The 71,816-nt window shown below is 47.9% G+C and overlaps 1 protein-coding gene across 1 annotated transcript; it reads left to right on the forward strand.

Annotated features, from left to right (window-relative positions):
* Positions 1-5,160: 5,160 nt before the first annotated feature.
* On the forward strand, positions 5,161-51,625 carry BLK (BLK proto-oncogene, Src family tyrosine kinase). Its single transcript, XM_068142933.1, is given in 12 exon segments — positions 5,161-5,306; positions 6,332-6,430; positions 7,326-7,337; positions 7,339-7,363; positions 7,365-7,428; positions 8,570-8,719; positions 11,694-11,846; positions 13,549-13,728; positions 32,456-32,532; positions 47,753-47,903; positions 49,463-49,594; positions 51,417-51,625. Coding segments are annotated over 12 exon segments (1,398 nt in total).
* Positions 51,626-71,816: the final 20,191 nt, after the last annotated feature.

Here is a 71,816-nt window from a genome sequence, read left to right on the forward strand (position 1 = left end):
AATTTTCTCTTCCTCCTCAGCAGACGTATCTTGCTTTCCTCCCCCACCAGCTCCTGGATCAGCTTTGGCCTTTCCACTCCTTGTTGTTAAAACTGCTACTTGCTTAATTGGAGCTGTGTTTGAATTTACAGACACCTTAACAGAAGATGACAGATTTTGAGATGGACCATCCAGAGGCTATCCAGAGGGACCTTGACAGGCTGGAGAGGTGGGCACAAACCAACCTCATGAAGTTCAATAAGAGCAAGTGCAGGGTCCTGCATCTGGGTCGAGGCAATCCCAGGCACAAATATAGGCTGGGCAGTAACTGGCTGGAAAACAGCCCTGAGGAGAGAGACTTGGGGGTGCTGGTGGACAAAAAGCTCAACATGAGCTCTCAGTGTGCACTTGCAGCCCGCAAAGCCAATCAGATCCTGGGCTGCATCAGGAGAAGTGTGGCCAGCAGGTCGAGGGAGGTGATCCTCCCCCTCTACTCAGCTCTGGTGAGACCCCACCTGGAGTACTGTGTCCAGTTCTGGAGCCCCTATTATAAGAGGGATGTGGAGGTGCTGGAACGTGTCCAGAGAAGGGCCACAAGGATGATCAGAGGGCTGGAGCACCTCTCCTATGAGGACAGACTGAAGGAGTTGGGGCTGTTCAGTCTGCAGAAGAGAAGGCTCCGAGGTGACCTAATTGTGGCTTTCCAGTATCTGAAGGGGGCCTACAGGAAGGCTGGGGAGGGACTTCCCAGGATCTCAGGTAGTGATAGGACTAGGGGGAATGGAATGAAGCTGGAGGTGGGGAGATTCAGGCTAGATGTGAGGAGGAGGTTCTTCACCATGAGAGTGGTGAAGCCCTGGAATGGGTTGTCCAGGGAGGTGGCTGGGGCGCTGTCTCTGGAGGTGTTTAAGCCCAGGCTGGACGAGGCTCTGGCCAGCCTGATCTAGTGTGGGGTGTCCCTGCCCATGGCAAGGGGGTTGGAACTAGATGATCCTTGTGGTCCCTTCCAACCCTGAATGATACTATGATACTATGATACTATGATACTATGATACCAGCTACTGTGGAGGATGATTCCGGTCCTGCCGTAGGAGAAGGAAATTACTTTGCTTCGTTAATGGCAGCTGCTGAAGACGGGGGAGCCGCCATGTTGGGAGCTGCCGCAGCCCCTGGCTGCTTGCCAGAATCAGCAACAGCACTGTTCAAAGAAGCCTTTCCGATAGACTTTTTAGCTTTATTTTTAACTGATACAGATTCTCCACTCTCCTCACCACAAGAAGTCTCTGGAGCAGAGCCAGAGCTATGCTTCTTTCTTTTTGATCTACGCTTAATAATGAAGCAGGCCTTAGATACTTTTCTCTCCTGGTACAGTGCTACTAACAATCACAAATTAATTATCACTGATAGCAGGATTGCACACATTGAAAAAATCAGCTTTGGATCCCAGCCATCACTTAAAATTACTCTTTCACATACTGGAATCTTAAACTCCCTTATCTCAATTGGGAGAGTGCTAGATGTCACATTTCTGTATCTTGTAAGCCAAAAGAACCCCAGACAGAGGTCATACAGAAGCTGAATCTTATACTTAAACCATAAATAAAATTTATGCATTAGATATTTCCCCATTTGATCAAGAAGTAAACGTAAACAATATTTGTAGATCAGAACATAACATATTGAAAAGAGCAATTGCTTAAAAATCCAAAACACCGTCATGTTTGCTAGTCCGACTTGAGCAAGCAATAAATCAAGCTAATTATCCCCAAGCCCCGAGTTGGGTGGCCAATTAAATGTGGTGGGTTGAGAGAAGGCCTAGCTCTCCCTCCCCCACAAAGAAGAAAAAGAAAACACAGCTAACGCAGTCGGAAAAGCAAAAGGGATGCTATATTTACAAGCAATGTGAGAATGCAGGTTATTTATACACAATATATATACAGTATTTACAATATATATACAGAAATATACAGCAAAGAAAAATACAGGAACAAAATTCCCTCCTCCGGACAGAGGAGGGTTCTACCTCTGTACCCCCCTCTCTCCCCCTACCTCCCTTTTTTCCCAAAAAGGGCTAGAGAAAGAGAAAAGGTAATTAATAAGGATGAAACTTTGTTAGGCCTCAAAAGCACATGCAGGATTAGTGCTTATCTGGTATCCAAGGTCAAACTCCAGCTGCTCAGAATCAGACAGGCTGGAAAAGCAGGAGAGAAACTGAGAAAAATTCCAACTGCACTAAAACTTAAAGTTGCATTCTACCAATCTACCAATGAAATTCATTTAGAATATCTGATTGTTTTCGTTATTATTCCAAAACATTCAGCCAGAGTGTTCCAGCACTGTCCCTTTCTTAAAGGCACAGCCTAAAACTGTCACAGTCTCCTCCTCTCCAGACTAAAGAGCCTCAGCTCCCTCAGTCTCCCCTCGCAAGGAAGATGTTCCACTCCCTTATGCCCACAGCCAGGAGAGAGTGAGGCTCTGCTGAGGCCTCTCATGGATCTCCAAGTCCCTTCCCACAAGCCTGAAGGGGAATTCAGGGCTTCAGTTTACAATGCTACATTTCCTCCCACGCTGACCTGGCAAAGCCCAGGCTGCCCTAGAGACACCTTCTCTGGGATGACAAAGGGCCAGTCTGTCTCTCTTGCTGGTGGCATTGTTTGAAAAGGTCACAGGGAGACTGTGGCTTGACGGCCTGTTTTCAAACATGCTAATAATAGACTGTCCAGCCTCTCAGGGTGTTAATTCAGCTATGCACAAAATAAAGCAAGAGGTAGTTCAAGGAATGGGTCTGGGACCTGTCCGAGATGGTCCAGACATTACGGCTGCAAGTGACAATGGTCCAACCTGGTGCTTGTGGCAAAAAGCTCCAGGTGAGACACGTGGACGACCTCTTGGTTTCTGGAGTCGAGGTTACAGAGGTTCAGAGGCTAATTATACTCCAACAGAGAAAGAAATTTTAGCTGCCTATGAAGGAGTGAAAGCATCTTCTGAAGTAATTGGAACTGAATCACAACTTCTCTTAGCTCCCAGATTACCAGTTTTGAATTGGATGTTCAAAGGCAAAGGTTCCACACCACATCATGCTTTTTTATTTTTATTTTTATTTTTATTTTTTTAATTTTTTTTCTTTTTCTTTTTCTTTTTCTTTTTCTTTTTCTTTTTCTTTTTCTTTTTCTTTTTCTTTTTCTTTTTCTTTTTCTTTTTCTTTTTCTTTTTCTTTTCCTTTTTCTTTTTCTTTTCCTTTTTCTTTTTCTTTTCCCATCTTTTTCTTTTTCTTTTCCTTTTCCTTTTCCTTTTCCTTTTCCTTTTCCTTTTTTCTTTTTCTTTTTCTTTTTCTTTTTTCTTCTTCCATTTTTTCCTCTTTTTTATTTTCTATTTATTTCTCTTTTCTTTTTCTTTTTTGTTTCTTTTTGTTTTTCTTTCCCCTCCCCTTTCCTCTTTCTTTTCTTTCTGCTTTTCTTTTCCTTTCTTTCCTTTTTTCTTTCCTTTTTCCTTTCCTTATTTTTTTTTCCTACCCCTTTGTTTTGGTTTGATTTTTCTGTTTCTGTGTGCATGCTGATCCTCTTTATGAAGTCTGGGCTGCCCCTAAATAGCTGTTCATTTCTGCTTCAGTAGCTGCACAGAGCACATGTGAGTGGTTGTGCAGCCTCTCAGAGAGCAGCACCAATACAGCCTCAGCAGGCAAAGACAGCAGTTCATAGAATCATCAGATCATGTAGGTTGGAAAAGACCTTTAAGATCATCAAACCCTGTATGAACATCAAACCCTTTAGGAACATCAAACCCACCTGTTAAACCAGCTCAAACAGACATCAAACCCATCTGTCAAACCAGCTCAAACACTAAACCACGTCCCTCAGCACCACATCTACACAGCTTTTAAATCCCTCCAGGGACAGTGTCTCCACCACTTCCCTGGGCAGCCTGTTCCAGGGCTTGACAAGCCTTCTGGGGAAGAAATTCAGCTCTAGCCCACAGAGAGCTGCCCTGAAATGGATTAGCAGCCTGGTAACACGTGTACCAAGTGGTGGATGTGTGATACACAGCACAGCTAGCATGCAGCAGAGAGTTTAAGTTCATTTTGCCATGCCAACATTTGGGCTTGATCAACACACCTGGAGTAAAAGTAACACAGTAAAGTAGGGGATGAAGACACAGACTGGCTCACAACCTCAGTCCAGGTGGGTTGCAAGAGAAACAGGACACCCAGAACACTGGCTTTATGGTCTGAAGCATGTAAAATGCATGGGGCCAGGAAAAGGGATCCCTGGGAACGATTCTGTTCTCCTCTTTCTGGAGAAAAGAAAGCTCAGAGGAGACCTTCTCACTCTCTACAACTACCTGAAAGGAGGTTGCAGTGAGGTGGGGAGATGGGTCTCTTCTCCAAAGTAACAAGAGATGGGACAAGAGGAAACAGCCTCTGCACCAGGAGAGGTTTAGGTTGGACATTAGGAAAAATTTCTTCATGGAAAGGGTTGTCAAACCCTGGAACAGGCTGCCCAGGGAAGTGGTGGAACCACCAGCTCTTGAGGTATTTAAGAGATGTCTAAATATGGTGCTTAGGGACATGGTTTAGTGGTGACCCAGTAGCTCTGGGTTAATAGTTGATCTCAATCATCATGATGGTCTCTTCCAGACTAAACAATTCTGATTTGAATGATTTCAGCCAAATGGAGCAGTCAGGCCCTATAGAAGTGATGAGCTGGAGGTGACAACAAAGCTTAAACAGGGTGGCACATCTGCAAGTGTGTAAAAGGGATGGCAAGATACAGACTGGATCTGGAGAGTTAAATCCTAGACAATGGACTCAAATAACTGAAACTGAGACAACTTTGTACCTTTTTCAGTCAAGAAAGCCTCATCTTTTTGACTCAAATCCCAGAGCCACTGTGGGAAACTGCCACAGCAGTTTTAATTTAGCACCATGCAGAACTCAAACAAAGCACTGACAGGTTATTTAGGCCCCTTCTTATTCCACATGAGCCTAGGGGGGTTTGTGTGAGGGGGTCTGGAGTGCTTGAAAGACACAGGAAGCACTTTGGTGGATCAGCTTAGTCCCTGAGCAGAGGCTGGGGTTGACAGGAAAGCTGGGGGATGGGGGAAAGCTTGGCCTTTGGGGGGACAGAGAAGGTGACAGCCCCTGTTTATGGGGCGTGAAATGTTCTGAACATCACAGTCTGAATCATGTCCCCACCAGGGAACCCACTGGATTCAGTGGTGCTACTTCTTCTTTCAGATAACTTGATTGTGGTTGCACTGTATGATTTCCCTGCCTCAAGCGACCGGGACCTGCAGCTGGTCAAGGGGGAGAAGCTCCAAGTCCACTCCAAGTAAGTGACCTGCTGCCAAAGAGGAGTTCAAAGATGAGCATGGTGAAGCTTGGAAAGGGTAGACCTTGGGAGGAAACACCAATTTTCAGCTCATCAGAGCTGTGCCTGTGCCTTAGCTTTGTCCAGACCATGGCTTTAGGAACTTTCTTTTCTCTGTGAGGTGGAGAAGGTGACAGCTACATGCTTTCTTTGGGTTATAAATACTTTTAGGTCAGGTAGTGTCTCTGCCTGGATACTGCTGGGACCTTTTTCACTGCTGGTGTGTGTGGTTGCAGAAGTAGCATAAATAACAACAACAAAACCCAGCTCAAATGTCATATTTGGTGCTAATTGTGCTCTTTAAAAGGATGTGGGTTGGGTGTAGTCAGAGGACAGGACAGAATCTGGTGGTTTCATTTCACTTTCTTCTCAAGCTTATGAGTGAAGAGGTTGATAATTCACCTGTCCACCCCCCAACAGAGCAGAGGTGGTCTTAAGGGGGTTATCTGGCCTCCTAGGGCTGCTCCATACCTGATACCTCTGTGAGGCGGTGTTCAGAAGTGGTATTTCTCACCCAGATGCTGTTGCTTGGGACCCATGGGGCAGGGGAGACTGATGGGTGGGGTTGGCTTTTGGACATGGCTGATAGAAGAGACAGTGTTGAGGGGGTGGGGGTGAAGCAGTGAGGTGTTTTGCAGAGGAGGGAGCAGAAAGGAGGAGCTCTGATATCCCTATGTGAGACAGGCAAAATAAATTCCACGGGGACCCAAATTTCTCTCCTCTCACCTGGGGCAAGCAGCAGAGGCTTTGAGTCTGTGACCACTTTGCACTTCCTCTGTGTTTGTGGTAAGACACTGCCCACTCCAGAAGTCCCTGAGAGACCAGCAGTGGTGGGAAAGTAAAGAGTGACCTGTAGCATGGATTAAGGAGTGTTGGCCTATTTGCAGTGAAAAAAAAAACACCCCAAACCAATCCATAACCCATGGCTTAGCTGGTCAGGAATCCTCCTCCAGGCACTCACACTCTGTCTTCTGCTTGCTTTGCAGCGAGGGGGACTGGTGGTTGGCCAAGTCCCTCAGCAGTGGGAGGAAAGGCTACATCCCCATCAACTTTGTCGCCCAAGTAGACACTCTGGAAGAGGAAAAGTAAGTGTGTGAGCTGATGGATGCCAAACACTGATGCACTGCTCTCTCAGCAAGCTATGGGAACAGCTCTATTTGCCACTACAAAGATGTCACTGCTGGGCCAGATAGCCAAAGGACTTTCATCAGCCCCAGCAAATGCTGCCCAAAAGTTCAGGAGAAGTTTGAAGCACCACGTGGGTATGGAACAGGGAAGATGAGATGGCTCCAGGGAAAGGCAGACAATACTTTGGTCCCATTGGTTGCATCCACTGTGGAAAAAGAAGTGTTTTGGGGAGAGAACATGAACGGTAAATTTGCAGTGCCAGGTACCATCCCAGGATCACACAGGCTCACAGGATGTTAGGGGTTGCAAGGGACCTCCAGAGATCATCGAGTCCAACACCCCTGCCATGGCATGACCATAGAATCCAGCACAGGTCACACAGGAATGCATCCAAATGGGGCTTGAAAGTCTCCAGAGAAGGAGACTCCCCAACCTCCCTGGGCAGCCTGTTCCAGGGCTCTGACACCCTCACAGTGAAGAAGTTCCTCCTCAGGTTCAGGTGGAACCTCCTGTGCTGGAGTTCATATCCATTGTCCCTTGTCCTATCACAGGGTGCAACTGAGCAAAACCTGTCCCCTGCCTCTTGACCCCCAGCCCTCAGATATTTATAGACATGTATTAAATCCCCTCTCAGTCTTCTCTTCTCCAGACTAATCAGTCCCAGGTCTCTCAGCCTCTCCTCATAGGGCAGTGCTTTAGTGTCTTCAGCATCCTGGTGGCTTTCCCTTGGACTCTCTCCAGCAGATCCCTGTCCCTCTTGAACTGGGGAGCCCAGAACTGGATGCAATAGGTTGGACTTGAGGATCTCAAAGGTCTTTTCCAACCTGGCTAATTCTGTATTCTGTCTCCCAGGTGGTATTTTAAAACTGAGCAGAAAAGATGCTGAGCTGGTTGCTGATGTCTCCTGGTAATAAAGTTGGCTTTTTCCTGGTCTGAGAGAGTGAAACCAGCAAAGGTGAGACCCACAGAGCTAAGGGAAACTCCTTGTGACTGCCACAGCTTGCAGAACCTCCCAGACCTGAGCTGCAAAAGTTCAGCTGTGTTTGTGTTACCTGGCTGAGCAAAACCAGCACTTGCTGGGCTCAGCAGGGCCGTAGAAGTGAGCTGGAGATTTGGAGGGGAAAGCTTTTAGAATGGAATGGGATAGGATAGGATAGGATAGAACAGGATAGGATAGGATAGGATAGGATAGGATAGGATAGGATAGGATAGGATAGGATAGGATAGGATAGGATAGGATAGGATAGGATAGGATAGGATAGGATAGGATAGGATAAACCAGGTTGGAAGAGACCTTCAAGATCATCGAGTCCAACCTATCATCCAACACCACCTAATCAACTAAACCATGCAACCAAGCACCCCATCCAGTCTCTTCCTAAACACCTCCAGGGATGGGGACTCCACCACCTCCCTGGGCAGCACATTCCAATAGCCAATCACTCTCTATGAAGAACTTCTTCCTAACATCCAGTCTAAACCTCCCCTGGCACAGCTTGAGACTGTATCCTCTTATTCTGGTGCTGGTTGCCTGGAAGAAGACACCAACCCCCACCTGGCTACAACCTCCCTTCAGGGAGTTGTAGACAGCAAGAAGGTCTCCCCTGAAGCTCCTCTTCTCCAGGCTAAACAACCCCAGCTCCCTCAGCCTCTCCTCACAGGGCTGTGCTCCAGACCTCTCACCAGCCTTGTTGCCCTTCTCTGGACACCTTCAGCAACTCAACATCCTTCCTAAACTGAGGGGCTCAGAAATGGACACAGGACTCAAGGTGTGGCCTAACCAGTGCAGCAGAAACTTGCAGAATTTTGGAAACAAAACTTTTTGGTGTCTTCTGAATAGAATAGAATAGAATAGAATAGAATAGAATAGAATAGACCAAGTTGGAAAAGACCTTTGAGATTATCAAGTCCAAGCTATCATCCAACACTATTTCATCAACTAAACCATGGCACCAAGTGCCTCATCCAGTCATCCATCATGAACATCTAATTGCTGTGGTGTCTGCAGCTGTAGGTGGACAAAGGAAGAGGAGGTAGCTGGTCCCTGAGTAGGTTGTAATCTCTCCTCATGCTTCCTTCTTGTGTTTCTTCCCCAGATTCCTACTCCCTGTCGGTGGGAGATGGTGATTCTGCTCATGGGGACATCACCAAACACTACAGGATCTGCTCCTTAGACAGTGGGGGGTATTACATCTCCCCCAGGATGACTTTCCCCAGCCTGCCAGAGCTCATACATCATTACAGCCGTACGTGGTTCGCCTGGCTTTGTCTCCTAGGAGAAGTTGGGCACGGGCACAGGAAGAGGACTTACTAGCTGCCAACACCACTCCATGTGATCCCATGGGCCAGCTGTGCTCCTGCAAGCAGAGCTTGGGCATCCACATCCTGGTTTTCATCCTAGGGCACTGAGAGGGTAAGCTCTGCCCACAGCCCCCCAGAGAAGGGCCACGAGGATGAGCAGAGGGCTGGAGCTCCTCTCCTATGAGGACAGACTGAAAGAGTTGGGGCTGTTCAGTCTGGAGAGGAGAAGGCTCCCAGCAGACCTTATTGTGGCCTTCCAGTATCTGAAGGGGGCTACAAGAAAGCTGGGGAGGGACTTTTCAGGGTGTCAGGGAGTGATAGGTCTAGGGGGAATAGAACAAAACTAGAAATGGGTAGATTCAGCCTGGATGTTAGGAAGAAGTTGTTCCCCATGAGGGTGGTGAGAGACTGGCACAGGTTGCCCAGGGAGGTGGTGGAAGCCTCATCCCTGGAGGTTTTTCAGGCCAGGCTGGATATGGCTCTGGACAACCTTATGTAGTGTGAGGTGTCCCTGTCCATGGCAGGGGGGGTGGAACTGGATGATCCCTGAGGTCCCTTCCAACCCTAACAATTCTATGATTCTATAATCAGAGAGTGTGCCCTGTTAGGAAAGGGACACAGAGGAGGGATGTTTGGATGAGCTGGGCAGGAGAATTTGCTCCTCTATGTCTTTCATTAAGCTTTTTTGCTTCCATTCACTCAAGTTCCTGCTCAGTGCCTGAATCCAAGTGTCCAAATCATTTGTGCAGTTGTGGAGGTTTAATAGATTCTCAGAATGGTTTGGGTTAGAAGGGACCTGAAAAACCACCAAGTTCCAATCCCCTTCCATGGATTTCCCACAGATTGACTTTTTCTGGCATGTGTAGATGGAGAAGGAGGTTAGGTCTAGCTCTTCACAGAAAGAGAGATTGGCCATTGGAGTGGGCTGCCCAGGGAGGTTGTAGAGTCACCATCACTGGAGGTGTTTACGAAGAGACTGGATGAGGCGGTTGGTGCCACTCCTTGATTGACATGGGGGGAAATGTTGTAATAAGGGATGAGGAAAAGGCAGAGATACTTAACACCTGCTTTGCCTCAATTTTTACTAGAAGGACAGAACGTCTTCCTGACAGCTGGCCTGCAGAGCTGGAAGAAGGAGCCAGGGAGCATCACAGTTTCCCTATGTTCCATGAGGAGGTGGTTGGAACTCTCCTTAGCAGCTTGGATCCCCACAAGTCCATGGGACCAGAAGGGATCCATCCTAGGGTGCTGAGGGAGCTGGCAGATGAGCTGGCCAAGCCACTATCCATCATTTTCCAGCAGTCCTGGCTCACTGGAGAGGTCCCAGAGGACTGGAAGCTGGCCAACGTGGTGCCCATCCATAAGAAGGGTCGGTTGGATGAGCCAGGGAATTATAGGCCTGTCAGCCTGACCTCAGGGCCAGGCAAGATCATGGAACAGGTCATCCTGAGTGCAATCACACAGCACTTAGAGGATAGCCAAGGGATCAGGCCTAGCCAGCATGGATTTAGGAAGGGCAGGTCCTGCCTGACCAACCTGATCTCCTTCTATGATCGGGTGACCCGCCTGGTGGATGTGGGGAGGCCTGTTGATGTAGTCTACCTGGACCTCAGCAAGGCCTTTGACACCGTCCCCCATAGCAAACTCCTGGCCAACCTATCAGCCCATGGCTTGGATGGGAGCACACTGCAATGGGTTAGGAACTGGCTGGAGGGCCGAGCCCAGAGAGTGGTGGTGAATGGTGCCACATCCAGCTGGCGGCCAGTCACTAGTGGTGTGCTCCAGGGATCAGTGCTGGGCCCCATCCTCTTTAACATCTTTATTGATGATCTGGATGAGGGCATTGAGTCTATCATCAGTAAATTTGCTGACGACACCAAGCTGGGGGCAGGAGTTGATGTGCTGGAGGGTAGAGAGGCTCTGCAGAGGGACCTCGACAGTCTGGACAGATGGACAGAGTCCAACGGCATGAGATTTAACACATCCAAGTGCCAGGTACTGCACATTGGCCACAACAACCCCATTCAGTGCTACAGGCTGGGGTCAGAGTGGCTGGAGAGCAGCCAGGCAGAGAGGGACCTGGGGGTACTGGTCGATGGTAGGATGAACATGAGCCTGCAGTGTGCCCAGGCAGCCAAGAGGGCCAATGGCATCCTGGCCTGCATCAGGAACAGTGTGGCCAGCAGGAGCAGGGAGGTCATTCTGCCCCTGTATACTGCACTGGTTAGGCCACACCTCGCGTCCTGTGTCCAGTTCTGGGCCCCTCAGTTTAGGAAGGATGTTGACTTGCTGGAACGAGTCCAGAGAAGAGCAACAAAGTTGGTGAGGGGTTTGGAACACAAGCCCTATGAGGAGAGGCTGAGGGAGCTGGGGTTGCTCAGCCTGGAGGAGACTCAGGGGTGACCTTATCACTCTCTACAACTACCTGAAGGGAGGTTGTAGACAGGCGGATGATGGTCTCTTCTCCCAGGCACCCAGTACCAGAACAAGAGGACACAGTCTCAGGCTGCACCAGGGGAGGTTCAGGTTGGATATTAGGAAGAAGTTCTACACAGAGAGAGTGATTGCCCATTGGAATGGGCTGCCCAGGGAGGTGGTGGAGTCACCGTCATTGGAGGTGTTCAGGAGGAGACTTGATGGGGTACTTGGTGCCATGGGTTAGCTGTTTGGGTGGGTTGAATTGGTTGATGGGTTGGACACGATGATCTTGAAGGTCTCTTCCAACCTGGTTTGGTTTATTTTAAATAAAGGTTTATTCTAAATAAAGTTGCTTAGATGGTATTGGGTGATAGGTTGGACTTGATGATTTTGAAGGTCTTTTCCAACCTGGTTAATTGTATTTATTCTATTCTGTTCTGTTCCATTCCGTTCCGTTCCATTCCATCTCACTGAACTGTCTGCTGCTTTGTCTTCATACAGAGAAAGGGGATGGCCTGTGCCAGAGGCTCACAGCTCCCTGCCAATCCCTGGTGCCCCAGAGACCCTGGGCATAGGATGAGTGGGAGATCCCCCGGGAGTCCCTGAAGCTTGTGAAGAAACTTGGCAGTGGGCAGTTTGGGGAAGTGTGGATGGGTAAGTACAATTCTCCCCATTCCAGGAAAAAAAGACAAAACCAAACCAGGAACATAGCTGCTGTTTCCCTGAGACAGGGCTAGGCTGGATGGGGGGATTCTGAAGTATTAACAGACTTCTAGGTACTCACACAGCAGCACATGCCATCCTCCAGGCTATGTGGGCACAGGGCATGAGTTTCATAAGCTAAATGCATGTGAGAGGTGTAGAATTAACTACAGAATCATAGAATGGCCTAGCTTGGAAAGAACCTCAGAGATCATCTCCTCCAACCTCTCTGCCCTGGGCACAGATGTCTCTCAACCAGACTTGGCTGCTCAAGGCTTCATCCAGCCTGGCCTTGAATACCCCCAGGGAGGAGGCAGCCACAACATCCCTGGGCAACATATTCCAGAGTCTCAGCACCCCCATACTGAGGAATTTCTTCCTAAGATCCAGACTGAACCTACTTTCCCTTGTCTTAAAACCATTCCCCCTTGTCCTGTTGCTAGACGTCCTTATGAAGAGTCCCCCTCCAGCCTTCCTGTAGGATCCCTTCAGGTATTGGAATATATCATCTCCTGAGACAGGCTCTCATTCTTCCTGGGAATCCTTGGCATGGTTAGAATAGAATAGAATAGACCAGACCAGGTTGGAAGAGACCTTCAAGATCATCGAGTCCAACCCATCATCCAACACCATCTCATCAACTAAACCATGGCACCAAGCACCCCATCCAGTCTCTTCCTAAACACCTCCAGGGATGGGGACTCCACCACCTCCCTGGGCAGCACATTCCAATGGCCAATCTCTCTTTCTGGGAAGAACTTCTTCCTAACTTCCAGCCTAAACTTCCCCCGCACAGCTTGAGACTGTGTCCTCTTGTTCTGGTGCTGGTTGCTTGGGAGTAGAGACCAACCCCCACCTGACTACAACCTCCCTCCAGGTAGTTGTAGAGGGCAATAATGTCTCCCTACTCTGAGCTTCCTCTTCTCCAGGCTAAGCAACCCCAGCTCCCTCAGCCTCTTCTCACAGTGCTGTGCTCCAAAGCCCTCCCCAGCTTTGTTGCCCTTCTCTGGACACCTTCCAGCAACTCAACATCTTTCCTAAATCCTAAGATACACACAGTACCTGGATGACACTACCCCACTTTTTCTGCTTCCCTGCTCCACTTTATAACCCAGATCTCAATCCTTTGCACCTCCCTGCCCACTGCTGTTCAGAGGGAGAGGATGTGGGGTGAGCTCAGCTTTCTTTGCTGTCCTCTTTGTGGTTGCCTGTTGCCTTCGCAATTGAGTTTGTGGACAGGACCAGACTGTGTCAGCATCCTGACTGCAGAGTCCTGGATTTTTCAATTGCATCTGGATTATTGGAGAACTCAACTGGTGGGAGACTCCAGAGCTTTCACCCAGAAAGAGCCTTGCAAGGCTGGGATGACCATGTGAGGATGTGCTCACTGCATGAGTGTCCATCTCCCAGGCCAAGGATGATCCCTAATGAAGCCAAATGGAGTCACAGTTATGCCATGCCTCTCCCTTCTCTCACACCTACTGGCTGCTCAGTGCCCACAGGCATTTAGATAGACCATGCATTTCTTTCTAAGAGATTGAAAGCTGTGGCTGGGGTTTTGTCTTCCTTGACACAAAAGCTCTTCTATTCCTAATAGATAGAGCCCCTAGAGAGGTCAAAATTCCTCATTTCATCATTATCCATCTCTCTGCAGGTTATTACAAGAACAACATCAAGGTGGCTGTGAAGACCATGAAGGAGGGCAGTATGGATCCTGAGGCTTTCTTGGCAGAAGCCAACTTGATGAAGAGGCTCCAGCATAACAAGCTGGCCCAGCTCTATGCAATGGTCACCAAGCAGCCAATCTACATTGTGACAGAGTACATGGCCAATGGTAAAGAGCCTCACTGAGATTTTTGTTGGGTCCTGTGGCAATGCCAGCGACAGGCAGTGTGAGCAATCTGGCAGTGCAGGCCTAGAGCCTGACATGGTGGTAGGCCATAAATGCAGAATCAGCTAGCAGTGTAGCAAAACAGTGCTGTGCCTGCAGCATGTAACTAAAACAAGACACTGGTATCTATAAACATGGACAGTTATCTTGGGACAACAGGACATGCACCTGCATCAACAACCTCGTTGTGTCATTAGTAGTTGGACCAATAGTCTGTAATAGTGCAATGTGTGGTCACTCATAAGGAACCAATGGAGCTATGCCAACGAGGCTCTCCGAGTTTATATAAGTTGTAGCAGTTGCCTTGCTACGCACTACTTCTGCCTTTCCTGTCTCCTGTTTCTTCTACACTTTACAGTGCTATACTTGCACTACAGGCCTGCTCCATAGGCCTGCACCTCAGGCCTGCACCATAGGCCTGCAACACTGGAACAATAAAGGAACAATACCCGATCACATTGGTCAGCCGTATTGATTCCCAATCTCCATCGTCCTACATCGGGCGCCCAAATAAACCTGAACTCATGGACAAGGGATCCTCGGAGTACCATACCGATCGACTCAGCACACAGAGGTACGTCCGAGCGATACGGAAAGCCGGTCGGACAGCACTGCCCCGGTGCTGGAAAATTAGCAGCGCACGCTCACGAAGGAAGTGAATCTCACCCTGGCCCGGTGAGCGACCAGAGGAGGGGCAAGGGGAAGCACGCCACCACAGAAGAGGCTGTGCTAAACGCCTTCCACCTATCCTCTCCGTGAGAGGTATTATTGGCAACTCTGTGGTGGGTGGAAGGTAAGGCCAAGAAGCCTCCTCCCTTCCCCCTTGTAAGGTAAAGGGAAAGAAAAATTGAAGGGAAAGGAAAAAAAAAACTCGCAAGCTGAATTAGCAAAGCAGTGGAGCTATATTTACAAAGGTTTGTAGGGTTTGCAGGGGAATATTTACAAATTTACAATATCTACAATATATACAAAGATATACAACAGAGTAACACAGAAATGAGAGTGACCCCCTCGGCAGAGAGGGGTTCCCCACCTCCGCTCTCCCCTCTCTCCCCCCTTTCTCCAGAATGGGATAGAAAGAGAAAGAAAAGAGAGGAAAAAACAGGTTAGAAGCAGTTCGTGTTAATTGGAAGGGAGTTAATATACCGGCCTTTATCTATCTTCAAGGCCGAGGCCTTGGCAGAAAGCCCAGCACAGAGACAGAGAGCGGCCGCACCGTGGAAAGGCGAAAGCAAGACTGAAGATAAGGTGCTGGAAAAACCCAGTATAGTCCCAGCTCAGAAGGTGCTTCCTCCCACTTGTCCAATGAAATTAGTTTAGACTATTCCTTCTGTTTACCAACTTCCGTCCACCATATTCCCTTTCTTAAGGGGGCAACGTCAACCGGCCACAGTCCACCCCTTCTAAACAATTTCATTGGCTGTTCATACTGTCCATCCAATCCAAAACGATATTTACAGTTCGTGAGCAAATTTCATAGTCCATTCCGGCTATACTCAGAAGTAGATGATTCAAAAGTCCAAAAAAATCAGAAAATGAGAAAAAATGGAAAACAGTTCATTTCTTCACCGACGAAGCGAAGAAAAGGGAAACAGGGAATCTCAGGGTCTCTTAGTTGACTCAGGGCTCTCAGGGGTCTCAGGGTTCGTGCACCGTAGATTCCTCGTTGATTCTTCCTTTGGACGCGATGTAGCTGTACAGCAGTTCGAAATTAACCTCTTTCAGCTAAAGTTAAATTTCTTTGCGGAATACACTGAATTTCACCATTCTCTTGTATTACCCAATAAGTGTGACCCGGACCTTCAGCTGAAACCACCCCTCGGACAGGTTTAGCCTCTCCTGAGGGTGAAAATACCCAAACAGTATTACCCAAACAGATTCTTTTCTCTAACAACAGGAACTCTATCACCTTCTACTTTCCGTAGCAAATCTGAATGTGCAGGTCCAGCTCGGTTCACTGAACCTCTACTATTTACCAGCCAGGTTGCTTGTGCTAAATGCTTTTCCCAGTTTTTCAAAGATCCACCCCCCATGGCTTTGAGAGTGGTCTTCAACAAACCGTTGTAGCGTTCAATCTTCCCTGAAGCTGGTGCATAGTAGGGAATGTGGAATATCCACTCAATACCGTGCTCTTTTGCCCAGTTCTTTACAAGGTTGTTTTTGAAATGAGTTCCATTGTCTGACTCAATCCTCTCTGGAGTTCCGTGTCTCCACAGGATTTGTCTCTCCAGACCGAGAATGGTGTTGCGTGCAGTTGCATGTGGAACTGGATAAGTTTCCAACCATCCAGTGTTTGCCTCTACCATAGTAAGCACGTATTGCTTACCAGAACGAGAACGTGGTAGAGTGATGTAGTCAATCTGCCAAGCTTCACCATACTTGTACTTGGACCATCTGTCACCATACCACAAGGGCTTAAGTCGTTTTGCCTGCTTAATAGCAGCACAAATGTCACAGTCATGGATAACTTGTGTGATAGCATCCATGGAGATGTCTATGGATCTGTCACGAGCCCATTGGTATGTTGCATCTCTGCCTTGATGTCCTGACGAATCGTGAGCCCACCGAGCTAAGAACATCTCACCTCGGTGTTTCCAGTCGAGATCAAGATTAGAGTCCATGTCTACTTGAGAAACTCTTGCAGCTAGATCTGCCTGATGGTTGTGTTGCTGTTCCTCAGTAGCTTTGCTCTTAGGAATGTGAGCATCGATGTGTCTCACTTTCACTGGAATTCTCTCGATTCGATCAGCAATGTCCTGCCATAGGTTGGCTGCCCAAATGGGTTTTCCTTTTCTCTGCCAACCACTCTTCTTCCAGTTCTTTAGCCAACCCCATAGAGCATTGGCTACCATCCATGAGTCGGTGTAGAGATAAAGCTTTGGCCATCTCTCACGTTCAGCTACGTCGAGAGCTAGCTGGACAGCTTTTACCTCTGCGAACTGACTGGATTCTCCTTCTCCATCTTTCGCTTCTGCAACTCGGCGTGTTGGACTCCACACTGCAGACTTCCACCTTCGCTTGTTTCCAACAAGACGACAGGAACCGTCTGTGAACAAAGCATATTTCTTTTCATCATCAGAAAGGTCATTGTAAGGAGGAGCTTCCTCAGCACGAGTCACTTTCTCCTCTGGAGGTTTGGCACAGTTGATACCTTCAGGCCAACTTGAGATCACCTCCACTAGACCAGGTCTTTCAAGATTTCCCATTCGAGCTCTCTGTGTTATCAGAGCCATCCACTTGGACCAGGTTGAGTCTGTGGCATGATGTGGTGTGGAACCTTTGCCTTTGAACATCCAATTCAAAACTGGTAATCTGGGAGCTAAGAGAAGTTGTGATTCAGTTCCAATCACTTCAGAAGATGCTTTCACTCCTTCATAGGCAGCTAAAATTTCTTTCTCTGTTGGAGTGTAATTAGCCTCTGAAGCTCTGTAACCTCGACTCCAGAAACCAAGAGGTCGTCCACGTGTCTCACCTGGAGCTTTTTGCCACAAGCACCAGGTTGGACCATTGTCACTTGCAGCCGTGTACAAAATGTTCTTAATGTCTGGACCATCTCGGACTGGTCCCAGACCCATTGCTTGAATTACCTCTTGCTTTATCAGGTCAAAGGCTGCTTGTTGTTCAGGTCCCCAGTGGAAATGGTTTCTCTTTCGAGTCACATCATACAGAGGTTTCACAATCTGACTGTATCCAGGAATGTGCAGTCTCCAAAATCCCACTATCCCCAAGAAACGTAGGGTCTCTTGCTTGTTTGTGGGACTTGCCATGGTAGAGACTCTATTTAGCACATCCACTGGAATGTGTCGGCGTCCATCTTGCCATCGCACTCCCAGAAACTGAATCTCTGTGGTAGGTCCTTTCACCTTGTCTCGTTTGATGGCAAAACCTGCATTCAGAAGAATGTCAATGATTTTGTTACCTTCTTGAAGACTTCCTCAGCAGTTTTACCCCAGACGATGATATCATCGATGAACTGGATGTGTTCTGGAGCACCGCCTTTCTCCAGAGCATCGTGGATCACTGCATGACAGATGCTTGAGCTGTGGATCCAGCCCATTGGCAGCCTGTTGAAAGTGTACTGGATTCCTCTCCAGGTGAAAGCAAACTGAGGCCTGCATTCCTCTGCTATGGGAATAGAGAAAAATGCATTAGCAATGTCTATGGTAGCATACCATTTGGCCTCTTTGGATTCCAGCTCATACTGTAGTTCCATCATGTCTGGTACTGCTGCACTCATAGGTGGTGTCACTTCATTTAGGGCTCGGTAGTCTACCGTCAGACGCCAGTCTCCATTCTGCTTCCGCACAGGCCACACTGGACTGTGGAAAGGTGAATCAGTTTTGCTGACGACTTTCTGACTCTCCAACTGACGAATCAGATTCTGAATGGGCAACAAAGAGTCACAGTTGGTTCTGTATTGTCTGTGATGCACAGTCTGAGAAGCAACCGGCAATTTAATGTCCTGTATCTTATGTTGTCCCACAACTGCAGATTCATCAGAAAGTTCAGGTCTGGCAGACAGCTTCAATTTTTGTCCATCAATTTCTATAGAAGCTACTCCAAAAGCCCATTTGTAACCTCTAGGGTCTTTGAAACGCCCTTCTCTCAGAAAATCAATTCCCAAAATACAAGGTGCATCAGGTCCGGTCACAACTGTATGCTTCCTCCATTGTTTACCAGTTAGACTTATATTAACCTCTACCTTACTTAACTCTTGAGATCCACCAGTGACTCCCAGAATAGTTATAGACTCTGATCCCTGATAATTTGATGGTATTATGGTGCACTGAGCTCCTGTATCAACCAAGGCCCTGTACTTCCGAAATTGTGAAGTGCCAGGCCACTGGATGTACACATCCCAATAGATTCTATTATCTCTGTTATCCCTCTCCTCCCCCTGGCGGGAGGCAGGGCACCCCTAGTTATGGGGAACATGCCCACATGTGCATTGCACATAGTTTGCAGGGTTATAACTTTGCATGTTATAACTGGAGCCACTGTTGGAGCCATAAGAGTCGTTCTGGGGAACTGTGGAAGTAACAGCTACCCTTCTGGTATTGCTACCTCGGGTTCTGCCACTTTGCAATTCCCTCAGTCTCCTGAAAAGATTAGCAGTTGGTTGGCCATCCCAGCGGTTCATGTTCTCACCAAACTGATCACGCAGAGTTATCCAAATAGTTCTACGTGATTGCCTTGGTGGTCTGTTTTGGAATGACCTGTTTTGGAATAACCTGTTTTGGAATGTCCTCCTTGGAGGACGTGTATTCCTCACAGATGAAACTTGTATCCACCTGGAGGAAGAATTGAAATTATCCCTTTGTGCCAATTGGGATATGGAATCTTTTAACTCTCTTATGCAATTCTGAATATCACCAGACATAGTTTTAATGGCTGAAACCAAAGAACCACGTGTCATGCTATCCTCCAATTGTCTCATTTGATCACTGAATTGGCCAACCGTGGGAGAAGCTCCACCATAACTTCTTGACACAATTCTGCTTGCCAGAATGTTTGCATAATTAGAAGGAGCAAGTTTGATGATCTTTTTAGCAAGACCAATACCCACAGGAACGTCATCAGGATTCAGAGTTTCATGTTCACCATAGAGTAGCTCTCTAACAGCAAATTCTCTCAAGCGCTTAATTCCCTCATCTATGGTAGTCCAGGGTTTAGGATTCCAGGGAAGATCATCTCGGGAAGGGTATCTCAGGGCAACCGCTATTAAAAGGCGTATCCACAGATTAACCTTACCGAGAGCTTCGCCTAGATGTCTATCTATTCCATTGTCCCTTGAGAGAGTTCCTAACTGAGCTGCTGACTTGTCTCCAACTGTTAGAGCTGAAGCACCTGTATCATAACACCTACTAAGCCAAGCTAGAACTGGCTCCTTATCTGCCCTGGTGAAATCTTTACGGACATTTCGCAATTCCTCCCGTGGCGATGAACAGTCTGTAATATCATCTTCATCTTCATCTCCCTGAATTCTTTGCCCATAAAATCCTGCTGTCATTCTCCTAAGGATCTCTTTAAGCTGAGAACCACCTTTGCCAGCTGCCTTCCTAACTTCATCTCTATCCTGCTTTGATCTCACTAGGTTAGCTAGATCTTTAAAACAAACCTTCTCTTCCTCCTCAGCAGGATCTTTTAGAGTAGAGGGCCCCTCACCAGGATCAGTCTCCTCCTCTTCTTCTCCATCTTTGCCCTTTCCAGCTCTAGTCTTTAAAGGAGCCACCTTAACTGGAGCTGTGTTTGAATTTACAGCCACCTTAATGGAAGCTGACAGGTCCTGAGATAAATCAGCTGCTGGGGCAGTGACTTCCGGTCCCACCGAGGGAGTGGGTGGAAGTGACGTTGCTCCATTACTGGCCGACGGAGAAGAAGAAGAAGGAGAAGGAGTAGGAAAAGGAGTAGGCGCCATGTTGATACCAGCCGATGCCCTTGGCTGCTTGCCAGACTCAGCAAAGTCATTTAGGGCTGCTTTACCAATTAACTTTTTAGCCTTCTTTTTAACTGACACAGGTTCTCCACAGTCCTCGTCACTAGATGACTCTGGGACTGATCTAGAGCCACGGCGTTTTCTTTTTGATCTAGTTTTAATAACAAAACAAGCTCTGGATATCTTTCTCTCTCGCCGCAAAGAAATCAGGAGATACACGATAATTATCACCAGCAGCAGAATTATAGACACCAAATAAATCACCTTTGGATCCCAGGCATCACCTAAAGTTACTCTCTCCTCAGGTGGAATCCTAAAACCCTTTATCTCAATTGGGAGAGTGGTGGAGGTAACATTCCTGTATCTCACTGGCCATAATAAATTAATACATTTTCCATACCATAATTTAACTCTATACATAACCGACATATAAATTGTCCACACCAAATATTTACCCAGGTAATCCAAAATCAAACCCAAACAATATCTGTAAATCAGAGCCCCAAAAATTGAAAAGAATAATCGCTCCACAAACCACAATACCTTCATGTTTGCTAATTCAGCTGGAAAACACTAAATCAATCAAGTAATAAATTAAACTAATTATCTGCCGCACGTTGGGTACGCCAATAAAAAAAAATGTGGTGGGTGGAAGGTAAGGCCGAGAAGCCTCCTCCCTTCCCCCTTGTAAGGTAAAGGGAAAGAAAAATTGAAGGGAAAGGAAAAAAAAAACTCGCAAGCTGAATTAGCAAAGCAGTGGAGCTATATTTACAAAGGTTTGTAGGGTTTGCAGGGGAATATTTACAAATTTACAATATCTACAATATATACAAAGATATACAACAGAGTAACACAGAAATGAGAGTGACCCCCTCGGCAGAGAGGGGTTCCCCACCTCCGCTCTCCCCTCTCTCCCCCCTTTCCCCAGAATGGGATAGAAAGAGAAAGAAAAGAGAGGAAAAAACAGGTTAGAAACAGTTCGTGTTAATTGGAAGGGAGTTAATATACCGGCCTTTATCTATCTTCAAGGCCGAGGCCTTGGCAGAAAGCCCAGCACAGAGACAGAGAGCGGCCGCACCGTGGAAAGGCAGAAGCAAGACTGAAGATAAGGTGCTGGAAAAACCCAGTATAGTCCCAGCTCAGAAGGTGCTTCCTCCCACTCGTCCAATGAAATTAGTTTAGACTATTCCTTCCGTTCACCAACTTCCGTCCACCATATTCCCTTTCTTAAGGGGGCAACGTCAACCGGCCACAGGATCGTAAAAGGGCTATTAGCCTGTGCCCAGAGTCATTCCCACGGCAATTAAGCTTTTACTTCCGAAGCATGGGACGAAATTGCAGCCCAGCTGTGGGATGAGGTGCTAAATGCTTAAAAAAGCAGCTTTTCGCTATAGCACCGTGTGACGGGTCGTCACGGACATTGCAATCGAAAAAAGCAGAGCAGGCTACTCCCGATTCAGCTGCTGCGGCGTTTGGTTCTAACCGAGATGAGAAAGAGAGACTCGGAAGGCACTCCCCGCCCTCTGTCCCCCCCCCTCCTTGCACATCGTCTGCCGCTCCGTCAGCATCCTCCTCAATTTCAATTGCCCGCTACTCCTTCTACACGAATCGCGGCTCTCTATTACCGTCCTTTTGCGCGGAAAAATCTGCTCCTGCCACGTCAATAGCGGCAGAAGCGAATCCTGATCGAACTGATAAGGCGCGCGAAATCAAAATGGAGGTCGCTACGCATTAAGAATTAGACAAAGGAGACGCCACCTCCGCCATCTTGGCCAGCACGCCGTGTTTATTAACACACCGCCACAGCCGCCCGCGCCCAGTGGAGAAACCCAGTAAAAAAAAAAAAAAAAAAAAAAAAAGGCAGCGAAACCTGCGGCTCGGCGTTTTCGATCCCCTTCATGAACATCTTCCTAATACAGCCAGCGATGGCTTGGGCTTGGAAGCCGGACAGTGCGAACTCTGCCCTAGAACTCCTGGAGCGCTTGCAGGCTCGCGATCACGGCATTTTTGCACCCCCGCCCCGCCGCGAGCCCCCGCCGCCCCGATGGTGGCCCCCACCACCCCGGCAGCGCTCACCCCGGCAGCCCTCGGCCCGGCAGCGCCCACCTCAACAGCGCCCTACACTCTGGCAGCTCTCCTGGCGACGCCTCCCGCGACCCCCCATGGTCCCCGCGAATACCAGCGGCTCCGATCAAGCGGCATCGACCGACGCACCGCCGACAACAGCGGCCCCGGCAACAGCCACCCCCATGGCAGCGACAGGAACGGCCCTAGGGGCCCCTTCCCCCCAGCGGTTTCAGCGGCGCTACACCCCCCCGCCTTCTACATTCCACACGTTAACAGCACTCGGACGGAGATATCAATTGAGTCCCGATGGGGCGATCGGGAGGTGGGAGGGACACGGAACTGTCCCGCTGAGCTGGTGGAAAGGTATTGTGGGAAATGTAGTCACAGATGGAGAAGGTTAACAATGACTATGGTAATCTGAACTGACTAATGTTCTTTAACAGGAGCTAGACAAGCCATAGCTACCTATGGGCTACAGTCAGGATACACAACTGCTGTCATCAATTAGTTGTTTTCAACACATTTGTTAATCCCTTTTGACACACGTATGTCAGCAAATGGTGTTTATTACGAGGTCTGAGAGCGATCATGGAGGAGATGGGTGCCTTACAACCTGGCCTCCCAACTCCCAGTCCCCACAAATTGGGACCTGATTATTATTCATTTGAAGGATTGTTTTCTTTACAATTTGCTCACACTCGGAGGACCTAACAAAGTCTGTATCTACTGAGTCATCGATTAAGGCAGACTCCACCCACCGATATCAACGGGTAGCCCGAAGGCACTCTCTTCCCACTTAAACAGACTCATTGTGACATAGACTTGTGACATCTATAAGACTATGGATGGTATTCTGATTGCAACAAAAAAGTTACATCGTAAGACAGTGCTGTCTGAGTTTCAGCAGCAAGCAGACTTGAAAGTCACACCGTCTTAGCCGTTGCAACTTCTCAATTAACTGACAATTCACTTGCAAATGCCTGAGAAGCCATGCCCCGGCAGCCAGCAGACTCTACGAGGTGTCACCATTAGCCATCTCATTGGGGCGAGATCTTTGCCAGATCTTATCAACAATTGCAGCTTCCTGAGAAGGTTTTGCAATTAAGTCAGGATGTAGTGATCAAAGGGTGGTCCACCATCCAGGACAATAAATCTGATCCTGTGTTTCTTATTCGTGAACGGTCGTGAACGGTGCCGCATCCAGCTGGAGGCCAGTCACCAGTGGTGTCCCCCAGGGATCAGTGCTGGGCCCTGTCCTCTTCAACATATTCGTTGATGATCTGGATGAAGGGGTAGAGTCAGTCATCAGCAAGTTTGCAGATGACACAAAGTTAGGGGCAGATGTTAGTCAATTAGAGGGTAGAGAGGCTCTGCAGAGGGACCTCGACCGACTGGAAAGATGGGCAGAGTCCAATGGGATGGCTTTCAACAAGTCCAAGTGCCGAGTGCTGCACTTTGGCTACGGCAATCCCATGCAGAGCTATAGGCTGGGGTCGGAGTGGCTGGAGAGCTCCCAAACAGAGAGGGACCTGGGGGTACTGATCAACAGCCACCTGAATATGAGCCAGCAGTGTGCTCAGGTGGCCAGGAGGGCCAATAGCATTCTGGCCTGCATTAGGAATAGTGTGGCCAGCAGGAGCAGGGAGGTCATAGTGCCCCTGTACTCTGCTCTGGTTAGGCCACACCTTGAGTACTGTGTCCAGTTCTGGGCTCCTCAGTTTAAGAAGGACATTGAGACACTTGAGCATGTCCAGAGAAGGGCAACAAGGCTGGTGAGAGGCCTTGAACACAAGCCCTATGAGGAGAGGCTGAGGGAGCTGGGATTGTTTAGCCTGGAGAAGAGGAGGCTCAGGGGTGACCTTATTGCCCTCTACAACTACCTGAAGGGTGGTTGTAGCCAGGAGGGAGTTGGCCTCTTCTCCCAGGCAACCAGCACCAGAACAAGGGGACACAGTCTCAAGCTGCGCCAGGGGAGGTTCAGACTCGAGGTGAGGAGGAAGTTCTTCACCGAGCGAGTCATTCGGCATTGGAATGGGTTGCCCAGGGAGGTGGTTGAGTCATCGACCCTGGAGGCGTTCAAGGGGAGATTGGACATGGCACTTGGTGCCATGGTCTAGTCATGGGGTCTGTGGTGTCAGGTTGGACTCGATGATCCTCGAGGTCCTTTCCAACCTAAGTGATACTGTGATACTGTGATACTGTGATTACTGAGCAGGGTCTAACAGGGACACTTGGTTCCTTTGTCAATACCATCCTTTACATACGGCATTCAATACTAATTCAGACCTGACTCATGATATGAAGGTAGAAATGTGGATATTTTGGCATTTGACAATGCTAATGAAGAAACTCAACAGGTTCTCAGCATTTTATCAACAGGTGCCACTGCCTCATGACTGCAGGACTACAACGAATGAAGGCATCGACAGAGCTTGATACCACTGCAAATTAGTCTCCTGACATATTTTGGCAATTTGCTGTTTAATAAGATGATTCATCTTTTCCACTTGCCCACTGGCCTGTGGACGGTAAGGCGTGTGTAATTGCCATTTGATTTGTAATGCTTTGCTTATTGCTCTCACCGCTTTTGCACAGAAATGTGTACCCCTATCCGAAGAAATGCTCTTCGGTACCCCAAACCGTGGAATAATTTCATTCAACAGTACTTTAGTTACTTCTCTTTCCTTATTTGTCCTGCAAGGGAATGCTTCAGGCCACCCAGAAAACGTATCAGTTAATACCAACAAATACCGAAACCCCCCTTTTCTTGGGAGTTCAGAAAAATCAATTTGCCATAGTTCACCTGGCAATTTACCTCGATTTATGGCTCCTTGGTGTACCTTGGTTCCCGTATTCGGGTTGTTTTTCAGACACCGCTCGCACTGGGATGTAACGTGTTTTATAGTAGTAAATAATTTCGGTCCTGCTATCCTGGTTTGCAAATATTGGTAAAGCGGATCTAGACCCCAATGGGCCTTCTCATGTTCTGCCTTTACAAACTGCCACATCACGTTTCCTGGTATTACTAACTGTCCTGTTTCCAATTGACCCCAACCATTTTCTAATATTTTGCCCTTATTTCTTCGTATCCATCTATGATCTGATTCCTGGTAATCTGGCTGGATGTTGGTATCCAGCTCTCCTGGTATTAGGGCCGTTATTTTCACTTCCCTAGTCCTCGTGGCAGCCAATTTAGCTTCTGTATCTGCCTTCCTGTTTCCTATTTCTGGAATAGTGTTACCTTTCAAATGTCCCTTACAATGCATTATGGCCACTTGTGCTGGGAGTTGGACCGCCTCTAGCAATCGCAGAACCTCCTCTGCATGTTTGACCGTTTTTCCTTGTGTAGTCAACAGTCCTCTTTCTTTCCAAATGGCTCCATGAGCATGTACAACGGAAAAGGCATATTTAGAGTCTGTCCATATATTAATTTGCATGTTCTCCGCCAATTCCAGGGCTCGAGTCAGAGCTATCAGCTCTGCCTTTTGAGCTGAGGTCCCTGCAGGCAAGGGGTTCGACTCAATTACCCTTTCTGTAGTAGTGACTGCATAGCCAGCCATTCTTACTCCTCGCTTCACGAAGCTGCTGCCATCTGAGAACCAGTTATCTGCATCTTCGAACGGCTCTTCTTTGAGATCCGGGCGACTGGAGTAGACTGCTTCAATTGTTTCCAGGCAGTCGTGTTCGATGGGTTCTGCTGGGTCTCTTCCTTCTAGAAATGAAGCTGGGTTCACAATGTTAGTTACCTGAATGGTTATGTCATCTGATTCAGCCAGGATGGCCTGGTATTTTAGGAATCTGGAAGGCAACAGCCAATGGTTGCCTTTCTGTTCCAGCACAGCTGACACAGTGTGAGACACTAACACAGTCATCTTTTGACCCAACGTGAGCTTCCTGGCCTCTTCTATGTTAATTATTACTGCGGCCACTGCCCTCAGACAGCCTGGCCATCCTTTACTTACTTCATCCAATCGCTTGGAGAAGTAGGCCACAGCTCTCTTGTGTGGTCCCAATTGCTGTGCTAGGACTCCTAGGGCCATCCCTTGTCGCTCATGGGAGAACAGCCAGAATGGTTTTGATACATCTGGGAGACCTAAGGCCGGTGCTCTCATTAGCTCCAGCTTCAACTTCTTGAAGGCCCCTTCTGCCTCGGGAGTCCAAACTAGGACGTTCTTAGTTTCCTTCAACAAATCATACAGTGGTTTAGCGAGTATCCCGTACTGGTAGATCCATAGCCGACACCAACCTGTCATCCCCAGAAAGGTGCGCAGATCTCTCACCGTCTCTGGTTTAGGTATCTGGCAGATGGCCTCTTTCCTAGCTGCTCCCAGGGATCGCTGTCCTCTGGAGACTTCGTATCCCAGGTACACCACCTCTTTTTGTACCAGCTGTGCTTTCTGTTGAGAAACTCGATATCCACTTAAACCCAGGAAATTTAACAAGGAAATAGTCCATTCAATGCATTCTTCCTCGGTCATTGTTGCTATTAGGAGGTCGTCTACGTACTGCAGAAGGGTGCCATCTCCCAGCGGCCTTTCCCACTGTTCTAATTCTTTGGCTAACTGGTTCCCAAAAATCGTGGGGGAATTGCACCATCCTTGGGGCAATACTGTCCAGGTAAGTTGAGTCTTTCTTCCTCTATCTACAGATTCCCACTCAAAGGCAAAAATCTTTTGACTCTCGGGAGCTAAGGGAAGGCAGAAGAATGCGTCTTTTAAATCTAATACGGTGAACCAGGCCAAATTATCCTTCAGTCTAGTTAAAAGTGTGTATGGATTAGCAACTACCGGATGTAATGTCTTGGTTATTTCGTTTACTGCTCTCAGATCCTGAACTAGTCTATAGGCTCCATTAGGTTTCTTTACTGGCAGGATTGGTGTATTAAAATCTGATTCGCATTCTACCAATAACCCCAGTTCCAAAAACCTTTTGATTATGGGCTCGATCCCCTTCCTGTCTTCTATCCTCAGAGGGTATTGTTTTCTTATCACCGGTTTTGCCCCAACTTTAAGTTCAACAACAATCGGTACTGCTTGTTTTGATTTTCCAGGTATATCAGTAGCCCACACTAATGGGTACGTCTTGTTCAGGATTCGCTCGAAATTGTGATTCTCAGGTTTAGGTTCCACACAACTGATCGTTAGGCTTAGAGCTGTAATCAGTTGTTCCTCATTTACTTGTAATTCCAATTTGTCTTTGTTGAACTTTATTATGGCTCCCAAGTTCTCCAATAGGTCTCTCCCCAATAAGGGCTTTGGCGAATTTGGTAAATACAGGAACTGATGAATTCCCATTTGTTTCCCAGTTTTGTATTTAATGGGTTTCAAAAAGTAAGCCTTTTCTGGTTGGCCTGTTGCTCCCACAACTTGTACAAATTCATCACTTTTAGGTACCAATTCCTGATTTAAAACCGAAAAAGTTGCTCCCGTATCAATCAAAAAGTTCAATTCCTTTTTACCTTCCCCTAGCTCCATTTTAACCAGTGGGTCTGCTAGGGTATGGCCCACCGGTCCTCCTCATTCACTATCCTGATGTGTGGTAGTAGTAGTGGCCATTAGCCTTTCCCTTCGCTGGGGGCATTCTCGCTTCCAGTGTCCCATCTGTAGGCAGTACGCACATTGATTTGTCCCTACTCTAGCTGGGTGGGGTTGGAGCCTCCCTCCCCTTCCTGCTGGGTTGCCTCTACCTCTTCCCCTGGTTCCAGGTTCCGAGTAACCTGTCTTCTGAGCTGCCACTGCTACAGCCACTACTCGCGCTATCCTCCTGTCCTCCTTTTTCTTCTCCTCAGTCTCTCTATTATTGTATACTTTCCATGCCTCATTCAGCAGTGTCTCTAGGTTTTTATTTGCTGGATGCTCAAGTTTTTGTAATTTCTTCCTGATGTCTGGGTTACTCTGTCCCATCATCAACCCTAACAAGTGCTGTTTCCCTTCTTCTGTTGCTGGGTCCAGGGGTGTGTATTGTCTCATCGCTGCCCTAAGTCTATCCAAAAACTCTGATGGGGTCTCATCCTTTCCCTGCCTGATGTCATATAGCATTGACCAATTGATAGCCTTAGGGATCACATTACGCAAGCCCATCGCTATCAGTTTTCTATACTGCACTAGCTGTTGATAGTGCTCGGCATTGCCCGGGTCCCATTCTGGTTTACTGCTGGGAAAATTATCTTCTAGTCTTCCTGATAATACTTGAGCATGTCGTTTTCCTGTTTCCAATACGAGTTCCCTTTCTGTATCTGTCAACTCTGACAGCATCACTTCTATATCCTCCCAATCAATATCTAAATTCTTTGCCATTAATTCAAACCTCTTCGCTACTCCCTCAGGATTTCTCCTGAAATTCCTTGCCTCATCCCTCCAACTGTTCAAATCATTTGTCGAGAACGGCACCTTTACTCTAATCCTTTCCCCTATCATTGGTACAACTTGTCGGAGAGGAGCTATCGTATGGTTCCCTTCCTCTCTTTGCTTTGCTTCCCCCCGTGCCACAGATCTGGTATAATACGAGTGACCGATCTCTTCCCCGGGATCTCCTTCCTGTGCCTCAATGTCTCCCCTATTCTTTCTCTTCTCTTTCCTCTTCCCCCCTTCCTGTTCTTCATTTTCCCCTCCTATCTCTATTACACAATCCATCCGATTCTCGTCCTGCGTCTGTCGCCCTTTTTGTATCTGCCGGCTCCTATCCTGTCCCGGGCTGCTGTCCCTCTCATCCTCTGCTCCCCTCCCATTTCTCTCATCCTTTATCTGAATTACTATATTAAGTTGTTCTCTGCCCCCCTTTTTGCATGTCTCGTTATCATCCTTCTCACTATATCTCAATTCAGAGACGTCGCCTCTCAGTTTAGAGACGCCGCTTCCCAGTGAGTTACTTTTGTCCCCAGTCCTTGGTGTGCTGGTTTCCATTCTACAAGCGTCTCCACTTCTGGATGTGTTGTTATCCCCATATGGACTGAGCTCGGGCAGGCTACGTGTCTCCCTTCGGCTCTCTGCTCCTGACGGACTGCCTTCCTCCCTTTCGACTTCTAGTCTGGGTGGGCTGTCAGCATCCATGTAGCTCCCCGACCCCTGTGGACTATCTAGTCCCTGAGGGCTGCTTTTCCTCTCGTCAATCCCCGATTTTAATGGACTACCCTCCTCCCAACTGTTGTCTAACTTCTGAGGGCTGTGCCCAAACTTAGATTTCCACCATCGCTCCAGTTCCTTTAATGGGCTAGGATCCCCTTGTTCCTCTTTTGGCCTGGGAAGAGGCCCTTCCCACCCTGGAGCGAATGGATGGTATTCCCTCAGGCTTATTTCGCTCTCCTTTCCACTATCTCTTCTTGTTAGCTTGAGACACTGCTGTCCAATACTACATGCATCACAGCAACGTTCCTTAGGCTTTGGACCCTTCTTATCCCTTTCCAGGGCTAGTACTAGGGGATCCTGAGGGGCTACATTAATTCCGCACTCTCTTTGCCACTCAGGTTTATTCCTTAGAGTGAAGAACATGTCTGCGTACATCACCTCATCCCATTTATTGAGCTGGCGGAGGAAGAGCATTAGTTGTAAAATAGTGTTATAATTAGTTGTTCCCTCCGGTGGCCATTTCTCATTGTCATCTAACTTATACAATGGCCACCACTGTGTACAATATTTAAGGAGTGTCTTTTTACTTATGCTTCCCCCGGAATCCCTCCCAAGTCCTTCCAGTGCTTTAGGATACATCCTAAGGGGGTTTTCATATTTACGTCCTTACTCTGTCGCCCTCCCATGGCTGTTCCCTGTATCTGCGTTCTCTGTTTAACCAGAATAGTCTCTTTCTCCCGCAAGCACTATATGCCAATATATTTTAACACTTCATACACACAATTTCCAATCGCTTTGTCCGTTTCCGACCTGGCTTCTCGCGAAGAACAGGAAATGCGGATCAGGACTCCTTCTCACTTCGCAGCGATGCTGCGTCTCATTCACTCACACTCCCACGCATTCATCCAAACCGTCCTACCTTTCCGGTCTATCAGAGTACACTGCTTTACCACGAGATGTCGCTGGCCAACCGTATAGTACCGATACTAGTCAGCTTCGGGCTGTCACACACCCGTAAAACAGCTGTAAACCAAGGTACGATTTGCAGATGATATCACAATAAATTCTTACACACAAAAGAGATTACAGTTAACACAAAATACCGAGTCCTTATCCCGAAATTCAAACTTGCGTCTTACTAAATTACGAGATTCTTGCAGACAACATAACAATGTTAGACAAAAGTATAACACAAATGTATCTTCTCAGAAGCAAAGCAACAACATTAAGATGAAAGAGAAACATACACCCGATTAACAAACACCCCGATTTCCAGTGGGGACTCAAACCCCGATTTCCAGTGGGGACTCGAACCCCAATTTCCAGTGGGGACTCGAACCCCGATTTCCAGTGGGGACTCGAACCCCGATATACGGGACTTTGCCAGGGCGTCCCCGGGCTTTCCCATCAGGTGACCACGTCTGGTCCCCGTTCCCCAGTCAAAGCGCTTTATCCCAAAATCAATAAACAATTAAAATACCTCTTGATTGGAGCAGGAGATGCAGGTAACCCTTCGTCCACCAACGAGCGCTGGTCCGGGGGGGGTCTCTTCTGACAAAAAGTCGTCAGGGGCGCCCAGAGGGTCCCGGCCCCGGACCCGGCTCGGGAGGACCCCTTAAGGCCTGGATCTCCTGCCTGGCTTGCCAGAAAATGATGCCGAATTTTGCCCCAAAAGGCGAGAATAACTGCCTAAGAGACTCAGTTTAAGTCAGATAGACAGGAGGTATTTTTATTGGCAACGCGTTGGAGAAATCACTAAATGGATTTCTGCCTTTCCCGTAACAAAAGCATGTCTTTTATACAGTTTTGGATGTAGTATTACATCAGATCATATACATAGTCATATCTTTGCATACATATTCATATGGGGCGTGGTGTAGGCGGAGCGTGGGCGGGGACATCTCTTTTGAGGATCTTCTTGGTGGTCATTCCGGTGGCCTTCATCATGGGCAGGGGTCTCCTGATGAGTCTTCCTCCTTAAACTTTTGAACTCCTTTCCTAATTTGGTCAATTCCCGGTGTGCCTGGCTTGGTTCCGCTGACTTGACAAGGCTCTTAGGGTCAGTTTGACCTTGTTGGCTCTGAATCATGCTTGCCCTAACAGTTCTTATCAGTCTTTATTCCTTATCTCCTTTTTCTGTCACAGTGTCCCATGCCTTAGCCGATTTATTGCTCTATCTGGTTTATGCTTTCTTCAATTGCTTCACCTTCTATGTTTTAACCCATTATTTCTCAAAAGCTATCTGTTTTGGGGCTTCAATGGAATGGAATGGAATGGAATGGAATAGAATAGAATAGAATAGAATAGAATAGAATAGAATAGAATAGAATAGAATAGAATAGAATAGAATAGGATAGAATTAACCAGGTTGGAAAAGACCTTTGAGACCATCAAGGCCAACCTATCACCCAACACCATCTAACACATGGCACCAAGTGCCTCATCCAGTCTCTTCCTAAACACCTCCAGTGATGGTGACTCCACCACCTCCCTGGGCAGCACATTCCAATGGCCAATCACTCTTTCTGTGAAGAACTTCACCAAGTCCTTCTCTGCAGGGCTGCTCTCAATCCCTTCCTCTCCCAGCCTGCATGATACCAGGGCATATCAATACAGAGAATGTCATGCTGGATTTGTTGCATATCATTGAATCATAGAATCAATAAGGTTGGAAAAGACCTCAGAGATCATGTCCAACCTGTCACCCAGCACCTCATGACTACTAAACCATGGCTTCAAATGCCACATGCAATCCCTCCTTGAACACCTCCAGCAATGGTGACTCCACCACCTCCCTGGGCAGCACATTCCAATGGTCAATTACTCTTTCTGTGAAGAATTTTCTCCTCACCTCCAGCCTAAACTTCCCTTGGTGCAGCTTGAGACTGTGTCCTCTTGTTCTGGTGCTGGTTGCCTGGGAGAAGAGACCAACCCTCACCTGGCTACAACCTCCCTTCAGGGAGTTGTAGACAGCAATAAGGTCTCCCCTGAGCCTCCTCTTCTCCAGGCTAGACAACCCCAGCTCCCTCAGCCTCTCATGTATGTTCCAATAAGCAGCAGGAAAAGCAAACTACAGACTTATTCAGTGACTCCTCCTTTGCAGGGTGTCTGCTGGATTACTTGAAAACAGAAAAAGGAAGCCAGCTGAATCTCCCCAAGCTCATTGGTATGTCTGCCCAGGTTAGTGAACAGCCTCTGGGAAGCTGACACAAGCCCACAATCTGTTATTGCCTCCGTGAAACTGTGGTTGGATTTGACCATCTTAGAGGCTTCTTTTCCCAAGCAAAACCATTCTGTGATTCCCACTTCCCTCAGGTCCGAAATATGTAAAAGCTTTTCCTGGAGAAAAGCAGCACCTCCTGGTGTGCTGTCTTAGGGTTTCTCTCTCAGTCCTGGCGTGTTGTTAGTCCTGTCAGCAATGCTCTTCTGATCTGCCAGTCCTAGATCAATGGGGCTTGCTTCTGGATCGGTTTTGCTTTGTTTCTTTCTTTCTTTTGTTGGGGAAGGGGTTGGTTTGTTTTGTGTTTCCTTTGGGTTTGTTTTGTTTTGTGTTTCCTTTGTGTTTGTTTTGTTTTGTGTTTCTTTTGGGTTTAGTTTGTGTTTCTTTAGGGTTTGGTTTGGTTGGGTTTGCTTTGTGTTTCTTTTGGGGTTGTTTTGGGTTTGGTTTGTGTTTCTTTTGGGTTTGGTTTGCTTTGGTTTGTGTTTCTTTGGGGTTTGGTTGGGGTTTGGTTTGGGTTTGGTTTGCTTTGCTTTGATGTTTCTTTGGGGTTTGGTTTGCTTTGTGTTTCTTTTGGGGTTCTTTTGGGTTTGTTTTGGTTTGTGTTTCTTTTGGGTTTGGTTTGGTTTGGGTTTCTTTTGGGTTTGTTTTGTGTTTCTTTTGGGTTTGCTTTGTTTGGGGTTTCTCTTAGGTTTGTTTTGTTTCTTTTGGGTTTGGTTTGCTTTGTGTTTCTTTTGGGTTTGGTTTGCTTTGTGTTTCTTTTGGATTTGCTTTGTGTTTCTTTTGGATTTGGTTTGCTTTGTTATTCTTTTGGGTTTGGTTGGGTTTGTTTTGGGTTTCTTTTGGGTTTGGTTTGTTGCTGTTGTCTGCTGGTTTTGGGAGTGGGTTTTTTGGGGTGTGTCTGATTTTGTTTGTTTGATTTGTGTTTGGTTTGTTTAGTTGCTTTGCTTTGCTTACTGAATAGGAAATAAAATTCCTTCTCTTTTTACCAAAAGGAAGAAAAAGCCCCACAAAGAGATTTTCAAGAGTCTCTCAGTGGAGACACATGCTAGCTTCCAGCAGCTCTTCCATCCTTTTGAACAGGAATGAAGGATGTTTATAATGGACTCTCAAATCTGAGAATGTGGCTTCCTAGGAGGAAAACAAAAAAGTCTTTAAGCTTGGTAGGGTTGTTTCCCTCCAAGCATGGTCAGGCTGTAAATGCCATTAGTTGCAGCTGCACTGTCCAGAAGTGCATCTAAACCCAAACAGGTCAAAGTTCCAGGCTGGAAGGGACCTCCAAAGGCCATCCACTCCAACCTCCCCACAGTCAGCAGGGACATCCCCAACTAGATCAGACTGCCCAGGGCCTCATCAAGCCTCACCTTGAGTATCTCCAGGGAAGAGACCTCAACCACCTCCCTGGGCAACCTGTTCCAGAGTTCCACCACCCTCATAGTGAAGAACTTCTTCCTGATATCCAATCTAAATCTGCTCTTCTCTAGTTGGAAGCCATTGACCCTTGACTTGTCACTGCAGGCCTTTGTGAACAGTCTCTCTCCATCCTTCCTGTAGCCCCCTTCAGGTACTGGCAGGCTGCTATTAGGTTTCCCTGGAGCCTCCTCTTATCCAGGCTGAACAACCCCAGCTCCCTCAGCCTGTCCTTGTAGTAGAGCTGCTCCAACCCCCTGATCATTTTTGTGGCCCTGCCCTGGAGCCTCTCCATCAGGTCCATGTTCTTCCTATTTGGAGGGCTCCAGACCTGCACACAGTACTCCAGGTGAGGTCTCACCAGAGCAAAGTGTCAGAATCACCTCTCTGGATCTGCTGGGATCACATCTTTTGATGCAGCCCAGGATGTGATTTAGAATAGAATAGAATAGAATAGAATAGAATAGAATAGAATAGAATAGAATAGAATAGAATAGAATAGAATAGACCAGAACAGGTTAGAAGAGACCTTCCAGATCACCATGTCCAACCTATCATCCAACACCACCTAATCAACTAAACCATGGCACCAAGCACCCTATCAAGTCTGCCTAGCCACCTTCCAGCCACTCTGACCCCAGCCTGTAGCACTGCATGGGGTTGTTGTGACGAAAGTGCAGCACCCAGCACTTGTTGCATGCCATCATGTTTTATTCTGCCCATCTGTCCAGCCTGTCAAGGCCCCTCAGCAGAGCCCTTCTACCCTCTAACAGATCAACACCTGCCCCCAACTTGGTGTCATCTACAAACATACAGTGTGCCCAGTGTGCCCAGGCGGCCAGGAGGGCCAATGGCATCCTGGCCTGCATCAAGAACAGTGTGGCCAGCAGGAGCAGGGAGGTCATTCTGCCCCTGTACACTGCACTGTTTAGGCCGCACTTCGAGTACTGTGTCCAGTTCTGGGCCCCTCAGTTTAGGAAGGATGTTGACTTGCTGGAGCGTGTCCAGAGAAGGGCAACAAGGTTGGTGAGGGGCTTGGAATACAAGCCCTATGAGGAGAGGCTGAGGGGGCTGGGATTGCTTAGCCTGGAGAAGAGGAGACTCAGGGGTGACCTTATTGCTCTCTACAACTACCTGAAGGGGGGTTGTAGACAGGCAGAGGTTGGTCTCTTCTCCCAGGCAGCCAGCACCAGAACAAGAGGACACAGTCTCAGGCGGCGCCAGGGGAGGTTCAGGCTGGAGGTCAGGAGAAAATTTTACACGGAGAGAGTGATTGCCCATTGGAATGGGCTGCCCAAAGAGGTGGTGGAATCGCCATCGCTGGAGGTGTTCAGGAGGAGACTTGACAGGGTGCTTGGTTGCATGGTTTAGTTGATTAGGTGGTGTTGGATGATAGGTTGGACGCGATGATCTTGAAGGTCTCCTACAACCTGGTCTATTCTATTCTATTCTATTCTATTCTATTCTATTCTATTCTATTCTATTCTATTCTATTCTATTCTACTAATGGTGGCCTCAATCCCCTCATCCAGATCATTGATAAAGATATTGAACAGGAAGGGGCCCAGCACTGATCCCTGGGGGACACCACCAGTGCCTGGCTGCCAGCTGGTTATGACACCATTCACCACCACTCTCTGGGCTCGGTCCTCCATCCAGTTCCTAACCCAGCACAGAGTCCTGCTCTCCAAGCTATGGGCTGACAGCTTGGTCAGGATGGTCCAAATTCATCCACACTCCAGAACCCTTGGTTTTAGTAAGAACATTACCCCAGAGACTGGTTTGATGTATTTATGTAAAAAAGGCAAGTGCTGTAGGCAGAGCAATCTGCACCCAGCTGTAGTGGCAAGGGAGATCCAGAGCAAAGCTGCTGGCCAGCATTGTAGCTAGCTTTGAGGCAGGGACAGAAGAAGCTGTCACTGCTGATGCACTTACCCAATGCAACATTTTGCACTGAACATATGGAATAACAAAGTATTTCCATGTAGGTGCCTTGAAGTAATCTGGAGAAGGCTCCAGAAGTCTCTCCCAGGCATGAGAGGGGTATAGGTCTGACAACACACTAGCTGCAGGAAGCCCTGGGAGAAACTCATCTCAGGTCAGCTTCATACACCCAGATCTCTTTGAGTTCAAGGTTGAAACCTTGAATATGATTGCATGATGTGGCCTGAAACCCACCTGTGGTGGGTGGAAGGGCAAGGCCAAGAAGCCTCCTCCCTTCCCCCTTGTAAAGTAAAAGGGAAAAAAAAATTGAAGGGAAAAGAAAAAAAAACTCGCAAGCTGAATTAGCAAAGCAGTGGAGCTATATTTACAAAGCGATGTAGGGTGTGCAGGGGATTATTTACAAATTTACAATATCTACAATATATACAAAGATATACAACAGAGTAACACAGAAATGAGAGTAAACCCCTCTCGGCAGAGAGGGGGGTTCCCCACCTCCTCTTTCCCCTCTCTCCCCCCTTTCCCCAGATTAGGTTAGAAGAGAGAGAGAGCGAAAGAAAGAAGTTAAAAGCAGTTTTGTGTTAATTGGAAGGGAGTTAGTATACAGGCCTGTTATCTGGTTTTCAAGGCCGAGGCCTTGGCAGAAAGCCCAGCACAGAAAGCTGCTGCACGGAGCAAAGACGGAAGCAAGACTGACTGAGAAGTGCTGGAAATGTCCAGTTCACTCCCAGTTCCGAAAAGTGCTTCCTCCCACTCGTCCAATGAAATTAGTTTAGACTATTCCTTCCGTTTACCAACTTCCGTCCACCATGTTCCCTTTCTTAAGGGGGCAACGTCAACCGGCCACAGTCCACCCCTTCTAAACAATTTCATTGGCTGTTCATACTGTCCATCCAATCCAAAACGATATTTACAGTTCGTGAGTAAAGTTCATAGTCCATTCCGGCTATGCTCAGATGTAGATGATTCAAAAGTCCAAGAAAATCAGAAAATGAGAAAAATGGAAAACAGTTCATTTCTTCGCCGACGAAGCGAAGAAAAGGGAAACAGGAATTCTCAGGGTCTCTTAGTTGACTCAGGGCTCTCAGGGATCTCAGGGTTCGTGCACCGTAGATTCCTCGTTGATTCTTCCTCTGGACGCGATGTAGCTATACAGCAGTTTGAAATTAACCTCTTTCAGCTAAAGTTAAACTTCTTTGTGGAATACACTGAATTTCACCATTCTCTTGCATTACCCAATAAGTGTGACCCGGACCTTCAGCTGAAACCACCCCTCGGATAGGCTTAGCCTCTCCTGAGGGTGAAAATACCCAAACAGTTTTACCTAACAGATTCTTTTCTCTAACAACAGGAACTCTATCACCTTCTACTTTCCGTAGCAAATCTGAATGTGCAGGTCCAGCTCGGTTCACTGAACCTCTACTATTTACCAGCCAGGTTGCTTGTGCTAAATGTTTTTCCCAGTTTTTCAAAGATCCACCTCCCATGGCTTTGAGAGTGGTCTTCAACAAACCATTGTAGCGTTCAATCTTCCCTGAAGCTGGTGCATAGTAGGGAATGTGGAATATCCACTCAATACCGTGCTCTTTTGCCCAGTTCTTTACAAGGTTGTTCTTGAAATGAGTTCCGTTGTCTGACTCAATCCTCTCTGGAGTTCCGTGTCTCCACAGGATCTGTCTCTCCAGACCGAGAATGGTGTTGCGTGCAGTTGCATGTGGAACTGGATAAGTTTCCAACCATCCAGTGTTTGCTTCTACCATAGTAAGCACGTATTGCTTACCAGAACGAGAACGTGGTAGAGTGATGTAGTCAATCTGCCAAGCTTCACCATACTTGTACTTGGACCATCTGTCACCATACCACAAGGGCTTAAGTCGTTTTGCCTGCTTAATAGCAGCACAAATGTCACAGTCATGGATGACTTGCGTGATAGCATCCATGGAAATGTCTATGGATCTGTCACGAGCCCATTGGTATGTTGCATCTCTGCCTTGATGTCCTGACGAATCGTGAGCCCACCGAGCTAAGAATATCTCACCTCGGTGTTTCCAGTCGAGATCAAGATTAGAGTCCATGTCTACTTGAGAAACTCTTGCAGCTAGATCTGCCTGATGGTTGTGTTGCTGTTCCTCAGTAGCTTTGCTCTTAGGAATGTGAGCATCGATGTGTCTCACTTTCACTGGAATTCTCTCGATTCGATCAGCAATGTCCTGCCACAGGTTGGCTGCCCAAATGGGTTTTCCTTTTCTCTGCCAACCACTCTTCTTCCAGTTCTTTAGCCAACCCCATAGAGCATTGGCTACCATCCATGAGTCGGTGTAGAGATAAAGCTTTGGCCATCTCTCACGTTCAGCCACGTCGAGAGCTAGCTGGACAGCTTTTACCTCTGCGAACTGACTGGATTCTCCTTCTCCATCTTTCGCTTCTGCAACTCGGCGTGTTGGACTCCACACTGCAGACTTCCACCTTCGCTTGTTTCCAACAAGACGACAGGAACCGTCTGTGAACAAAGCATATTTCTTTTCATCATCAGAAAGGTCATTGTAAGGAGGAGCTTCCTCAGCACGAGTTACTTTCTCCTCTGGAGGTTTGGCACAGTTGATACCTTCAGGCCAACTTGAGATCACCTCCACTAGACCAGGTCTTTCAAGATTTCCCATTCGAGCTCTCTGTGTTATCAGAGCCATCCACTTAGACCAGGTTGAGTCTGTGGCATGATGTGGTGTGGATCCTTTGCCTTTGAACATCCAATTCAAAACTGGTAATCTGGGAGCTAAGAGAAGTTGTGATTCAGTTCCAATCACTTCAGAAGATGCTTTCACTCCTTCATAGGCAGCTAGAATTTCTTTCTCTGTTGGAGTATAATTAGCCTCTGAACCTCTGTAACCTCGACTCCAGAAACCAAGAGGTCGTCCACGTGTCTCACCTGGAGCTTTTTGCCACAAGCACCAGGTTGGACCATTGTCACTTGCAGCCGTGTACAAAATGTTCTTAATGTCTGGACCATCTCGGACAGGTCCCAGACCCATTGCTTGAATCACCTCTTGCTTTATCTGGTCAAAAGCTGCTTGTTGTTCAGGTCCCCAGTGGAAATGGTTTCTCTTTCGAGTCACATCATACAGAGGTTTCACAATCTGACTGTATCCAGGAATGTGTAGTCTCCAAAATCCCACTATCCCCAAGAAACGTAGGGTCTCTTGCTTGTTTGTGGGACTTGCCATGGTAGAGACTCTATTTACCACATCCACTGGAATGTGTCGACGTCCATCCTGCCATCGCACTCCCAGAAACTGAATCTCTGTGGTAGGTCCTTTCACCTTGTCTCTTTTGATGGCAAAACCTGCATCCAGAAGAATGTCAATGATTTTGTTACCTTTCTCGAAGACTTCCTCAGCAGTTTTACCCCAGACAATGATATCATCGATGAACTGGATGTGTTCTGGAGCACCGCCTTTCTCCAGAGCATCGTGGATCACTGCATGACAGATGCTTGAGCTGTGGATCCAGCCCATTGGCAGCCTGTTGAAAGTGTACTGGATTCCTCTCCAGGTGAAAGCAAACTGAGGCCTGCATTCCTCTGCTATGGGAATAGAGAAAAATGCATTAGCAATGTCTATGGTAGCATACCATTTGGCCTCTTTGGATTCCAGCTCATACTGTAGCTCCATCATGTCTGGTACTGCTGCACTCATAGGTGGCGTTACTTCATTTAGGGCTCGGTAGTCTACCGTCAGACGCCAGTCTCCATTCTGCTTCCTCACAGGCCACACTGGACTGTTGAAAGGTGAATGAGTTTTGCTGACGACTTTCTGACTTTCCAATTGACGAATCAGATTCTGAATGGGCAACAAAGAGTCACGGTTGGTTCTGTATTGTCTGTGATGCACAGTCTGAGAAGCAACCGGCAATTTAATGTCCTGTATCTTATGTTGTCCCACAACTGCAGATTCATCAGAAAGTTCAGGTCTGGCAGACAGCTTCAATTTTTGTCCATCAATTTCTATTGAAGCTACTCCAAAAGCCCATTTGTAACCTCTAGGGTCTTTGAAACGCCCTTCTCTCAGAAAATCAATTCCCAAAATACAAGGTGCGTCAGGTCCGGTCACAACTGTATGCTTCCTCCATTGTTTACCAGTTAAACTTATATTAACCTCGACCTTACTTAACTCTTGAGATCCACCAGTGACTCCCAGAATAGTTATAGACTCTGATCCCTGATAATTTGATGGTATTATGGTGCACTGAGCTCCTGTGTCAACCAAGGCCCTGTACTTCTGAAATTGTGAAGTGCCAGGCCACTGGATGTACACATCCCAATAGATTCTGTTATCTCTGTTATCCCTCTCCTCCCCCTGGCGGGAGGCAGGGCACCCCTAGTTATGGGGAACATGTGCACATGTGCATTGCACATATTGTGCAGGGTTATAACTTTGCATATTATAACTGGAGCCACTGTTGGAGCCATAAGAGTCGTTCTGGGGAACTGTGGAAGTAACAGCTACCCTTCTGGTATTGCTACCTCGGGTTCTGCCACTTTGCAATTCCCTCAGTCTCCTGAAAAGATTAGAAGTTGGTTGGCCATCCCAACGGTTCATGTTCTCACCAAACTGATCACGCAGAGTTATCCAAATAGTTCTACGTGATTGCCTTGGTGGTCTGTTTTGGAATGACCTGTTTTGGAATGACCTGTTTTGGAATGACCTCCTTGGAGGACGTGTATTCCTCACAGATGAAACTTGTACCCACCTGGAGGAAGAATTGAAATTATCCCTTTGTGCCAATTGGGATATGGAGTTTCTAAATTCATCTTTTAACTCTCTTATGCAATTCTGTATATCACCAGACATAGTTTTAATGGCTGAAACCAAAGAACCACGTGTCATGCTATCCTCCAATTGTCTCATTTGATCACTGAATTGGCCAACCGTGGGAGAAGCTCCACCATAACTTCTTGACACAATTCTGCTTGCCAGAATGTTTGCATAATTAGAAGGAGCAAGTTTGATGATCTTTTTAGCAAGACCAATACCCACAGGAATATCATCAGGATTCAGAGTTTCATGTTCACCATAGAGTAGCTCTCTAACAGCAAATTCTCTCAAGCGCTTAATTCCCTCATCTATGGTAGTCCAGGGTTTAGGATTCCAGGGAAGATCATCTCGGGAAGGGTATCTCAGGGCAACCGCTATTAAAAGGCGTATCCACAGATTAACCTTACCGAGAGCTTCGCCTAGATGCCTATCTATTCCATTATCCCTTGAGAGAGTTCCTAACTGAGCTGCTGACTTGTCTCCAACTGTTAGAGCTGAAGCACCTGTATCATAACACCTACTAAGCCAAGCTAGAACTGGCTCCTTATCTGCCCTGGTGAAATCTTTACGGACATTTCGCAATTCCTCCCGTGGTGACGAACAGTCCGTAATATCATCTTCATCTTCATCTCCCTGAATTCTTTGCCCATAAAATCCTGCTGTCATTCTCCTAAGGATCTCTTTAAGCTGAGAACCACCTTTGCCAGCTGCTTTCCTAGCTTCATCTCTATCCTGCTTTGATCTCACTAGGTTAGCTAGATCTTTAAAACAAACCTTCTCTTCCTCCTGAGCAGGATCTTTTAGAGTAGAGGGCCCCTCACCAGGATCAGTCTCCAGCTCCTCTTCTTCTCCATCTTTGCCCTTTGCAGCTCTAGTCTTTAAAGGAGCCACCTTAACTGGAGCTGTGTTTGAATTTACAGCCACCTTAATAGAAGCTGACAGGTCCTGAGATAAATCAGCTGCTGGGGCAGTGAATTCCGGTCCCACTGTGGGAGTGGGTGGAAGTGACGTTGCTCCATTACTGGCCGACGGAGAAGAAGAAGAAGGAGAAGGAGTGGGAGAAGGAGTAGGTGCCATGTTGATACCAGCCGATGCCCTTGGCTGCTTGCCAGAATCAACAAAGTCATTTAGAGCTGCCTTACCAATTAACTTTTTAGCCTTCTTTTTGACTGACACGGGTTCTCCACAGTCCTCGTCACTAGATGACTCTGGGACTGATCGAGAGCCACGGCGTTTTCTTTTTGATCTAGTTTTAATAACAAAACAAGCTCTGGACACCTTTTTCTCTCGCCACAAGGAATACAGAGAAAACACATTAGTTATCACCATCAGCAGAATTATACACATCACATAAATCACCTTTGGATCCCAGGCATCACCTAAAGTTACTGTCTCCTCAGGTGGAATCTTAAAACCCTTTATCTCAATTGGGAGAGTGGTGGAGGTAACATTCCTGTATCTCACTGGCCATAATAAATTAATACATTTTCCATACCATAATTTAACTCTATACATGACCCACATATAAATTGTCCGCACCAAATATTTACCCAGGTAATCCAAAATCAAACCCAAACAATATCTGTAAACCAGAGCCCCAAAAATTGAAAAGAATAATCGCTCCACAAACCACAATACCTTCATGTTTGCTAATTCAGCTAGAAAACACTAAATCAATCAAGTAATAAATTGAACTAATTATCTGCCGCACGTTGGGTACGCCAATTAAAAAAAAATGTGGTGGGTGGAAGGGCAAGGCCAAGAAGCCTCCCCCCTTTCCCCAGATTAGGTTAGAAGAGAGAGAGAGCGAAAGAAAGAAGTTAAAAGCAGTTTTGTGTTAATTGGAAGGGAGTTAGTATACAGGCCTGTTATCTGGTTTTCAAGGCCGAGGCCTTGGCAGAAAGCCCAGCACAGAAAGCTGCTGCACGGAGCAAAGACGGAAGCAAGACTGACTGAGAAGTGCTGGAAATGTCCAGTTCACTCCCAGTTCCGAAAAGTGCTTCCTCCCACTTGTCCAATGAAATTAGTTTAGACTATTCCTTCCGTTTACCAACTTCCGTCCACCATGTTCCCTTTCTTAAGGGGGCAACGTCAACCGGCCACACCACCCACTACAATGGTCATGTACTCCTCACAGCTGACATCATCACTAGGCTTGATCAATTGACCGTGGATGCTACCTCCCCAGGGGCACCTGGAAGCACTCACCCACCCTACACAACCCTCTTGCATCTCTCCATGCTCTTTGCAACATCCTACACCACTTTGAGGACCAGGATAGTTGCAGGCCAGGCACACACAGCAGTACAAGGTACCACCCTACAGAAGCCACCTGCAGTATGTGGGGTGGGAAGGACTTCCCCAACCCTCAAGGCAAAGCACAACTTTTTTTTAGGCCACAGCAACCTCATGCAGAGGTACAGGCTGGGGTCAGAGTGGCCGCAGAACTGCCAAACAGAGAGGGACCTAGGGGTGCCCATCGACAGCCACCTAAACACGAGCCAGCAGTGTGCCCAGGGGGCCAAGAAGGCCAATGGCATCCTGGCCTGTATCAGGAACAGTGTGGCCAGCAGGAGCAGGGAAGTCATTTTGCCCCTGTACTCTGCATTGGTTAGGCCACAGCTTGAGTCCTGTGTCCAGTTCTGGGCCCCTCAGTTTAGGAAAGATGTTGAGTTTCATAGTTTCATAGTTTCATAGTTTCATTCAGGGTTGGAAGGGACCACAAGGATCATCTAGTTCCAACCCCCCTGCCATGGGCAGGGACACCCCACACTAGATCAGGCTGGACAGAGCCTCATCCAGCCTGCTCTTAAACACCCCCAGGGACGGGGCCTCGACCACCTCCCTGGACAACACATTCCAGGGTTTCACCACTCTCATGGTGAAGAACCTCCTCCTCACATCTAGCCTGAATCTCCCCACCTCCAGCTTCATTCCATTCCCCCTAGTCCTATCACTACCTGAGATCCTGAGAAGTCCTTCCCCAGCCTTCCTGTAGGCCCCTTTCAGATACTGGAAGGCCACAATTAGGTCACCTCGGAGCCTTCTCTTCTGCAGACTGAACAGCCCCAACTCCTTCAGTCTGTCCTCATAGGAGAGGTGCTCCAGCCCTCTGATCATCCTTGTGGCCCTTCTCTGGACACGTTCCAGCACCTCCACATCCCTCTTGTAATAGGGGCTCCAGAACTGGACACAGTACTCCAGGTGGGGTCTCACCAGGGCTGAGTAGAGGGGGAGGATCACCTCCCTCGACCTGCTGGCCACACTTCTCCTGATGCAGCCCAGGATCTGATTGGCTTTGCGGGCTGCAAGTGCACACTGAGAGCTCATGTTGAGCTTTTTGTCCACCAGCACCCCCAAGTCTCTCTCTTCAGGGCTACTTTCCAGCCAGTCACTGCCCAGCCTGTATTTGTGCCTGGGATTGCCTCGACCCAGATGCAGGACCCTGCACTTGCTCTTATTGAACTTCATGAGGTTGGCCTGTGCCCACCTCTCCAGCCTGTCAAGGTCCCTCTGGATGGCCTCCCTTCCCTCCAGCGTGTCTGCTGCACCACACAGCTTGGTGTCATCAGCAAACTTGCTGAGGGTGCACTTGCTGGAAGGTGTCCAGAGAAGGGCAACAAGGCTGGTGAGAGGCCTTGAGTACAAGCCTTATGAGGAGAGGCTGAGGGAGCTGGGGTTGTTTAGCCTGGAGAAGAGGAGGCTCATGGGAAACCTCATTGCCCTCTACAACTACCTGAAGGGAGGTTGTAGCCAGGTGGGGGTTGGTCTCTTTTCTCTAGCAAGCAGCACCAGAACAAGGGGACACAGTCCCAAGCTGTGCCAGGGGAGGTTTAGGCTCGAGGTGAGGAGAAAGTTTTCACTGAGAGAGTTGTTCATCATTGGAATGTGCTGCCCAGGGAGGTGGTAGAGTCACCATCCCTGGAGGTGTTCAAGAGGGGATTGGATGTGGCACTTGATGCCATGGTTTAGTCATGAGGTCTGTGGTGACAGGTTGGACTCGGTGACCTTTGAGGTCTCTTCCAACCTTGGTGATTCTGTGATACTGTAACTTTCACCATTCAATGTCCCACCCAGGTACCACCTGCCCAGAGCAGGGATTCAAGCTCTCCCTGGGTGTTTCTGGGAGCAGGACAGCCTCTTGAGCTCTTTTGCAATCTGTCTATCTGTGGTGTCAGGATGACATCACATCCAACAGGCACCCAGCCCTCTCGAGCACAGTTTTGAATCCAGCAGCATCTGCTGGAGCTAAAATTAGAACCCTATGGGCCAATGTTCTCAATCCTGTGGTCAGTCTCTTGGGTGCAAGCTCAAAAAGCATGCTGGGCTGGAATGGGCCCCATGACTGGGTACTATCTCATTAACATCAGGACAGGAAATTACATCAATTCTTCCATTTTCCACTGCATCAAATAGCACTCGCTCTAAAGGGCTGTTGACACAAGTCAGAAATGCAGCGTTGGAAAGTATGTGTTAGTATCCTGTTTGAAACCACAAATAAGTCAAGATGCTGATGTGAATCTGTATGAAGTGGAAATTTGCTCTGCCCTCACCCACAGGCCTATAAAAGCTTCAATAGGTACTAACATTATTAGCAGGGATTGCAAGCATCGACTCACCCTCCTGCTAAATGCCTGACCCAAGTCTGAGGGTCAACTCAGAGAGGAACTTTGTGATCTCTTCTCTTCTCTGTCTCCCTGCATCCAGCAATAAAAGATTGCTGATGTCATTCACTGAGGCTTGTCACACACCCAGCACCTCCCCAGGTGCACAAAGGAGCTGAACATTGCAAGGGCATCTTGGGAGCAAGAGCCTCCCAAAGCAAAGTTTGGAGGTGGCTGAAGAATAGAATAGAATAGAATAGAATAGAATAGAATAGAATAGAATAGAATAGAATAGACCAGACCAGGTTGGAAAAGACCTTCGAGATCATCAAGTCCAACCTATCACCCAACACCATCTCATCAACTAAACCATGCAACAAAGCACCCCATCCAGTCTCCTCCTAAACACCACCAGTGATGGTGACTCCACCACCTCCCTGTGCAGCACATTCCAATGGCAAATCTCTCTTTCTGTGAAAAACGTCTTCCTAACATCCAGCCTAAACCTCCCCTGGTGCAGCTTGAGACTGTGTCCTCTTGTTCTGGTGCTGCTTGCCTGGGAGAAGAGACCAACCCCCACCTGGCTACAACCTCCCTCCAGGTAGTTGTAGACAGCAAGAAGGTCTCCCCTGAGCCTCCTCTTCTCCAGGCTAAGCAACCCCAGCTCCCTCAGCCTCTCCTCACAGGGCTGTGCTCCAAACCCCCCTCCCCAGCTTTGTTGCCCTTCTCTGGACTCATTCCAGCAACTCAGCATCTTTCCTAAACTGAGGGGCCCAGAACTGGACACAGTACAAAGGCAGAACATGTCCAGAGCAAAGGATTTGTCCACAGATGTACTCTCCATCCCAGTCATATTTCTATGAGGATCTGGGTCTTCTGCTCTAATGCATCCTGTGGATATCAGAGAGGAGAGCTGTGTTGTGTCCTGGGTCCTAGTCTGGATTGTGCATAGGAAAAGAAAACACCAATCTCTTTTTTTGTTGTGGAGGGATCTCCACGTCATCCCAAAAAGGTCAGTGAGGGAGAGCACAGGAGGTTGCTGAAAAACATTTAGTTGTTTTCCTAGACCAGATTGGATGTTAGGAAGAAGTTCTTCCCCATGAGGGTGGTGAGAGACTGGCACAGGTTGCCCAGGGAGGTGGTGGAAGCCTCTTCCCTTGAGGTTTTGAAGCCAGGCTGGATGTGGCTGTGAGCAACCTGCTGTAGTGTGAGGTGTCCCTGCCCATGGCAGGGGTGATGGAACTGGATGATTCCTGAGGTCCCTTCCAACCCTAACAATTCTATGACTCTATGATCTGGACTCTGCTCCTGTGTCTGAAGGATGGGCAAGTCCTTTGATGGTTTTTCCCCCTTTTTGAATTCACATATTTGATCTGGAGCCTTTGTGATTAAAATCCCAACTAGAGAGGAGAGTCTTGTGGCAGAAACTGTGAATGCATTGATGAGGTTGCAGCTTGCCTTCAACCTTCTGCATCTCATTGCAGACATGACTCAGCACTGTCACTTCTGAGCAAAACAGAGAGTGAAGCTTCTGTTCTGCTTGGCTCACCTGCTTAAAGCTTTTGGTGGCTGGGTGGATGCTGGTAGAGCTGACATATGAGCACATACATGGGGAAGCAATGTATGTATGTATGCATGTCTCTGTCCACCTGTTTGTCTCTCTGGCCATCCATCCACAGCGCATGGGCCATAGAATCATAGAACTATAGAATGGTTTGGGTTGGAAGGGACCTTTGAAAGCCATCCAGACCACCCCAACCCCTGCAGTAAATAGAATCATAGAATCAATAAGTTTGGAAGAGACCTCAAAGATCATCAAGTCCAACCTGTCACCCAACACCTCATGACTACTAAACCATGGCACCAAGTGCCACGTCCAATCCCCTCTTGAGCACCTCCAGGGATGGTGACTCCACCACCTTCCTGTGCAGCACATTCCAATGACCAATAACTCTCTCTCTGAAGAACTTTCTCCTCACCTCCAGCCCAAACTTCCTCTGGTGCAGCTTGAGACTGTGTCCTCTTGTTCTGGTGCTGGTTGCCTGGGAGAAGAGACCAACCCCCCTCCTGGCTACAACCTCCCTTCAGGGAGTTGTAGACAGCAATAAGGTCTCCCCTGAGCCTCCTCTTCTCCAGGCTAAACAACCCCAGCTCCCTCAGCCTCTCCTCACGGGGCTGTGCTCGAGGCCTCTCCCCAGCCTCATTGCCCTCTCTGGACACATTCAACTAGATCAGGTTGCTCCAAGCACCATTCAGCCTCACCTTGAATGTTTCCTTCATTCATGTCCACACACATGGAGGCATGTAACTCTCTCTGCATGCTGGGCTTCTGTAAAGGTGGGTGAGATGCAGCCAAGCTGGTTTCCTGTCATGAGGAGGTAAGTGATAAAGATGGGCTCTTCCTCCTCTCTTAGGTGGCAGAGGGAATGGCATACATCGAGCGCATGAACTCCATCCACCGTGACTTGAGAGCCGCCAATATCCTCGTCTCAGATACTCTCTGCTGCAAAATTGCTGATTTTGGCCTGGCCAGGATCATTGAGAATGAGTACTTGGCACAAGAAGATTGGCGTCATTCCCAGCATTGACTCCCCAACACCTTTCCCTTATCTCTAATCCTCCTGCTGTGCAGACATGCTGAGACCTGGGGTGTCCAAGGACTGGGCCCAGGCACAGAGCATGGTGGCTGATGGCATGAAACCAGAGCCCCCTTGCTGATGCAGTCAGCACCCAGGAAGCAGGCAGAGCAAGCAGGAGAGCCAAATATGGGGTCCTAGGAGAGACAGCAGAACCTGGGGACAATAAAGAACAAGTGAGGCTTGCAGAAGAAACAGGAGAAATGTCTCTTGGTCCTGTTTGGAGGAGTCTGCTGAGTCTCAGGTTGTGTTCCTGAACATGAGGGAAAACTTTCCTTTGAGGGTGACAGAGCTCTGGACCAGGCTGCCCAGAGAGTCTGTGGAGTCTCCTTCTCTGGAGAGATTCCAAACCTGCTTGGACATGTTCCTGGGCAACCTGCTCTGCTTCTTTAGCAGTGGGATTGGATTTGATGATCTCCAGAGGTCACTTCCAACCCCTACCACTCCATGATTCAGTGATTGTGTTACTGGAGAAACCTGACCTCAGTGAATGAAACCTGCTGCCTGTGCCTGTGTTTTCACAGTGAGTCAGTCCAAAGGGAACGAAATAGCAGTGCCACTCATTCATCACACTGCAGAGGGGAGCTGGAGACACCAATCTGGACAGCTGCTCTCAAGGCAGGCTGCTTTCAAAGCCTGTATTGATATTGAGAATACAGAATCACAGAAACATTCAGGTTGGAAGACACCCTCAGGATCACCAAGTCCAACCAATAACCCTACCCTGCAAGGTTCACCCCTAAACCATATCCCCAAGCACCACATCCAAACCACCTTTAAACACATCCAGGCTAGGTGACTCCACCACCTCCCTGGGCAGCATATTTCAGTGCCTGACCACTCTTGCTGGGAAAAAATGTTTCCTAATGTCCAGTCTAAACCTAACCAGTTGTATCTTGAGGCCATTCCCTCTTGTTCTATCATCACTAATTACCTGTGAGAAGAGACCAGCACCAGCCTCTCCACAAGGTCCTTTCAGGTGGTTGCAGAGAGCAATGAGGTCTCCCCTCAGCCTCTTCTTTTCCAAACTAGCCATCCCCAGCTCCCTCAGTCACTCCTCACCAGATTTATTCTCCAGGCCCTTCACAGCTTCGTTGTCTTCCTCTGCACTCACTCCAGCACCTCCACATCTCTGTTTATTGAGGTGCCCAAACCTAGACACAATACTCAAGGTATGGCCTCACCAGAGCTGAGTACATGGGGACAATCACTTCCCTGCTCCTGCTGGACACAGCATTTCTGAGATAAGCCAGGATGCCCTTGGCTTTCTTGGCCACCTGGGCACACTGCTGGCTCATATTCAGCTACATGTCCATTATCACCCCCAGGTCCCTTTCGGCCAGACAGCTTTCCAGCCACACTGCCCCAGGCCTGTAGCATTGCTTGGGGTTGTTGTGACCCAAGTGCAGGACCTGGCACTTGGCCTTGTTGAACCCCAGGAGATGCTTGTACCCTCATATGCTATTTCCCTTCATTTCCTCTGGACAAGTGCCAAATTCCCCATCAAATGGACAGCCACAGAGGCCATCAACTTTGGAGTTTTCACCATCAAGTCTGATGTGTGGTCTTTTGGAATCCTCCTGACAGAAATCATAACCTATGGCAGGATCCCTTACCTAGGTATGAGCGTGCTGCAAGCGCAGGGGGAGCGGGAACTGACTTCAAGGCCACCCTGTGCTGCTTCACCCTTGGAGGCACACAGCCAAGCGTGCACATGTGTGCGCAGACACCTCCCCCACCCATGTCTTCATGCTGGGTTTCTTTTCCTAGGCTCCCAGGCAGCCAAGAGGGCCAATGGCATCCTGGCCTGCATCAAGAATAGTGTGGCCAGCAGGAGCAGGGAGGTCATTCTGCCCCTGTACACTGCACTGGTTAGGCCGCACTTCGAGTACTGTGTCCAGTTCTGGGCCCCTCAGTTGAGGAAGGATGTTGACTTGCTGGAGCGTGTCCAGAGAAGGGCAACAAGGTTGGTGAGGGGTTTGGAGCACAAGCCCTATGAGGAGAGACTGAGGGAGCTGGGATTGCTTAGCCTGGAGAAGAGGAGACTCAGGGGTGACCTTATTGCTGTCTACAACTACCTGAAGGGAGGTTGTAGACAGGCAGAAGTTGGTCTCTTCTGCCAGGCAGCCAGTACCAGAACAAGAGGACACAGTCTCAGGCTGCGCCACAGGAGGTTTAGGCTGGATGTTAGGAAGAAGTTCTATACAGAGAGAGTGATTGCCCATTGGAATGGGCTGCCTGGGGAGGTGGTGGAGTCACCATCATTGGAGGTTTTCAGGAGGAGACTTGATGGGGTGCTTGGTGCCATGGGTTAGTTGTTTAGGTGGGTTGGATTGGTTGATGGGTTGGACGCGATGATCTTGAAGGTGAACCTGGTCTATTCTATTCTATTCTATTCTATTCTCCCATGAGCCCCAGTTCTACCTGTGCTAGGCATAGCCTGTGGAGGGAAGTCAGGGAGGGGACAGAGGGATGGAGCAGGGAGCACAGTCCTGAAGAAGGGATGTTTCCAGATGTGGCTCAGAATCTCAGTCCTTTATGCTCCTCCAGCTCTGGCTGGGTGTGAGCTACTGGCATCACTGATCTTCACCCCCAGGGTGCTGTATAACTCAGAATCACAGAAATGTTCAGGGTGGAACAAACCCTCAGGATCACCAAGTCCAGCCCAGAGCCCTGCTCTACCAGGTTCATCCTTAAACCATATCCCCAAGCACCACATTCAAAGGACCTTTAAACACATCCAGGCTTGGTGACTCCACCACCTCCCTGGGCAGCATATTTCAGTGCCTGACCACTCTTGCTGGGAAAAAATGTTTCCTAATGTCCAGTCTAAATCTAACCAGTTCTATCTTGAGGCCATTCCCTCTTGTTCTATCACTAATTACCTGTGAGAAGAGACCAGCACCAGCCTCTCCATAGCTTTGAAACCCATCCAGGAAGAGGCACTCCACCACTGCCCTGGGCAGTCTGGGCCAGGCCTTGGCAACCCTCAAGGGGAAGAAATTGTTCTTCATGTCCAACCTAAACCTCCCCTGGCACAACTTGAGGCTGTGTCCTCTTGTCCTAGCACTTTTGTTCCTTGGGAGAAAAGATCAACCCCACCTGCCTCCAGCCTCCCTTCAGGGAATTGTAGAGAGCCAGAAGGGCTTCCCTCAGCCTCCCCTTCTCCAGGCTAAGCAATGCCAGCTCCCTCAGCTGCTCCTCACAGCCTATGTGCTCCAGACCCTTCCCCAGCTTTGCTGCCCTTCTCTGGCCACACTCCAGCACCTCAACAGTCTTGGAGTGAGGGGCCCAAACCTGACCCCAGGACTCACAGTGCAGCCTGGTTGTGTGTCCTGGCTGCCTGCCACACACCAGTCGTGCTGTGGGCACTCCTCCAGCAGGAAGGCTGCTGCAGGTCTTCTCTCACTCCTGCTGGGCTTTTGTTTTTCTCTCCCTCCAGGGATGACCAACCTCGAGGTGATTCGCAACCTGGAGTGGGGCTACCGCATGCCCTGCCCGGACCTGTGTCCCCTTGAACTCTACAACATCATCCTGAAGTGCTGGAGGAACAAGCCCGAGGATCGCCCCACCTTTGAGTACCTGCAGTCCGTCCTCGAGGACTTCAACACCGCCACAGAGAAGCAGTACGAGCCAGAGCTTCAGCAGTGAGCCCACCCCTGGCCCTCTCTCCCCTGGGGGCAGAGCTGGAGGACAGCACTGCTCAGCAGTAGCTCCATTCAGACCTTTCTCTCGTATGCCACAGTTGATGCGTTTAGGGACCAGGAAGGAGGAGAGGCACGAGGGTGCTGCATGTTGCCAGATCTGTGGTTATCATGGGGACTATGAGGTGGCTGAGAGCTGACACAGCTCCATCCTCATCCACCTTGGAGTTCTGTACCCACTTCACAGATATCATGAAGAACAGCAAGCTCCTTCGTGACCCACCTGGACTCAGTGAAGCTGCTCAGCCCCACAGCTGCAGCCCCAGGAAGAAGGGGCAGTGGCTGAGGCTGAGGTGGTGGCACGAGGGTGCACAATCTCTCTCCCCATTCTGATGCCACTGCTGGCAATATTACACCTCCCTTCATGCCACATGTTGGGGTGGCAACATGTCCTGTCTGCACCTCCTTGGGCCACACCAGTCCCACAAGCTCTGGAGCAGCCTCTCCAGGTGGTGCCATTTCGCTGCCCCAAGTCAATAATAAAGAACTGGAAATGGCCATTTCCTACTTCTTTATTCAGGCTGGTCAGGGTGAGAAGAGCCTCTTGTGCTTCCTATCCTCATTTCCAGCCCATGCAGGAGAAGGGGAGAGGTCATGGAGCTCCCCTATTATGACAGGAAAAGGGCTGCTGGTTTTAAACTAAAATAGGGGAGACTCAGACTAGATAGAAGGAAGAAATGATTTACTCTAAGGGTGGTGAGACATCAGCACAGGTTGCTCAGAGAGGTGGTGGATGTCTCAACCCTGGAACCATTCCAGGGCAGGTTAGATGAGGCCCTGAGCAACCTGCTCTACTTGAAGATGTTCCTGCTCATTGCAGGCAGGTTAATCTAGATGCTCTGTAAAGATCTCTTCCAACCCAGTCTATGGTTGTATGCTTGTATGAGCTCTCTCACTGAAAGGTAGCTGGTTAAAGCAGAAGTGCATAAACAATGCAGCTAACAGAACTCCTCCAGCTCTTAAAGCTGCAGAGGTATATAAAAAGCAAAGGAAGCCTCATTTTTAGCTTTTGTCCGCCAAGCCCTTGCTTTGCACACTGCAGATAGCAAGGACCACACGAAGAAAGGCTGAGAGAGCTGGGTTTGTTCAGCCTCGAGAAGAGGAGGCTTAGGGGACACCTTATTGCCATGGACCAGTACACAAACGGTGCCTGCTCGCTGCAGGGCGGTGGGACTAGAGATACTCTGTCAGTCTCGTCCGACCTAAACCTTTCTGTGCTTCTGTGCCCGGAGGCAGAAGAGCTTTTCGTGGTATGGCCACGAGATGTCCCTCCATCCCCGCGAATCTGCGTGGCTTCTGCCAGCCGGCTGATGGGGTGGGGGAATGGGGAATGAAACATTTATTTATACAGATAAATACGTCAGAAATAAAATCTACCCTGCTTGCTTCACTGACAGCTTCACTGCACAAGTTCCTGCTGCAACATCTGTGCATCACGCCAGCCCCAGGGTGGGTCCCACTCCACAGCCAGCACCAGGAGGGTTCAAAAGTGTCTCAAGAAGGATATTCAGACACTTGAATATGTCCAAAGAAGGGCAATGAGGCTGGGGAGAGGTCTGGAGCACAGCCCTATGAGGAGAGGCTAAGGGAGCTGGGGTTGTTTAGCCTGGAGAAGAGGAGGCTCAGGGGAGACCTTATTGCTCTCTGCAACTACCTGAAGGGAGGTTGTAGCCAGGTGGGGGTTGGTCTCTTCTCCCAGGCAAGCAGCACCAGAACAAGAGGACACAGTCTCAAGCTGCACCAGGGGAAGTTTGGGCTTGAGGTGAGGAGAAAGTTCTTCACAGAGAGAGTTGTTAGCTATTGGAATGTACTGCCCAGGGAGGTGGTGGAGTCACCATCCCCGGAGGTGTTCAAGAAGGGATTGAATGTGGCACTTGAAGCCATGGTTTAGTTAGTCATGAGGTGTTGGGTGACAAGTTGGACTTGATGATCTCTGAGGTCTTTCCCAACCTTATTGATTCTATGATTCTATGAAAAGGCATTTCCCTGGTTTCTCCTGCAGCTCTGAGCCACAGCTCTGCTGGGAATGTCCACTTCAGGCTGCTGGGTGTTATCCAGTCAGCAGTTATACTGGGTTGAGGAGTGGAGGATGAAGAAACAAGGCATAGATAGCACATTGAAGGGATGTTGAGACCCCAGGAGTGAGCACCAGACCTGGGACCTAGGTGGACTCTCATTCATGCTCATGGCATTGAGCAGCATCTCCCCAGGGAGCTTGGTCTACTGTTTTCTACCCCATGAACCAGGTGTTGAGTCTTTCTGTAGAGGATTGTTCCCATGGTGTAACAAGGGTGCTACAAGACAGAGCCAGCAGACATGACCCAATGTGCCAGAAAAAAATACCTGACCATCACCAGCATGTGACGCAGAATGACCCATGCACACCACTGCTGCAAGAGAGCCTAGAAGGGAAAAGGAGTGGGACAAAGCATAACAAATCTCTAGGGATTTGGAGCTACCAACAGCTATGTTCAGTCCAAACCCTTGATCTTCAGTGCCATAAATCACAGAATCACAGAAATATTCATGTGGGAAGAGACCCTCAGGATCACCAAGTCCAACCAATAACCCTACTCTGCAAGGCTCACCCCTAAACCATATCCCCAAGCACCACATCCAAACCACCTTTAGACACATCCAGGGTTGGTGACTCCACCACCACCCTGGGCAGCACATTCCAACGGATAACAACTCTCTCTGAAGAACTTTCTCCTCACCTCCAGACTAAACTTTCCCTGGCACAGCCTGAGACTGTGTCCTCGTGTTCTGATGATGGTTGCCTGGGAGAAGAGACCAACACCCTCCTGGCTACAACCTCCCTTCAGGGAGTTGTAGACAGCAAGAAGGTCTCCCCTGAGCCTCCTCTACTCCAGGCTAAGCAACCCCAGCTCCTTCAGCCTCTCATCACAGGGCTGTGCTCCAGGCCCCTCCCGAGCTTTGTTGCCCTTCTCTGGACACCTTCCAGCAACTCAACATCTTTCCTAAACTGAGGAGCCCAGAACTGGACACAGTACTCAAGGTGTGGCCTAACCAGTGCTGAGTACAGGGCAGAATGACTTCCCTGCTCCTGCTGGCCACACTGCTCCTGATCCAGGCCAGGATGCCATTGGCCTTCTTGGCCACCTGGGCACACTGCTGGCTCATGTTCAGCCTACTATCAACCAGTACCCCCAGGTCCCTTTCTGCTTGGCTGCTCTCCAGCCACTCTGACCCCAGCCTGTAGCACTGCATGGGGTTGCTGTGGCCAATGTGGAGAACCCAGCACTTGGAATTGCTAAATGCCAAAGGCAGACATCCTAGTGCCTGTGCCTTTGTGAGAGCAAGAGAGTTCCCCCAGCCTTTCATCTCTGTATTTAACTTGCCCTCACCTGATCCCTATTCCTGGCCTTCTTATCTTTCTTTCCTTTTTATCCAGGGCAGGCTGAAGCCACAGGGTGGAGACAGAAGAAAGGCAGGACATGGAAGTTCTGATGTAGTCAGTCTCCTCCCTGGGCTGGGGATCATGGAATCCTAAGGTTGTAGAATGACCTGGGATGGAAGGGACTTTTCAAGGTTGCCTAGTCCAACCTCCCTGCAGTGAGCAGGAACATTTTCAACTGGAGCAGGTGTCGTAGTTTGGGCTGGGTGCCCTCTGCTACAGGGGTGTTTCCTGTGTCCAGAAGTCCAGCCCAGTGGGTGGACACAGGAAATTAGGTTATTCCCTACCATGATCCCTTGCACCACTAGAAGTTTCACGGCGGGGTCTGGCACTTCCTCTTTCCTTCCTCTCCGCCACCTGGTAACTGGGGGAGTGTGGTGGGTTGGAAGGGTAAGGCCAAGAAGCCTCCTCCCTTCCCCCTTGTAAGGTAAAAGGGAAAAAAAAATTGAAGGGAAAGGAAAAAAAAAACTCACAAGCTGAATTAGCAAGGCAGTGGAGCTATATTTACAAAGCAGTGTAGGATTTGCAGGGGAATATTTACAAATTTGCAATATCTACAATATATACAAAGATATACAATAAGGTAACACAGAAATGAGAGTAACCCCCCTCGGCAGAGGGGGTTCCCCACCTCCGCTCTCCCCTTTCTCCCCCCCTTTCCCCAGAGTGGGATAGAAAGAGGGAGAAAAGAGAGAAAAAAAAAATGTTAGAAGCAGTTCGTGTTAATTGGAAGGGAGTTAATACCGGCCTTTATCTGGTCTTCAAGGCCGAGGCCTTGGCAGAAAGCCCAGCACAGAGAGAGCTGCAGCACGAAGAAGAGGCGGAAGCAAGACTGACAGAGAAGTGCTGGAAATGCCCAGTTCACTCCCAATTCAGAAGGTGCTTCCTCCCACTTCACCAATGAAATTAGTTTAGATTATTCTTTCCGTTCACCAAATTCCGTCCACCATATCCCCTTTCTTAAAGGGACAGCCTAAGCCGGTGACAGTCCACCCCTTCTAAACAATTTCATTGGCCGTTCATACTGTCCATCCAATCCAAAACGATATTTACAGTTCGTGAGTAAAGTTCATAGTCCATTCCGGCTATGCTCAGATGTAGATGATTCAAAAGTCCAAGAAAATCAGAAAATGAGAAAAATGGAAAACAGTTCATTCCTTCGCCGACGAAGCGAAGAAAAGGGAAACAGGGATTCTCAGGGTCTCTTAGTTGACTCAGGGCTCTCAGGGATCTCAGGGTTCGTGCACAGTAGATTCCTCATTGATTCTTCCTCTGGACGCAATGTAGCTGTACAGCAGTTCAAAATTAACCTCTTTCAGCTAAAGTTAAATTTCTTTGTGGAATACACTGAATTTCACCATTCTCTTGCATTACCCAATAAGTGTGACCCGGACCTTCAGCTGAAACCACCCCTCAGACAGGTTTAGCCTCTCCTGAGGGAGAAAATATCCAAAAAGTTTTACCCAACAGATTCTTTTCTCTAACAACAGGAACTCTATCACCTTCTACTTTCCGTAGAAAATCTGAATGTGCAGGTCCAGCTCGGTTCACTGAACCTCTACTATTTACCAGCCAGGTTGCTTGTGCTAAATGCTTTTCCCAGTTTTTCAAAGATCCACCCCCCATGGCTTTGAGAGTGGTCTTTAACAAACCGTTGTAGCGTTCAATCTTCCCTGAAGCTGGTGCATAGTAGGGAATGTGGAATATCCATTCAATACCGTGCTCTTTTGCCCAGTTCTTTACAAGGTTGTTCTTGAAATGAGTTCCGTTGTCTGACTCAATCCTCTCTGGAGTTCCGTGTCTCCACAGGATTTGTCTCTCCAGACCGAGAATGGTGTTGCGTGCAGTTGCATGTGGAACTGGATAAGTTCCCAACCATCCAGTGTTTGCCTCTACCATAGTAAGCACGTATTGCTTACCAGAACGAGAATGTGGTAGAGTGATGTAGTCAATCTGCCAAGCTTCACCATACTTGTACTTGGACCATCTGTCACCATACCACAAGGGCTTAAGTCGTTTTGCCTGCTTAATAGCAGCACAAATGTCACAGTCATGGATGACTTGTGTGATAGCATCCATGGAAATGTCTATGGATCTGTCACGAGCCCATTGGTATGTTGCATCTCTGCCTTGATGTCCTGACGAATCGTGAGCCCACCGAGCTAAGAATATCTCACCTCGGTGTTTCCAGTCGAGATCAAGATTAGAGTCCATGTCTACTTGAGAAACTCTTGCAGCTAGATCTGCCTGATGGTTGTGTTGCTGTTCCTCAGTAGCCTTGCTCTTAGGAATGTGAGCATCAATGTGTCTCACTTTCACTGGAATTCTCTTGATTCGATCAGCAATGTCCTGCCATAGGTTGGCTGCCCAAATGGGTTTTCCTTTTCTCTGCCAACCACTCTTCTTCCAGTTCTTTAGCCAACCCCATAGAGCATTGGCTACCATCCATGAGTCGGTGTAGAGATAAAGCTTTGGCCATCTCCCACGTTCAGCCACGTCGAGAGCTAGCTGGACAGCTTTTACCTCTGCGAACTGACTGGATTCTCCTTCTCCATCTTTCGCTTCTGCAACTCGGCGTGTTGGACTCCACACTGCAGACTTCCACCTTCGCTTGTTTCCAACAAGACGACAGGAACCGTCTGTGAACAAAGCATATTTCTTTTCATCATCAGAAAGGTCATTGTAAGGAGGAGCTTCCTCAGCACGAGTTACTTTCTCCTCTGGAGGTTTAGCACAATTGGTACCTTCAGGCCAACTTGAGATCACCTCCACTGGACCAGGTATTTCAAGACTTCCCATTCGAGCTCTCTGTGTTATCAGAGCCATCCACTTAGACCATGTTGAGTCTGTAGCATGATGTGGTGTGGAGCCTTTGCCTTTGAACATCCAATTCAAAACTGGTAATCTGGGAGCTAAGAGAAGTTGTGATTCAGTTCCGATCACTTCAGAAGATGCTTTTACTCCTTCATAGGCAGCTAAAATTACTTTCTCTGTTGGAGTGTAATTAGCCTCTGAACCTCTGTAACCCCGACTCCAGAAACCAAGAGGTCGTCCACGTGTCTCACCTGGAGCTTTTTGCCACAAGCACCAGGTTGGACCATTGTCACCTGCAGCCGTGTACAAAATGTTCTTAATGTCTGGACCATGTCGGACAGGTCCCAGACCCATTGTTTGAACTACCTCTTGCTTTATTTGGTCAAAGGCTGCTTTTTGGTCAGGTCCCCAGTGGAAATGGTTTCTCTTTCGAGTCACATCATACAGAGGTTTCACAATCTGACTGTATCCAGGAATGTGCAGTCTCCAAAATCCCACTATCCCCAAGAAACGTAGGGTCTCTTGCTTGCTTGTGGGATTTGCCATGGTGGAGACTCTATTTACCACATCCACTGGAATGTGTCGACGTCCATCCTGCCATCGCACTCCTAGAAACTGAATCTCTGTGGTAGGTCCTTTCACCTTGTCTCGCTTGATGGCAAAACCTGCATCCTGAAGAATGTCAATGATTTTGTTACCTTTCTCGAAGACTTCCTCAGCAGTTTTACCCCAGACGATGATATCATCGATGAACTGGATGTGTTCTGGAGCACCGCCTTTCTCCAGAGCATCGTGGATCACTGCATGACAGATGCTTGAGCTGTGGATCCAGTCCATTGGCAATCTGTTGAAAGTGTACTGGATTCCTCTCCAGGTGAAAGCAAACTGAGGCCTGCATTCCTCTGCTATGGGAATAGAGAAAAATGCATTAGCAATGTCTATGGTAGCATACCATTTGGCCTCTTTGGATTCCAGCTCATACTGTAGCTCCATCATGTCTGGTACTGCTGCACTCATAGGTGGTGTTACTTCATTCAGGGCTCGGTAGTCTACTGTCAGACGCCAGTCTCCATTCTGCTTCCGCACAGGCCACACTGGACTGTTGAAAGGTGAATGAGTTTTGCTGACGACTTTCTGACTCTCCAACTGACGAATCAGATTTTGAATGGGCAACAAAGAGTCACGGTTGGTTCTGTATTGTCTGTGATGCACAGTCTGAGAAGCAACCGGCAATTTAATGTCCTGTATCTTATGTTGTCCCACAACTGCAGATTCATCAGAAAGCTCAGGTCTGTCAGATAGCTTCAATTTTTGTCCATCAATTTCTATAGAAGCTACTCCAAAAGCCCATTTGTAACCTTTAGGGTCTTTGAAACACCCTTCTCTCAGAAAATCAATTCCCAAAATACAAGGTGCATCAGGTCCGGTCACAACTGTACGCTTCCTCCATTGTTTACTAGTTAAACTTATATTAACCTCTACCTTACTTAACTCTTGAGATCCACCAGTGACTCCCAGAATAGTTATAGACTCTGATCCCTGATAATTTGATGGTATTATGGTGCACTGAGCTCCTGTGTCAACCAAGGCCCTGTACTTCCGAAATTGTGAAGTGCCAGGCCACTGGATGTACACATCCCAATAGATTCTATTATCTCTGTTATCCGAAACCTCCACCTGGCGGGAGGCAGGGCACCCTAGTTATGGGGAACATGTGCTCATGTGTTATAACTTTGCATGTTATAACTGGAGCCACTGTTGGAGCCATAAGAGTTGTTCTATGGACGGGGAGGAAGAACTGCCCATTGTAAGTGCCGATCAGGTTCGTGATCATCTGAAGAACCTGAAAGTGTTCAAGTCCATGGGACCCGACGGGTTACACCCACGGGTACTGAGAGAACTGGCAGATGAGGTTGCTAAACCCCTCTCTATTATATTTCAAAAGTCATGGCAATCTGGGGAAGTCCCCACAGACTGGAAAAGGGGAAACATTGCCCCCATCTTCAAAAAGGGTAAGAAGGAGGAACTAGGGAACTACAGGCCAGTCTGTCTCACCTCTCTGCCTGGAAAGATCATGGAACAGATCCTCCTGGAGTCACTACTGGCTCAAAAGAATAGTGAAGAGGTGATTGGGGACAGTCAGCATGGCTTTGCCAAGGGCAAATCCTGCCTGACCAACCTGGTGGCCTTCTATGAGCAGGTGACAAAATTAATAGATGAGGGGCGAGCAACTGATGTCATTTACCTGGACCTGAGCAAAGCCTTCGACACTGTCCCACACCACATCCTGGTCTCCAAACTGGTGACACATTGGTTTGATGGGTGGACCACTAGATGGATAAGGAACTGGCTTGATGGCCGCACCCAAAGAGTGGCTGTCAATGGCTCCATGTCCCAGTGGAGGCCAGTGAGAAGCGGAGTCCCTCAGGGATCAGTCCTGGGACCTGTCTTATTCAACATCTTTGTGGGGGACATGGACAGTGGCATTGAGTGCACCCTCAGCAAGTTTGCTGATGACACCAAGCTGTGTGGTGCAGCAGACACGCTGGAGGGAAGGGAGGCCATCCAGAGGGACCTTGACAGGCTGGAGAGGTGGGCACAAGCCAACCTCATGAAGTTCAATAAGAGCAAGTGCAGGGTCCTGCATCTGGGTCGAGGCAATCCCAGGCACAAATACAGGCTGGGCAGTGACTGGCTGGAAAGTAGCCCTGAAGAGAGAGACTTGGGGGTGCTGGTGGACAAAAAGCTCAACATGAGCTCTCAGTGTGCACTTGCAGCCCACAAAGCCAATCAGATCCTGGGCTGCATCAGGAGAAGTGTGGCTAGCAGGTCGAGGGAGGTGATCCTCCCCCTCTACTCAGCCCTGGTGAGACCCCACCTGGAGTACTGTGTCCAGTTCTGGAGCCCCTATTACAAGAGGGATGTGGAGGTGCTGGAAGGTGTCCAGAGAAGGGCCACAAGGATGATCAGAGGGCTGGAGCACCTCTCCTATGAGGACAGACTGAAGGAGTTGGGGCTGTACAGTCTGCAGAAGAGAAGGCTCCGAGGTGACCTAATTGTCGCCTTCCAGTATCTGAAAGGGGCCTACAGGAAGGCTGGGGAAGGACTTCTCAGGATCTCAGGTAGTGATAGGACTAGGGGGAATGGAATGAAGCTGGAGGTGGGGAGATTCAGGCTAGATGTGAGGAGGAGGTTCTTCACCATGAGAGTGGTGAAACCCTGGAATGTGTTGTCCAGGGAGGTGGTCGAGGCCCCGTCCCTGGGGGTGTTTAAGACCAGGCTGGATGAGGCTCTGTCCAACCTGATCTAGTGTGGGGTGTCCCTGCCCATGGCAGGGGGGTTGGAACTAGATGATCCTTGTGGTCCCTTCCAACCCTGAATGAAACTATGAAACTGTGAAACTATAAATAGTTCTACGTGATTGCTTTGGTGGTCTGTTTTGGAATGACCTGTTTTGGAATGACCTGTTTTGGAATGACCTCCTTGGAGGACGTGTATTCCTCACAGATGAAACTTGTATCCACCTGGAGGAAGAATTGAAATTATCCTTCTGTGCCAATTGGTATATGGAATCTTTCAGATCCTTCATGCAATTCTCAATTTTTCCAGACAGAGTTTCAATGGCTGAAACCAAAGAACCACGTGTCATGCTATTCTCCAATTGTCTCATTTGATCGCTGAATTGGCCAACCGTAGGAGAAGCTCCACCATAACTTCTTGACACAATTCTGCTTGCCAGAATGTTTGCATAATTAGAAGGAGCAAGTTTGATGATCTTTTTAGCAAGACCAATACCCACAGGAATGTCATCAGGATTCAGAGTTTCATGTTCACCATAGAGTAGCTCTCTAACAGCAAATTCTCTCAAGCGCTTAATTCCCTCATCTATGGTAGTCCAGGGTTTAGGGTTCCATGGAAGATCATCTCGGGAAGGGTATCTCAGGGCAACCGCTATTAAAAGGCGTATCCTTACCGAGAGCTTCGCCTAGATGTGTATCTATTCCATTGTCCCTCGAGAGAGTTCCTAACTGAGCTGCTGACTTGTCTCCAACTGTTAGAGCTGAAGCACCTGTATCATAACACCTACTAAGCCAAGCTAGAACTGGCTCCTTATCTGCCCTGGTGAAATCTTTACGGACATTTCGCAATTCCTCCCGTGGTGACGAGCATTCTGAAATATCATCTTGTTCCTCGTCTCCCTGAATTCTTTGTCCATATAATCCTGCTGTCATTCTCCTAAGGGTCTCTTTAAGCTGAGAACCACCTTTGCCAGCTGCTTTCCTAACTTCATCTCTATCCTGCTTTGATCTCACTAGGTTAGCTAGATCTTTAAAACAGACCTTCTCTTCCTCCTGAGCAGGATCTTTTAGAGTAGAGGGCCCCTCACCAGGATCAGTCTCCACCTCTTCTTCTCCATCTTTGGCCTTTCCACTTCTAGTCTTTAAAGTAGCCACCTTAACTGGAGCTGTGTTTGAATTTACAGCCCCCTTAATGGAAGCTGACAGGTCCTGAGATAAATCAGCTGCTGGGGCAGTGACTTCCGGTCCCACCGAGGGAGTGGGTGGAAGTGACGTTGCTCCATTAATGGCCGATGGAGAAAAAGAAGAAGGAGAAGGAGTGGGAGAAGGAGTAGGCGCCACGTTGATACCAGCCGATGCCCTTGGCTGCTTGCCAGAATCAGCAAAGTCATTTAGAGCTGCTTTACCAATTAACTTTTTAGCCTTCTTTTTGACTGACACGGGTTCTCCACAGTCCTCGTCACTAGATGACTCTGGGACTGATCGAGAGCCACGGCGTTTTCTTTTTGATCTAGTTTTAATAACAAAACAAGCTCTGGATATCTTTCTCTCTCGCCGCAGAGAGAACAGTAAATATGCAATTGCCATCACCAGCAACAGGTTTATACACATCACATAAATCACCTTTGGATCCCAGGCATCACTTAAAGTTACTCTCTCCTCAGGCGGAATCTTAAAACCCTTTATCTCAATTGGGAGAGTGGTGGAGGTAACATTCCTGTATCTCACTGGCCATAATAAATTAATACATTTTCCATGCCATAATTTAACTCTATACATAACCCACATATAAATTGTCCGCACCAAATATTTACCCAGGTAATCCAAAATCAAACCCAAACAATATCTGTAAACCAGAGCCCCAAAAATTGAAAAGAATAATCGCTCCACAAACCACAATACCTTCATGTTTGCTAATTCAGCTAGAAAACACTAAATCAATTGAGTAATAAATTGAACTAATTATCTGCTGCACGTTGGGTACGCCAATAAAAAAGTGTGGTGGGTTGCAAGGGTAAGGCCAAGAAGCCTCCTCCCTTCCCCCTTGTAAGGTAAAAGGGAAAAAAAAAATTGAAGGGAAAGTGTGGCCGGTTGACGTTGCCCCCTTAAGAAAGGGAATATGGTGGACGGAAGTTGGTAAACGGAAGGAATAGTCTAAACTATTTCATTGGTGAAGTGGGAGGAAGCACCTTCTGAGCTGGGACTATACTGGGTTTTTCCAGCACCTTATCTTCAGTCTTGCTTCCGCCTCTTCTTGGTGCAGCAGCTCTGCAGCTATCTCTGTGCTGGGCTTTCTGCCAAGGCCTCGGCCTTGAAAACAAGATACCAGGCCTGTATATTAACTCCTTTCCAATTAACACAAACTGCTTCTAACATTTTTTTTTCCTCTCTTTTCTCTCTCTTCCTATCCCACTCTGGGGAAAGGGGGGAGAGAGGGGAGAGCGGAGGTGGGGAACCCCCTCTGTCCAGAGGGGGGTCACTCTCATTTCTGTGTTACTCTGTTGTATATCTTTGTATATATTGTAGATATTGTAAATTTGTAAATATCCCCCTGCAAATCCTACATTGCTTTGTAAATATAGCTCCACTGCTTTGCTAATTCAGCTTGTGAGTTTTCTTTCTTTTTCCCTTCAAGTTTCTTTCCCTTTACCCTACAAGGGGGAAGGGAGGAGGCTTCTTGGCCTTGCCCTTCCACCCACCACATTTTTTTTTATTGGCGTACCCAACGTGCGGCAGATAATTAGTTTAATTTATTATTTGATTGATTTAGTGTTTTCTAGCTGAATTAGCAAACATGAAGGTATTGTGGTTTGTGGACCGATTATTCTTTTCAATTTTTGGGGCTCTGATTTACAGGTATTGTTTGGGTTTGATTTTGGATTACCTGGGTAAATATTTGGTGTGGACAATTTATATGTGGGTTATGTATAGAGTTAAATTATGGTATGGAAAATGTATTAATTTCCTATGGCCAGTGAGATACAGGAATGTTACCTCCACCACTCTCCCAATTGAGATAAAGGGTTTTAAGATTCCGCCTGAGGAGACAGTAACTTTAGGTGATGCCTGGGATCCAAAGGTGATTTATTTGGTGTCTATAATTCTGCTGATGGTGATAATTAACGTGTATCTGCTGGTCTCTTTACGGCGAGAGAGAAAGGTGTCCAGAGCTTGTTTTGTTATTAAAACTAGATCAAAAAGGAAACGCCGTGGCTCTCGATCAGTCCCAGAGTCATCTAGTGACGAGGACTGTGGAGAACCCGTGTCAGTTAAAAAGAAGGCTAAAAAGTTAATTGGTAAGGCAGCTCTAAATGACTTTTCTGCTGATTCTGGCAAGCAGCCAAGGGCATCGGCTGGTATCAAAATGGCGCCTACTCCTTCTACCACTCCTTCTTCTTCTTCTCCGTCGGCCATTAACGGAGCAACGTCACTTCCGTCCACTCCCTCGGTGGGACCGGAAGTCACTGCCCCAGCAGCTGATTTATCTCAGGACCTGTCAGCTTCCATTAAGGTGGCTGTAAATTCAAACACAGCTCCAGTTAAGGTGGCTCCTTTAAAGACTAGAGCTGGAAAGGGCAAAGATGGAGAAGAAGAGGAGGAGACTGATCCTGGTGAGGGGCCCTCTACTCTAAAAGATCCTGCTCAGGAGGAAGAGAAGGTTTGTTTTAAAGATCTAGCTAACCTAGTGAGATCAAAGCAGGATAGAGATGAAGCTAGGAAAGCAGCTGGCAAAGGTGGTTCTCAGCTTAAAGAGATCCTTAGGAGAATGACAGCAGGATTTTACGGGCAAAGAATTCAGGGAGATGAAGATGAAGATGATATTTCGGACTGTTCTTCTCCACGGGAGGAATTGCGTGATGTCCGTAAAGATTTCACCAGGGCAGATAAGGAGCCAGTTCTAGCTTGGCTTAGTAGGTGTTATGATACAGGTGCTTCAGCTCTAACAGTTGGAGACAAGTCAGCAGCTCAGTTAGGAACTCTCACAAGGGACAATGGAATAGATAGACATCTAGGCAAAGCTCGCGGTAAGGTTAATCTGTGGATACGCCTCTTAATAGCGGTTGCCCTGAGATACCCTTCCCGAGATGATCTTCCATGGAATCCTAAACCCTGGACTACCATAGATGAGGGAATTAAGCGCTTGAGAGAATTTGCTGTTAGAGAGCTACTCTATGGTGAACATGAAACTCTGAATCCTGATGACATTCCTGTGGGTATTGGTCTTGCTAAAAAGATCATCAAACTTGCTCCTTCTAATTATGCAAACATTCTGGCAAGCAGAATTGTGTCAAGAAGTTATGGTGGAGCTTCTCCCACGGTTGGCCAATTCAGTGATCAAATGAGACAATTGGAGGATAGCATGACACGTGGTTCTTTGGTGTCGGCCATTAAAACGATGTCTGGTGATATACAGAATTGCATAAGAGAGTTAAAAGATGAATTTAGAAACTCCATATCCCAATTGGCACAAAGGGATAATTTCAATTCTTCCTCCAGGTGGGTACAAGTTTCATCTGTGAGGAATACACGTCCTCCAAGGAGGTCATTCCAAAACAGGACATTCCAAAACAGGTCATTCCAAAACAGACCACCAAGACAATCACGTAGAACTATTTGGATAACTCTGCGTGATCAGTTTGGTGAGAACATGAACCGCTGTGATGGCCAACCAACTTCTAATCTTTTCAGGAGACTGAGGGAATTGCAAAGTGGCAGAACCCAAGGTAGTAATACCAGAAGGGTAGCTGTTACTTCCACAGTTCCCCAGAATGACTCTTATGGCTCCAACAGTGGCTCCAGTTATAACATGCAAAGTTATAACCCTGCAAACTATGTGCAATGCACATGTGCGCATGTTCCCCATAACTAGGGGTGCCCTGCCTCCCGCCAGGGGGAGGAGAGGGATAACAGAGATAACAGAATCTATTGGGATGTGTACATCCAGTGGCCTGGCACTTCACAATTTCGGAAGTACAGGGCCTTGGTTGACACAGGAGCTCAGTGCACCATACTGCCATCAAATTATCAGGGATCAGAGTCTATAACTATTCTGGGAGTCACTGGTGGATCTCAAGAGTTAAGTAAGGTAGAGGTTAATATAAGTTTAACTGGTAAACAATGGAGGAAGCATACAGTTGTGACCGGACCTGATGCACCTTGTATTTTGGGAATTGATTTTCTGAGAGAAGGGCGTTTCAAAGACCCTAGAGGTTACAAATGGGCTTTTGGAGTAGCTTCAATAGAAATTGATGGACAAAAATTGAAGCTGTCTGCTAGACCAGAACTTTCTGATGAATCCGCAGTTGTGGGACAAAATAAAATACAGGACATTAAATTGCCAGTTGCTTCTCAGACTGTGCATCACAGACAATACAGAACCAACCGTGACTCTTTGTTGCCCATTCAGAATCTGATTCGTCAGTTGGAGAGTCAGAAAGTCGTCAGCAAAACTCATTCACCTTTCAACAGTCCAGTGTGGCCTGTGCGGAAGCAGAATGGAGACTGGCGTCTGACGGTAGACTACCGAGCCCTGAATGAAGTGACGCCACCTATGAGTGCAGCAGTACCAGACATGATGGAGCTGCAGTATGAGCTGGAATCCAAAGAGGCCAAATGGTATGCTACCATAGACATTGCTAATGCATTTTTCTCTATTCCCATAGCAGAGGAATGCAGGCCTCAGTTTGCTTTCACCTGGAGAGGAATCCAGTACACTTTCAACAGGCTGCCAATGGGCTGGATCCACAGCTCAAGCATCTGTCATGCAGTGATCCACGATGCACTGGAGAAAGGCGGTGCTCCAGAACACATCCAGTTCAACGATGATATCATCGTCTGGGGTAAAACTGCTGAGGAAGTCTTCGAGAAAGGTAACAAAATCATTGACATTCTTCTGAATGCAGGTTTTGCCATCAAGCGAGACAAGGTGAAAGGACCTACCACAGAGATTCAGTTTCTGGGAGTGAAGTGGCAGGATGGACGCCAACACATTCCAGTGGATGTGGTAAATAGAGTCTCTACCATGGCAAATCCCACCAACAAGCAAGAGACCCTACGTTTCTTGGGGATAGTGGGATTTTGGAGACTGCACATTCCTGGATACAGTCAGATTGTGAAACCTCTGTATGATGTGACTCGAAAGAGAAACCATTTCCACTGGGGACCTGAACAACAAGCAGCCTTTGACCAGATAAAGCAAGAGGTAGTTCAAGCAATGGGTCTGGGACCTGTCCGAGATGGTCCAGACATTAAGAACATTTTGTACACGGCTGCGAGTGACAATGGTCCAACCTGGTGCTTGTGGCAAAAAGCTCCAGGTGAGACACGTGGGCGACCTCTTGGTTTCTGGAGTCGAGGTTACAGAGGTTCAGAGGCTAATTACACTCCAACAGAGAAAGAAATTTTAGCTGCCTATGAAGGAGTAAAGGCATCTTCTGAAGTGATTGGAACTGAATCACAACTTCTCATAGCTCCCAGATTACCAGTTTTGAATTGGATGTTCAAAGGCAAAGGTTCCACACCACATCATGCCACAGACTCAACCTGGTCTAAGTGGATGGCTCTGATAACACAGAGAGCTCGAATGGGAAATCTTGAAAGACCTGGTCTAGTGGAGGTGATCTCAAGTTGGCCTGAAGGTACCAACTGTGCTAAACCTCCAGAGGAGAAAGTGACTCGTGCTGAGGAAGCTCCTCCTTACAATGACCTTTCTGATGATGAAAAGAAATATGCTTTGTTCACAGACGGTTCCTGTCGTCTTGTTGGAAACAAGCGAAGGTGGAAGTCTGCAGTGTGGAGTCCAACACGCCGAGTTGCAGAGGCGAAAGATGGAGAAGGAGAATCCAGTCAGTTCGCAGAGGTAAAAGCTGTCCAGCTAGCTCTCGACGTAGCTGAACGTGAGAGATGGCCAAAGCTTTATCTCTACACCGACTCATGGATGGTAGCCAATGCTCTATGGGGTTGGCTAAAGAACTGGAAGAAGAGTGGTTGGCAGAGGAAAGGAAAACCCATTTGGGCAGCCAACTTGTGGCAGGACATTGCTGATCGAATCGAGAGAATTCCAGTGAAAGTGAGACACATCGATGCTCACATTCCTAAGAGCAAAGCTACTGAGGAACAGCAACACAACCATCAGGCAGATCTAGCTGCAAGAGTTTCTCAAGTAGACATGGACTCTAATCTTGATCTCGACTGGAAACACCGAGGTGAGATATTCTTAGCTCGGTGGGCTCACGATTCGTCAGGACATCAAGGCAGAGATGCAACATACCAATGGGCTCGTGACAGATCCATAGACATTTCCATGGATGCTATCACTCAAGTCATCCATGACTGTGACATTTGTGCTGCTATTAAGCAGGCAAAACGACTTAAGCCCTTGTGGTATGGCGACAGATGGTCCAAGTACAAGTATGGTGAAGCTTGGCAGATTGACTACATCACTCTACCACGTTCTCATTCTGGTAAGCAATACGTGCTTACTATGGTAGAGGCAAACACTGGATGGTTGGAAACTTATCCAGTTCCACATGCAAGTGCACGCAACACCATTCTTGGTCTGGAGAGACAGATCCTGTGGAGACACGGAACTCCGGAGAGGATCGAGTCAGACAACGGAACTCATTTCAAGAACAACCTTGTAAAGAACTGGGCAAAAGAGCACGGTATTGAGTGGATATTCCACATTCCCTACTATGCACCAGCTTCAGGGAAGATTGAACGCTACAACGGTTTGTTGAAGACCACTCTCAAAGCCATGGGAGGTGGATCTTTGAAAAACTGGGAAAAACATTTAGCACAAGCAACCTGGCTGGTAAATAGTAGAGGTTCAGTAAACCGAGCTGGACCCGCACATTCAGATTTGCTACGAAAAGTAGAAGGTGATAGAGTTCCTGTTGTTAGAGAAAAGAATCTGTTAGGTAAAACTGTTTGGGTATTTTCACCCTCAGGAGAGGCTAAACCTGTCCGAGGGGTGGTTTCAGCTGAAGGTCCGGGTCACACTTATTGGGTAATGCAAGAGAATGGTGAAATTCAATGTATTCCACAAAGAAATTTAACTTTAGCTGAAAGAGGTTAACTTTGAACTGCTGTACAGCCACATCGCGTCCAGAGGAAGAATCAACGAGGAATCTACGGTGCACGAACCCTGAGATCCCTGAGAGCCCTGAGTCAACTAAGAGACCCTGAGAATCCCTGTTTCCCTTTTCTTCGCTTCGTCGGTGAAGAAATGAACTGTTTTCCATTTTTCTCACTTTCTGATTTTCTTGGACTTTTGAATCATCTACATCTGAGCATAGCCGGAATGGACTATGAACTTTACTCACGAACTGTAAATATCGTTTTGGATTGGATGGACAGTATGAACAGCCAGTGAAATTGTTTAGAAGGGGTGGACTGTGGCCGGTTGACGTTGCCCCCTTAAGAAAGGGAATATGGTGGACGGAAGTTGGTAAACGGAAGGAATAGTCTAAACTATTTCATTGGTGAAGTGGGAGGAAGCACCTTCTGAGCTGGGACTATACTGGGTTTTTCCAGCACCCTATCTTCAGTCTTGCTTCCGCCTCTTCTTGGTGCAGCAGCTCTGCAGCTATCTCTGTGCTGGGCTTTCTGCCAAGGCCTCGGCCTTGAAAACAAGATACCAGGCCTGTATATTAACTCCTTTCCAATTAACACAAACTGCTTCTAACATTTTTTTTTCCTCTCTTTTCTCTCTCTTCCTATCCCACTCTGGGGAAAGGGGGGAGAGAGGGGAGAGCGGAGGTGGGGAACCCCCTCTGTCCAGAGGGGGGTCACTCTCATTTCTGTGTTACTCTGTTGTATATCTTTGTATATATTGTAGATATTGTAAATTTGTAAATATCCCCCTGCAAATCCTACATTGCTTTGTAAATATAGCTCCACTGCTTTGCTAATTCAGCTTGTGAGTTTTCTTTCTTTTTCCCTTCAAGTTTCTTTCCCTTTACCCTACAAGGGGGAAGGGAGGAGGCTTCTTGGCCTTGCCCTTCCACTCACCACAGGAAAGGAAAAAAAAAACTCACAAGCTGAATTAGCAAGGCAGTGGAGCTATATTTACAAAGCAGTGTAGGATTTGCAGGGGAATATTTACAAATTTGCAATATGTACAATATATACAAAGATATACAATAAGGTAACACAATAAGGTTCCCCACCTCCGCTCTCCCCTCTCCCCCCCCCCTTTCCCCAGAGTGGGATAGAAAGAGGGAGAAAAGAGAGAAAAAAAAAAATGTTAGAAGCAGTTCGTGTTAATTGGAAGGGAGTTAATACCGGCCTTTATCTGGTCTTAAAGGCCGAGGCCTTGGCAGAAAGCCCAGCACAGAGAGAGCTGCAGCACGAAGAAGAGGCAGAAGCAAGACTGACAGAGAAGTGCTGGAAATGCCCAGTTCACTCCCAGTTCAGAAGGTGCTTCCTCTCACTTCACCAATGAAATTAGTTTAGATTATTCTTTCCGTTTACCAACTTCCGTCCACCATATTCCCTTTCTTAAGGGGACAGCCTCAGCCGGTGACAGGGAGATCTCCCGGCCATGGGCCTGGTTAGGCCCAAGGCCACGGGGGGATGGGCAGTCTCAGATCTGGCCAGCTGAGACTAGCCTAGCAGTGGGGGGGGGGAAGGAGGAGCCCTGGGGGTTTTTGGGTACACCCTCAGGTGGGGATGGAATCTCTCTGGGTCTGTTTTGGGGTTCTTCTTGTCACTGTGTTTCTAGTTCTCTGCACGCACTCACTGTTCTCTGTTTAAACTTTCCATCACTTTTGCAATCTGTTTGTCTGAGTTGTCTTTTCTGCGCGTGGTGGGGAGGGGGTTTGCCCCAACCCATTACAGCAGGTTGCTCAGAGCCCCATCCAACCTTAATTGAAATATTTCCAGAGATGGGGCATCTGCCACCTCTCTGGGCAACTCAAGTCAGTGTCTTACCATCCTGTGTAAACAATTTTTTCTCCTATCTAGTCTCAGTCTCCCCTCTTTTGGTTTAAAACCACCACCACTTGTTAGGTCGCTCCCGGTTCTGTAAAAAACGCTGTCCCCATCTTGTTAAGGATGCTTGGGGGTGTGATGTCTGGCCCACCAGAAAAGGGCACAAATGGTAAAGGCAATCAAGACCTCAGCCTAGTGCAGAGCCCAGGAAAGCATCCCCTGCCCCACGCAGCAACAACCCTCACATCCCATATGCTTGGACCCAAGCTTTCCCTGCTGGACACCCAGCTGCTCTGAACAGCTAAATGTGGGAATCTTTGCCCTAGGTTTTCTCACCAAGATCAAACCTTCAGGTCTTGTAAGAAGAGAATTAGGGAGGCAAAATCACACTTGGAGCTTAAACTGGCCTCTACTGTGAAGGACAACAAAAAGTCCTTCTATAAATACATCAACAGTAAGAGGAAGGGGAAGGAAAACCTCCACTCCTTGGTGGATACGGAGGGGAACATTGTAACCAAGGATAAGGAAAAGGCAGAGATACTTAACACCTTCTTTGCCTCAATTTTTACTAGAAGGGCAGAACGTCTTCCTGACAGCTGGCCTGCAGAGCTAGCAGAAGGAGCCAGGGAGCTGCACAGTTTCCCTATGTTCCATGAGGCGGTGGTTGGAACTCT

The sequence above is a fragment of the Melanerpes formicivorus genome, unplaced genomic scaffold (genome assembly GCF_026170545.1).
Source record: "Melanerpes formicivorus ecotype bairdi unplaced genomic scaffold, bMelFor1.0.p_v2 SCAF_9, whole genome shotgun sequence".
In the NCBI taxonomy this organism is placed as follows: domain Eukaryota; kingdom Metazoa; phylum Chordata; class Aves; order Piciformes; family Picidae; genus Melanerpes; species Melanerpes formicivorus.